This window comes from Aegilops tauschii, chromosome 6 (assembly GCF_002575655.3).
Source record: "Aegilops tauschii subsp. strangulata cultivar AL8/78 chromosome 6, Aet v6.0, whole genome shotgun sequence".
Lineage (NCBI taxonomy): Eukaryota > Viridiplantae > Streptophyta > Magnoliopsida > Poales > Poaceae > Aegilops > Aegilops tauschii.
The window spans coordinates 113,541,405-113,613,493 of NC_053040.3; the positions used below are offsets into that span (position 1 = coordinate 113,541,405).

Below are 72,089 nucleotides of genomic sequence, written 5' to 3' on the forward strand. Positions count from 1 at the left end.
TCTCCAAAGGCGCCATGGATGTCAACGAGAGCATATCCGACTTGATGTTTCCTCAGTGGCTCATCCTCAATCCAATGGTCAAGCTGAGAGAGCTAATCAGGAGATTCTGAAGGGCATCAAGCCCCGGCTTTTGGTCCCTTTGCAACGGACGCCAGGTTGTTGGGTGGAGGAGTTGCCCTCCGTGTTATGGAGCATCAACACTACTCCTAACAGGTCTACAGGTTTTACGCCTTTCTTCATGGTTTATGGGGCAGAAGCAGTCCTCCCCAGTGACATCCGTCATGACTCACCTCGAGTGGCGGCTTATGTTGAGACGGATAATGAACAGGCGCGCCAAGATGCTCTTGACTTGTTGGACGAACAGCGTGATGTGGCAGCAGCCCGTTCAGCAATTTACCAACAAGACCTGCGCCATTATCATAGCCGCCGGGTTAAATCCCGGGTCTTCCAGGAAGGCGATCTCGTGCTCCGGCTCATCCAGGATCAAACAGATACACACAAGCTGTCCCCGCCTTGGGAAGGGCCCTTTGTGGTCAGCAAGAACTTGCACAACGGGTCATATTACCTCATTGACATTCGGGAGCGCAAAGATTCACGTAAGTCGGAGGAAGAGACCCGTCGGCCGTGGAACATAGCTCAGCTTCGGCCTTACTACACTTGAACCACCGGCTCTCATAATGTACATATTTCTCTCAGCCATGTATATATTATGATAAGCAATGAAGTAGGACCTCTGTCCTTTTTCCTCCTCCAAATGTGTATGTGTTGTTTTTCATTACATGATAACTTGAAGGAGGATCCAGCTTATGATCGTGTTCGAATCTAGCTGTAAGCAATAAGGTCACTTGGGGGCTTCCTGTTCAAACATGGGTCGTATTCGAACCAAAGAGAACATAGCTGTCGATACCCATTTGATTGGCAAAGTGCCGAGCTCATTGGGAGGTTTTCTTTGGTCATATTTGAATCATAGTTTAACCCCTTTGAGAACCGACATGGATCGTATTCGAATCAGCGTCGTTAAACAATTCTTAAAATCACTTGGGGGCTTCCTGTTCAAACATGGGTCGTATTCGAACCAAAGAGAACATAGCTGTCGGTACCCTCTTGATTGGCATCGCCACACCCACTGGGGGCTATATGATCGTATTCGAATCCTAGCATAACCCCTTTGGGCCGGGTCTCTGGTCGTATTCGAACCGGAAGCCCCTAAGTTCCTCTGCTTTATAGCAAGTTCCGTCTGTTTATTTCCAAGTGTGTACGGCCGGGTCTCACTTTGCCGGCTTAACTTTGGTTTACAGTATTAGCTGAACACAATGGGTGTTATTAAGACAGGTAAACCGGAATTGCGGTACCAACCTTCCTACCCGGGTTATCTAAGCCGGAAGTATGCTTGCAGGCCACTAAGTATGTTATTACGGCTGTATTCAGGATATTATTGAAGACCAGCCCTTTTTTGATTCATATTCCGGGTTATCTAAAACCTATGATTCTCAGGGCGGTAAGCTACCTCGAGGCTTGTGATTTGTCTTTCTCTGCAGGATAGTTACAGGCAACTATTTTGAGAGTAAGGAAAAAAATGATTAATTATGACCCGAAGAAACATAAAGGAGACAACTTCAACAGACTTCAGCATTCAAGGCGTGCACGATGGCACGACAAAGATAAAGTATTGGTCCTACTCTATTACAAGACTCATTGAGTCCAAAAGGGTGAGGCATTGTTTGATAAGCCGCCAGCCGAGTTACGACGCTTGTTGAGTTGAAGTCTCCGGCTCGTTCCTATCTTCTCCTCCGGCTGATCCCAAGACCTAGAAAGTTGATGACTTCCAGTCGATGCCGCTGAGAGCTTCGAATTGGGCTTCCTCGTCAATTAACCCGGCCGGGTCAATCTACGGGGCGAAGGTGTGCTGACGATCCTCTGATTTTCCGCGTTGTAACCCGGCTGGTACTTGGTCAAGTCTGTGTCGTTGCCAATGAGAGTGGCCACCGGGCGCACGACCTTCACGCAGGCGGCAAAGTCCCTTTGGTCGAAGGCTGTGCCGTCTTCCTTCAGACTTGGATAGCCGAGGGCGAGGTCTGCCGGGTCTAACTCGGGCAGGAAAGCCTTGGCCTGGCTCAGCGCGGCGATCGCTCCGGCTCTTGCAGAGGCCCGTCGCAGCTCTTGGATACGTTGAGGCAGAACGGCGAGCCGGCGAAGAACCTCCGCCAGGTGAGTCAGCACCTCGTTGGATAGGGCCACCACAGCCAAGGCACGCTGTGACCCGGTGTAGAGTTGCTCCACCAGGGTATACACGGCCTTCAGCTTGGTTACCACGCTCTGGTTGAGGTTGGCACTTCTGGGACCTGCTTAACAGAGTCAGATAAGCCGCCGACAAGGATGAATTATGAGATATAAAAATTCTAAACTTGATGAAAGCCGGTGAGGCGACTTACCGAAGATTGCGGCCACCATCTGGGACACCTGGCGCTTTAGGCCGGAGAGCTCGGCGGTCTTCTCGGAGAGAGCCTTCTCCGCCTGTTCAGCCCGGTTCACCAATGCGGCCTTCTCTTCGGCCCACGCCTTCCGCTCAGCGTCAAACTCCGTCTTCAGCTTCTCTTGAGCGGCGATGCTGGACACAAATTTGGCATTTGCCTTCCGGGTCTCCATCTCTTGCATCTTCAGCCGGTTCTTGAGATCAGCCATGTCAGCCTCTAGCTTCTTGCCAGCAGCCTGCATAAATTTCCGGGTTATGACATGAACAGTTACTATATAAATTTCAAAGTCCCAAGCGTTTTCCAAGCAAAGACACTTGGCACTTGGGGGCTAATGCATATTGAACGTTTCTATCTACAAATGGCCGGTTCAATTGGGTAAGCCGGAACCTAAGTCTACAACATATTCAATCATAAGTCGTCGACTTGGGGGCTAGCATGGTAAAGGTAACTATGCAGTAAGTAAGAGGACAGCAGAATGATACCTCAGATTTCTGCTGGATCTGGTTCACCATGGCAACCTCTGCGTCCCCGCTCTTGTGCACTTGGCTGATGTAGCCAGAGACGAGCTCTCCAATGCTCAGGTTGGCGTAGTCGGAGAGGTCCAGGTTCAGCCGGTGGGGCTGCAGCAACTCCCCCTTAGCGGAGCACTTGGCCAGTGCGGTAGGTCTCCCCGGCTCAACAAATTCCGTCCGGGTGATTACCACATCTGGATCATTTGCTGGTTGAGCCGAGCCAGAGGCCTCCGGGTTAGCAGAAGCTTTGGCAGCTGCCTTGTTGGTTGGAGCGGCGGCTTCAGGAGCGGAGGCAGCTGGCGGTTCTTGATCTGCTGCCTCCGGCTCAGGCAACTCCGGCTCTTCGATTGGCTTGGCCTTCTTCGCCCTCTTGGTGAGTTTGGCTTGGGCATTGAAAGGACAGAAACATTAAAGCACAAAAGGGTAAGTAAAGACAAGTATAGCATGAGATGGTTATCATTACCCGGGCGCGGTCTTGAAAGCCGGAAGACTCGACTGCATAGAGTCACCCGAAGAGGGGGAGGTCTCCTGATAATTTGAGTCAGAAGAATTGAGTGGCTGACGTGTAACACCCGCCAACGGATGAAAAGGGTACAAGTGGGAAATAACCTCAGTTCGGCGCTTCCTCGATGCGTCAGGTAACCCGGAGGAGAGGTCGGTGTCCTTGTTGGTCTGGGTGTGACGCCGGCTCTCATGAACCTATCGCTTCAAAATAAATTGAGGATCTTGATAAGCTAAAGGATGTGAAAAGCTTACTTTCCGGGTTACCCTTCGGATTTTCAGCCTTGGCAAGGGCTCCGAGTCGGAGGAAAATGTCGTTACCTCTTCAACCACCGGGTTACTTGCTCCGGTGTCGTCCTATTGATGAATAAGTATTGATAAGGCGGACAGAAGTAAACAACAAAATACAACAAGGACTTACAGGCTCAGGGGTTACCTCTGACTCGGAGCTGTCGCTTAGTTGCATCAGCTCTGAAGCAGTAGGCCTATTTCCTTTCTTGCGAGGGGCGGCTTTCTTGGCGGCTTTCTTCACCTTTCTGGCCTTCTTGGCCGCCTCATGGTCATATTTGACCCGCCAGAACTTATCATCAGCCTGAAAAATACAATGATGATTTCTTAAAACAATTCAGATGAAAGTTATATGCAGATAAGATGTTCAGATCAGCGGCTTACCGCTGGGGCTGGGTTGGTCTTGCAGAAGGGGGCTAGGCCGGTCCTTCCGCAGTCTGCCAGGCTCTCGTTCAAGAGAGCCTTGGTCATCTCCTCTGCAACATCTTCAGGAAGATCGTTGCGGCTGTGTCTCTGGGGGTCGTCCTTTCGGCCCATGTACTCACACATTAAGCCGGGGCGGCGGCTCAATGGGATCACCCGCCACGAGATCCAGACCCGGACCAGATCGATTCCATTCAGACCATTGCCCAGGAGAGCCTTGATCTTGTTGATAGTGGGGAGCAGAGGTTGGCGCTCCGCTTGAGTCAGCTTGTCTGACAGTGGGTGAGTCGGCTCCAGACGTGAGGGGCGAAAGCCGGGCAACGGACTTTCATCAGCCGGCGACGTGTCTTGGCAGTAAAACCACGTCAGATTCCAGTCCTTGGGGTGGCTGGGCGGCTCAGCGTAAGGGAAAAGGCAGTCCCTTCGCCGCTGAATGGAGATGCCACCTAGCTCCAGACTTGGCCCATTGGCGCACTCATTCTGACGGTTCAAGTAAAAAAGCTCTCTGAAGAGCAGCAGACTAGGTTCTTCTCCAAGGTAAACCTCGCAGAACACTTGGAAGTTGCAGATATTGGACACTGAGTTGGGTCCTATGTCCTGAGGCCGCAGATCGAAGAAATTCAGAATGTCTCTGAAAAACTTTGAACCGGGCGGTGCAAAGCCCCGGCTCATGTGATCCGCAAAAATGACCACCTCTCCGTCCTTTGGTTGTGGTCTCTCTTCTGACGGGTCCGGGGCACGGTAGGACATGACGTCCTTCTTGGGCAGATATCCAGACTTGACAAAATCTACTAGGGTCTCATTGGTGACATTGGACCTCATCCAATTGCAAGTAATGGAGGCTTTGGGAGCTTTGGGAGGCATGGTGAAAGTCGGCAGTCTATGATAAAGGAAAAACGTCCGGATTAATTATAAGCCGGAAGAAATCTACAGTTCAATGTCAAGGTGGCGGCTTATGAAGGGGACTAATGGTATACACCTAAGTGCATCGGGCTATTTAAGCCGCCGAGGGATTGAGAGTAATTTGATTGTCTACAGGCCTTATCACAGCTAAGCCGGAAATTTTTATGGCACACGGTTTTCTTTAAGCCGGAAGGTTCTACGGCACGTGGTTTCTTTAAACCGGGAATGTAAACCGCCGAGATTCAATGATTGCAGTTTTTTACTAAGTGTGGTAAAACAGGTTTCACACATCGCAGTGAATATTTTGGATCCAAATGGTCGGACAAAAGAAAAGTTTCTGGACCTAGAAACAGACGCGAGGAGGTTCTTCAGCTCGAACAAGGCTCTTATGCAGTAAAAGGAGGGCTATTTGCATGTGAAATGGGTCTTAAACATCTACCGCAGTGAGTCTATACAGAACTAAGATCAAGAAGGGGCAGTAAAATTCAAATCTACTAAGGGCCGCGATGAACTACGAAGAACAGAGGAAGAACTATGAAGCCCTAAGTGTGGATCTGCCCTACGGAGTAGCGAGGACTCACCGGAGCTGAAGAGGAGCGGAGGTTGCCGCTGATTATCTGGACCGAGTCAGGGTGATGCAGCGGCCAAGGTTGACGAAGACTGGGGGCGCGACGGCGGCGGCAGTAGCAGAGCTCGGGCAGGGGAGCAGTGGCGCGACGAAGAAGATGAAGGAGAGAGAAGTGGCTGAAAGCCCGTCGGGCCGGCCTATTTATAAGGTGAGCTCGTAAGTGGGCGCGAGAATCAAGGAGACCACGGCGTGGTTATCTCCCCACTAAACGCCTCGATTTTCGGGATGACAGTAAAGGTAAAGATCCGTTGCGGATCTGGCGTAGTAAAAAAACAGGCTTAATGGAAGATGACGTCACGGCGGATTACCCGGAGTCCAGAGGATGATGTCATGCCGGGTTATAGCCTTCACACAATTGTAAGCCGGAGGTTTTCTGTCGAAGGAATGGAAGATTGACATGAGCCGGCTCAAATCAATCTGGGGCCTAATGTTGAGGATATAGACCTTAGAGTCACCCGCCAGGAGGGGCCGGGTTACTCATATGGTCATTGCCAGAAGCCCGGCGCCAAGCTTAAAGACGATGGGCCAAAGATGGGCTTAAGACCCGGATATGGCTTAAGGCCCGTAGTTACAATCATTATTACGGTAGAACTTGTAGTGTAAGGCAAGAGTAGTCGAGAGTCCGAGCCGGACACTCTTATGAGCCGGCCGGGACTCTGAGAGCTGCTGGGCATCAGCCTCCATATATAAAGGGACGACCCGGCAGCGGTTTAAGGAGAGGAACAATCCGATCGAGAGCCAGGATAGCGGTTTAGCTCCCTGGTTATCGAAACCCTGATCAATACCACCTCAAACTGGACGTAGGCTTTTACCTTCACCGTAAGGGGCCGAACCAGTATAAACCCTCGTGTTCCTTGTCCCGCTTAACCCCTTCAAGCTTCCTAGTTGTGATGGCTCCACGATTAAGTCCTAGCTCGAGGACATCTGCCGTGACAATTCCACGACAAGAGTGGTATGGTAATCCTGTTATGAAAGTCATATTACTAGACCATGACGAACCTATGAACTATAAGGAAGCGGTGATGAGCCCAGATTCCGCAAAATGGCTTGAGGCCATGAAATCTGAGATGGGATCCATCTATGAGAACAAAGTATGGACTTTGGTTTACTTGCCTGATGACCGGCAAGCCATAGAGAATAAATGGATCTTCAAGAGGAAGACTGACGCTGATAGTAGTGTTACTATCTACAAAGCTCGAATTGTCACAAAAGGTTTTCGACAAGTTCAAGGTGTTGACTATGATGAGATTTTTCTCACTCGTATCGATGCTTAAAGTCTGTCCGAATCATGTTAGCAATTGCCGCATTTTATGAAATCTGGCAAATGGATGTCAAAACTGCATTCCTTAATGGATTTATTAAATAAGAGTTGTATATGATGCAACCAGAAGGTTTTCTCAATCCTAAAGATGCTAACAAAGTGTGCAAGCTCCAGCGATCCATCTATGGACCGGTGCAAGCATCTCGGAGTTGGAATATACGCATTGATGAGTTGATCAAAGCATATAGTTTTATACAGACTTGCGGTGAAGCCTGTATTTACAAGAAAGTGAGTGGGAGCACTACAACCTTTCTGATAAGTATATGTGAATGACATATTGTTGATCGGAAATGATGTAGAATTTTCTGGAAAGCATAAAGGAGTGTTTGAAATGAGTTTTTCAAAGAAAGACCTCGGTGAAGCTACTTACATATTGGGCATCAAGATCTATAAAGATAGACCAAGACGCTTGATAAGACTTTCGATGAGTACATACCTTGATAAGATTTTGAAGAAGTTCAAAATGGATAGGTCAAAGAAGGAGTTCTTGCCTGAGCTGTAAGGTATGAAGTTGAGTAAGACTCAAAACCCGACCACGGCAGAAGATAGAGAGAGAATGAAAGTCATTCCCTATGCCTCAGCCATAGGTTATATAAAGTATGACATGATGTGTACCAAACCTATTGTGTGCCTTGCTATGAGTTTGGCAAGAGGGTACAATAGTGATCCAGGAGTAGATCACTGCACATCGGTCAAAATTATCCTTATAGGACTAAGGAAATTTTTCTCGGTTGTGGAGGTGATAAAGAGTTCGTCATAAAGGGTTACGATGATGCATGCTTTAACACTAATCTAGATGACTCTGAGTCTCAATCTGGATACATATTGAAAGTGGGAGCAATTAGCTAGAGTAGCTCCATGCAGAGCATTATAGACATAGAAATTTGCAAAATACATACGGATCTGAATGAGTCAGACCCGTTGACTAACTTCTCTCACAAGCAAAACGGGATCACACCTTAGTACTCTTTGGGAGTAAATCACATAGCGATGTGAACTAGATTATTGACTCTAGTAAACCCTTTATGTGTTGGTCACATGGCGATGTGAACTATGGGTGTTAATCACATGACAATGTGAACTATTGGTGTTAAATCACATGGTGATGTGAACTAGATTATTGACTCTAGTGCAAGTGGGAGACTGAAGAAAATATGCCCAAGAGGTAATAATAAAGTTGTTATTTTATATTTGCTTATTTAAAGATAAATGTTTATTATTCATGCTAGAATTGTATTAACCGAAATCTTGATACATGTGTGGATACATAGACAAAACACAGTGTCCCTAGTAAGCCTCTAGTAGACTAGCTCGTTAATCAAAGATAGTTAAATTTCCTAACCATAGACATGTGTCGTCATTTGATGAATGGGATCACATCATTAGGAGAATGATGTGATGGACAACACCCACCCGTTAGCTTAGCATATTGATCATTCAGTTTTATTGCTATTGCTTTCTTCATGTCATATACATATTCCTTTGACTATGAGATTATGCAACTCCCGGATACCGGACGAATACCTTGTGTGCTATCAAACGTCACAACGTAACTGGGTGATTATAAAGATGCTCTACAGGTATCTCCGAAGGTGTTTGTTGGGTTGGCATAGATCGAGATTAGGATTTGTCACTCCGAGTACCGGAGGGGTATCTCTGGGCCCTCTCGGTAATGCACATCATAATAAGCCTTGCAAGCAATGTGACTAATGAGTTAGTTGCGGGATGATGCATTACGTAACGAGTAAAGAGACTTGCCGGGAACGATATTGAACTAGGTATGGAGATACCGACGATCGAATCTCGGGCAAGTAACATACCGATGATAAAGGGAATAACGTATGTTGTCATTACGGTTTGACCGATAAAGATCTTCGTAGAATATGTAGGAACCAATATGAGCATCCAGGTTCTGCTGTTGGTTATTGATAGGAGATGTGTCTCGGTCATGTCTACATAGTTCTCGAACCCGTAGGGTCTGCACGCTTAACGTTCGATGACGATTTGTATTATGAGTTATGTATTTTTGGTGACCGAAGATTGTTCGGAGTCCCGGATAAGATCACGGACATGACAAGGAGTCTCAAAATGGTCGAGAGGTAAAGATTGGTATATTGGACGATAGTATTCGGACACCGGAATGGTTTCGGGTATTTATCGGAGTACTGAGGGGTTACCGGAACCCCCGGGGGAAAGTAATGGGCCTACATGGGCCATAGGGGAGAGAGAGGGCAGCCCACAAGGGGTGGCGCCCCCCCCATGGGCAGTCCGAATTGGACAAGGGGAGGGGGCGCGGCCCCCTTTCCTTCTTCATCTCCTCTCCTTCCCCCTTTCCCCCTCCGTAAGAAGCAAGGGGGGCGACTAGGACTAGGAGTCCAAGTCGGTTCCCCCCCCCATGGCGCGCCCCCTATGGCCGGCCTCCTCCCTCTCCTCCTTTATATACGGGGGCAAGGGGGCACCCTAAAGCACATCAATTGTTCTCTTAGCCGTGTGTGGTGCCCCCTCCACAGTTTACTCCTCCGGTTATATTGTCGTAGTGCTTAGGCGAAGCCCTGCACGGATCACATCATCTTCACCGTCGCCACGCCGTCGTGCTGACGAAACTCTCCCTCGACACTTTGCTGGATCAAGAGTTCGTGGGACTTCATCGAGTTGAACGTGTGCAGAACTCGGAGGTGTCGTACGTTCGGTACTTGATCGGTTGGATCGCGAAGACGTTCGACTACATCAACCGCGTTAAATTAACGCTTCCGCTTTCGGTCTACGAGGGTACGTGGACACACTCTCCCCCTCTCGTTGCTATGCATCTCCTAGATAGATCTTGCGTGACCGTACGAATTTTTTTGAAATTGCATGCTACGTTCCCCAACATGTCGTGGAATTGTCACGGCAGATGTCCTTAGTGTTAGGACTTAGTCGCGAGGCCAACGCATTTATGTGGTAGCTTGAGAGGGGTTGAGCGGAATCGAGAGACACAACACAAGACAAGGATTTAGAAAGCTTCGGGCCCCGGGAAACATCATCCGGTAACAACCCTACATGCTGTTTGAGGCTAGGTCTCATTATGATCACGGGAGAGTCGCCGGGAACCGGCTCTCGGTGTTTAGCCCTAGAGATTGTTTCTTGTCTTGTTTGTCCCTCTTTGGGGTGCCCTGCCCCTCCTTATATAAGTTAGAGGGGCGGGTTACATGCAGAGTCCTAGTAGGACTAAGACTAGTCTATCTTTTCTTACAAGTTGAATACAAGTCTGGGTCTTGCTTCCTTGGTAGGAGAATATTCCTTATGCCTTTCCTCATAAACCGGCCCATCATAACATGAGCCGGCCTTCTGGGCCTTGGGCCTACTCTTCTGTCTGACCCGCCGTCGGGGCCATCATTAAGTCGCCAGGCTCATGAATCGCCAATCCTCCGTCGGGTTACGATGAAGCGCCAAGTCCGGCCGGGTCATACTCCCGGCCGGGTCATACCGCGGGGTATATCCCCGACATTAGCCCCTAGTTTAATTTGGATTCATCCATGTTAAAATGATCCTGTAAAATAAACACAAGAACAAACTTGATAGGTTGTGCTCCGGGTTAAATATTTTCCTGAAGCGGCACCTGATCATCTTTAAGTCCTTGTCATTTTCCTCCTGGATGCATACTCAAGATCTTATAGCAAATCTCTTTAAACAGATATGTCCAAACCTTGCCAATGCAAAAAATCCAGGCATTTCTTCTAAAAAATCCGGGTCAATAGGCCAGCTTCATAACCAATTTGCTGACATTGGCTCTTGTAGAGAAATATTATAAGAAATAATCCATTTGAGTGAGCCTTCAAAGCTCTGACTTGACAAAAATATTGGTCTTGAAATATTCAACTGATATTCAGTCGGCTTAAAGATGTAGATCTTGCCGATTTATGATTGCCAAAATTGTCGGGTTATAAATAAATGATGCCGGGTCATGATTGCTGCAGACACCGGGTTAATCTGGTCTGCTCCAAACTGAGAATTTGAAGATTGTTTCTCCCTTATATGCATATCACCTGTAGCCCCCAAGTGCCGGGTTGTCATGCTTGCAGCAACCTGGGACTTGTAATTGCCTTATGCTCATGAAAACTTCAACCAGTGTAGCCCCCAAGGGCTGGGTCATTATGCAATAATGAGCAGGGACTTTGTAGATATAACCATGTAAACTTGAACAGCAATGTGTAACCCCCAAGGGCCGGCTTAGTAAGATAATACTGAGCTGGGACTTTGTATATAATTTGTTGATAATAACATCATATAATACAATCTCCACCATGGGGCTTGAACCCACGTCCACAAGGTTAAGAGCTTTGTACTCTACCAACTGAATAGTGGACAGTTCAATATAATGGATTAATGCTTGTGTACCTTGAACTTTTGACAGGACCAATTGGTAGCCCCCAAGGGCCGGCTCATTTAGAATGTGATGAGTCGGGTCTTCAATAAGTTGAGCAAAAAATGACTTTGCATTAGCCCCCAAGTGCCATGGTACATGCTGGCAGTGACATGGGACTTGCATATTCGATGTAATATCAAATTGAATAATGTAGCCCCCAAGTGTCGGGTCGTAAGCCTGCAGCGACTCGGGACTATTCCTTCCATTGTAGAATAAATCATATACATTGATAAAATAATAGCCATTGCGCCACAGCGACTTTGAATACCTCATCTGTTGATAATTAACTCCGGAGTTTAAATACCCGGCGGCTCTTGGCTGATGGCGATTTAATACGCCTCCATTGTAAGCCGGAATTTGTACAACCCGGCGGCTTATAGCCTTTGAGAAAATCAAGAATTGATAACCCTTTTGAGACACCAATTTCCATCTTTGATGATGGGCTTGAATTTAATCATTTATGTAAGTCATAGCTCTATAAATCCTGCAGAGTTTAAACAACATATGCCCTGGCGACTTAACGTCAAAAACCAGGGCAGGTAACCACCCAAATGTAGTCTTATCCTGCACATAATTAGATCACAAGATCCCTTGGCGGTTTACCGCAGGGCGGGTCATAATATCTCACATATAACCATTGATGTGTAACAAGGAGTCACAGATAAGCCTGTTATGAATCATAACCTTGAAACATAACTATAATAATAATATTATACCTGTGATATTGAATTTTCACTGCCGGTTTATGTGACCTGTGCAGTAAGGGTGATAACCCAATCTTTAGAAATCAAGACTTCCAAATGTTTATGATTGTCATATGATGGCGACTTATCATCCAAAGTCAAACCGGGTTAATTAGCAACCACTCATATACACTTTAGATATGATCAAAAGAGCTTCAAATAAAATCCAAAAATTGTTTGCAAAAAGAGACTTCAAAAAATTTGAGGCTTCTGATTCGAATACGATCAGAAAACCGTCCCAAAGGGGTTAAGCTAAGATTCGAATACGATCATATAGCCCCCAGTGGATTTGGCGTTGCCGATCAAGAGGGTACCGACAGCTATGTTCTCTTTGGTTCGAATACGACCTATGTTTGAACACGAAGCCCCCAAATGACCTTGAGAGTTGTTTAACGACGCTGATTCGAATACGATCCACGTCGGTTCCCAAAAGGGGTTGAGCTATGATTCGAATACGATCAAGAAGCCCCCTAGTGAGCTCGGCAGTGTGCCGATCAAGAGGGTACCGACAACTATGTTCTCTTTGGTTTGAATACGACCTATGTTTGAACAGGAAGCCCCCTAGTGATCATGATAATATTTAACGACTCTGATTCGAATACGATCAGGGTCACACCCAAAGGGTTAAGCTAAATTCGAATATGATCAGCTCCCAATGGTCATTAAAGCAGGGTACCTATGTTTGGGTTGTGCTTTGTAACAAACTCTTTTTGGTCCCTTTAATTTTTCCTGAGAACTCGAACTTTTGCGAGAGATAAATTCTTTTTGAACCGGAAAAAACCGGATATTGAGAGTTTCAAAGCTTTATCATAAACAAATTTACCTTGAACCGGATTTTGAACCGGATTTGAGAGCTTCAAAACTTTGTGGCAGATAAATTTCCCTTGAACCGGATTTTAAACCGGATATTTTAAGAGCTTCAGTGCTTTGTGGGAGATGTCAAGTCTCTTGAGTCGGATCTAAACCGGAATCCTTCTTTTTAAGCCGGAAATTTTCTGACGGCCTTTAAACTTTTTACCAATATGGCGGTAGCCTCTGGGACCGGGTTATTTTTCCCTCCAATGACCCGGAGTTCTTGAATACATTGAAACCGACCAATGCTGCCGAGTCATATCATTGTAGCCCCCGAGTCTCAAGACGACTCGAGGAGTTGGCTTTGAGATTCTCTATATTGACCATAGCATAAGGTGTATATCATTGGTGTTGATAGCACGATGTGAATCCACAGAAAGTTGAGGTGACTGCGGTGGGTTATAAATGATCATGTATGAGCCAGGTCAGCAACTGGGCCAATGGTTCCTTCCAACTGGATGTTTTGAAGTTAACCAAACTGTAGTGGCGGCAGTTTGTGCGCCTGCCTATTGAGCTGTCCGGTGCATACGGCGGCTGATAACACATGATAAGTTTCCTTCAAGTTGTTGGAAGAAACCCGGGCTTCCCAAGCAATGACTTGCTCATATTCAATAATCAGCTTACGCAGACAGGTGTGTCCCGGTATGTTGATATAGACCCGGCCGCGAGAGACAGACGGTAAAAACGACTGTAGCATCAGAGGGGGCGCAGACAGATGAACCGGCCGTGGCGTTGTAAGACGGTGCGGACGGGCAAGTTGTCCTCCTTGTTGTAAGCCGGCGTGGTCGCGAGAGACGGCCACGGCGTTGTAAGCCGGCGCGGTCACGAGAGACGGCCACGGCGTTGTAAGCCGGCGCGGTCGCGAGAGACGGCCATGGCGTTGTAAGCCGGTGCCGGAGTCCGTTGGGTAACGACGACCACCTGTGCCAAGAGATGTTGGCGTGCTTCCATCTCCGCGGTATAATATCACTTTTTGTCATAAGTAATTGCCCTGGTGTACTTTGACGATAGATGATTCAAACACAGCATCATGGATCACCTCAGTAATTTCAACGGCGATTTAACCAATTTCTCAAGGCCTCGGCAGAAGCGGCGGTTTATAGCGATGAAAACGGCTCAAAATGACACCGCAGACGCCCTGAGGTGAGACCCGGATGCTGAAATAGAGACGGCTTATGACAGAAGTGTGGCGGTTCACGGCAGAAATGTAGTGAATCAGTCACTGGGTCATGAGCCGTGTGAACGGATGTTGGTCGCAAGATGGCGCTGTCGGGTGCTCCGTACCCATGATATGATGTCACATTTAAAATAGTATTGTGAATCCTTGCCCTACACGTTAAAATATACATGCCAGAGTATTGTTCTTGAACGAATAAATATGTTTATAAAAATAGATTAGACGGATATCACCTGATGCATTGGGATGACATATGATCTTTATGCGTCCATAGTTTAACCGGGATACGGAGGCCCAGCAGCAGCGTGAACGTGCTAATCTGCGGATCTAGCACTTCGTCTGGTCTGATATTTGATGAGTCGGTAGTGTTGATTTCTCCACCACGTGATCTTGTTGCCAATAATGATCGATGTTTCATGTCTTTGCAGTCAGTTGACCAGGTCAACCACATCCTCTTCTCAGCCATAGTACAGAACCACAAAGAGCTTGCTCGAAGCGGAGACGGTTGAAACAGGCAAAGGCGTACTGAACCGCGGCGACGCACGCGTTGGGCAGCGACCGGCAGCTCGGTGCTCGGCCGTGGAGGCGGAGAAGTACCGGCGACTTAGCACAGGGGCGCGAGGCCAACCGAGGCTCACAGTGCGGCAGAGGATGCAGCAACAGCCGGCTTGGGGCAACTTGGAGGCGGCCCGAATATACGGCGGCGACCTGTAATGGAGGCTCCAGCGGGGGCGGCTCGGCCAGGCCATGGGTGCAGAAGCGCCTCGAAGACGGACGACGAAGGCAGGTGGAACCGCGACGGCAATGGTGGCCAGCGGCTGAATGAGGCAATGGCGGCTCTCGACAGGCGGCTCGCTGAGTAAGGGCGAGGTGGAAACAGCAGCTCGCGGTCGGTGATGACGGCGGCTCGCTCCGGAAGCGAGGCGAGGACGGGGTGGCTCGCTGATGAAGACTGGCCGGTGGCGGCTCTCAGCGGCGCAAGGCAGCTCGGGGAAACCCGTGGCGAGATAGCTCGTGGCCGCGTCAGCGTGAGGCAGCGCGAGGTGCAGAGGCTGGCCACAGTGGAACGCAATCCGCCGCGGTGGAGATGGTGCTGGACGGCTGTGGCCTGCTCAAGGCCTGGCAGAAGAGATGGCCCGACGGCTCTCAGCCGAGCAAGGAGCACGGCGAGGCCGCAACCACAGCCAGCCACGGCGGGAGAGGTGGCCCGACGGCTCTCGGCCGAGCAAGGAGCACGGAAGCGGCGCCGCGGCGTCTTACGGCGGAGGCGACCGGCCGTCGGTGGCGGGACCACGGCTGCGGCAGCTTGGTGGCGGAGGGCCGGGCAGCGGCTCAAAGCCGCGGGGGCGGAGAATGACGGAGTGACGGCGACCCGGTGGCGGAGGGCCGGGCAGCAGCTCAAAGCCGCAGGGGCGGAGAACGACGGAGTGACGGCAACCCGATGGTGGCAACCGCTTCCGGCTCGTTGGCTGCTCCCCTTTTTTTCAATCCGATCCTGAATTCACTTCCGGGGTCTTCACGCGAAAAGTACTCAATATGGTATGGGGCTTCACGTGAAAAGTCCTCGATATGGCAACTTGGAGGCGGCCTTGGCAGTTGGCGATGGCTGGGCAAATCGATTGTGTCAACCTCGGTTACCTGTCGGTCTCGGTGACACGCGGCTGCGGCGTACAACAACTTTTGCAGTAGAATCGATCTTCGACCGAATTGATCACACGACGACGACAGCGACGCAGGAACCCTAATCGCTTTCAATCGCAAGTCTCATGTATGCTGTTCTGACAGCTCGTCCATGATGTGGATTCTTCTGCTGTAATCTTTTCTTCATCCCATGAAATTTCTCGGGATGTGGGATAACAACAGAAAATTGCGAACTTCTTGATCCTGGGGAAGATCCCTCCAAGAACTCAACACCACCGTGCGCAAGCCCCACGGTGGGCGCCAACTGTCGTGGAATTGTCACGGCAGATGTCCTTAGTGTCAGGACTTAGTCGCGAGGCCAACGCATGTATGTGGTAGCTTGAGAGGGGTTGAGCGGAATCGAGAGATACAGCACAAGACAAGGATTTAGACAGCTTCGGGCCCCGGGAAACATCATCCGGTAACAACCCTACATGTTGTTTGAGGCTAGGTCTCATTATGATCACGGGAGAGTCGCCGGGAACCGGCTCTCGGTGTTTAGCCCTAGAGATTGTTTCTTGTCTTGTCTGTCCCTCTTTGGGGTGCCCTGCCCCTCCTTATATAAGTTAGAGGGGCGGGTTACATGCGGAGTCCTAGTAGGACTAAGACTAGTCTATCTTTTCTTACAAGTTGAATACAAGTCCGGGTCTTGCTTCCTTGGTAGGAGAATATTCCTTATGCCTTTCCTCATAAACCGGCCCACCATAACATGAGCCGGCCTTCTGGGCCTTGGGCCTACTCTTCTGTCTGACCCGCCGTCGGGGCCATCATTAAGTCGCCAGGCTCATGAATCGCCAATCCTCCGTCGGGTTACGATGAAGCGCCAAGTCCGGCCGGGTCATACTCCCGGCCGGGTCATACCGCGGGGTATATCCCCGACACAACAAGTACCGCTCCAAGGAGCGGTAGTACCGCTGACGCCAGCACCTGTTGCGTGCGCCTACAATAGTAGTTGCGGATGTAGTTTTTTACTACCGCTCTCGAGCGGTAGTACCGCAAAACTGCGTCCGGTACTACCGTGCCGGATTTCTGCACAGTCTCTTCTTCAGCGGAGGTTGACACGGAAGTAACTTTTACTTCCTTGCACCTCCTGTGGCTGTTGGAAACTACCCTACGGTAGTACCGTAAGGGCCTACGGTAGTACCGCTCCGGCGGTTCTACTGCATGTTGCCTCGTGCAGTAGTCCATCCTCTGGCCACTACCGTGCGTGCGGTAGTACCGCACCAGGCAGCGGTAGTACCGCAACCTCTTGCGGTAGTACCGCGACGTGGTGCGGTAGTACCACTGTGCACAGGCTGAAAGTGGGGGTTAACGGGTGGATCCCCCCCCCCCCACTATATAAAGGGGGTCTTCTTCCCCAAGAAGACCACCTCTCTCTTCCCCCAAGCTCCATTGTTGCTCCAAACCTCATTTTCGCCCGATCTCTCTCCCTTTGGGGGGAAGGAACTTCGGTAACACATCCTCGTCTCCACCGGCTCCACTTGTGATTATCTCTTCCCTTTACTTTGTGAAAGCTATTATTGTGTTGTATCCTTTGCTTGCACTTGTTGTTGTTGTTGTCGTTATTAGCATCATATAGGTTGTTCACCCAGTTGCACATATAGACAACCTATTTGTTGCTAAACCTAGTTTGTTAAGAAAAGCTAAAAATTGGTAGTTGCCTATTCACCCCCCCCCCCTCCAGTCAACCATATTGATCCTTTCACCGGAGATCCGTAACTCCGATTGGGCTGAAATTTTGAGGGGATTTGCTTCTGGATATTATCTTTCTTGCGGCGAAAGAAGGGCACCAACCACCTTACAGGGGCCCCACAAGCTTGTTGGGCGCGCCCTGGGTAAGGGGCACGCCCCTTGAGCTAGTGGGCCCCTCGGGCATCGTCTCGCGTTGATTCCACTTCCCAAAAATCACATATATTCCAAAATAATTCTCCGTAAATTGTTATCGCGTTTGGACTTCATTTGATATGGGTATTTTGCGAAACAAAAAACATGCAACAAACAGGAACTGGCACTGGGCACTGGATCAATATGTTAGTCCAAGAAAATCATATAAATTGTTCCCAAAAGTATGTAAAAGTTGTAGAATATTGGCATGAAACAATCAAAAATTATAGATACGACGGAGACGTATCAACCCTCCAGAAAGTCCCAATCCACGCGATCATAGGCCTTCGAAAGGTCTAACTTGTAACCACGCAAAGGAAAGCCCCTCTTCAAGGATTGGATATGACGTATACACTCGAAGGAAATTATAGAGTTATCAGATATTAGCCCCCTAGAGATAAACGCACTCTTGTTCTCTGAAATAAGCTCACTGAGATAAGGCCTAAGACGATTCACCAAACACTTCGACACGATCTTATAGATCACGTTACACAAGCTAATGGGTGTGAAATCTTTCAATTCTTTGGATATAGCACCTGAGGAATAAACACAATAGTAGTATCGTTAACTCCATCAGGCATCAGACCAGTATAAAAGAACTTCAAAACAACAACAATTATTTATGTTTTAAGAATTAACCGGTTCCTCTGGTAGAACCTAGCAGGTGGAGCTTTAAGCGGTCCCATTTGAAACAAAGCATCTAAAACTTTTTTTCTTTCTGAAAACGGCCTACACAAGGGCTCGTTCATATTCTCTGTCACCCTTGTTTCATCAAAAAAACTCAAGCACCCTCGTCGGAGAAATAGTGGGATCTTTAGTATATTCCTCTTGAAAATATCTATATGATCATCTTTATCATTGAAGCAAACCGAGAGGTGATTTGAATCCAGTCAAAACTGAAACAAACGGGGGTTTGCTGTCCTTGTATGTATGTGTCCTGTAGACCTGTACTAAGAAAGTTGGAGCGCATGGGTGCCGTCTGATCTATCTTTTCCCTCACAATAGAAATTTTCTTTTGAGGTGTAGAAAAAATATTATCTACATTCACAGAGACATGTGTGCGAACGTGTCAAGGGTGAGCTGTGCCAGCATGCAAGAAAAGGAGCGGCGGTGCAACCTGGTAAGACTTGTACATGTGATGGGGTGACTTTCCAGCAGTCATTGGATCTTTCATTGCGCACCTAAAGCAAAGAATTGATCTCTGTCTTTTACTTGACTTGTAGTCCAGACTTCTTCTGACAAGCAAAACCCAGTGACACCGCGCCACCGCCCCCCTGCATGCGCAGGCCAATACGAAGTTCGAACATCGGTCGAGCTGCGAACCCAGCGATCGAGCGCCATGGGAACCAGCCTGCTGAACCTTCTCCTCATGGAGGTGGCGGCCATCGTGAGCATCATCCTCCTGTCCCTCCTCGTCGTGCTCAGCTCCTACCGCCGCCGCGCCGGCCACCCCGCCCTCCGCCTCTTCGTGTGGGCCGCGTCCACGCTCTTCCTCCCGCTCGTCTCCTACGCAGTCTCCGCGGCCGCCAAGTGGGACGCCGCGCGCGTGCCCCTCCTCCTCGCCTGGACCGTCTTCCTCCAGATCCTGCGCAACACCATCGACACCGCCCGCTCCTCCTCCCTCACCATCGACAGCAACACCTCCGGCGGCAGCAAGTTCCGCCCCTCCGTCGAGCAGCTGGCGCGGATGGGCTGGGTGGCGTTCCTCATCATCAGCAGCGGCGGAGAGGCCGGGAGCCCGCAGCTCACCGGCGTGCTCCTTTGGCTGTGGGTGCTCAGCCTCGTCAAGCTCATCCACCGGCTCGTCGCCGCGGAGCTCGCCAAGAACTCGTTCGCCGTCGGCCTCAACGCTTACCTCATCTCCGACTACATGAAGCAACTCCATGGCCGAGAGCAAGACCATCCAGGAGAAGACAGCGCGCAAGACGGCGTGCCGCCTTACCTGGTGATGGGCGAGGAGAAGCTGCACATCGAGGCCAGGCCGCATGGGTACCAAATTGGCCTGACGTCTCAGGCTCCGTCATTGTCCGCCGATGCCGGGCACGTGGTCACCATGGACCGGATATGGCGGCTTTATTCCGCCGGAGACTCGCTCCTCGCGTCCTATCCGCACACCAAGGATCTCTGCCTGTCCTTCTGCCTGTTCAAGCTGCAGCTCCGGAGGTTCCTCGGGTGCCCCCTCGCGGAGGTGGGCTCTCGCCGAGCTCTGGCATTCGTCCAGGATGGCCTCCTCGCGGGGAGCCCCGAGAGAGCATTCGGGGTGATCGAGAACGAGCTGACCTTCCTCGCCGACTTCCTCTACTCCAAGCTCACCTCCTTCTACGCGAGCGGGTGGTGGTTCCCGGTGCTCAACTCCACCCTCGTGCTCGCCACGTGGGTCAGCTGCCTCGCGGCCGGCGGTGCCATCGTGCACGACATGACCAACCAAGGCACGGCGCTCGCTGTGGACTACGAGCAGCTCAGGAACTACCTGCAGCGCCACGACACCGTGTTTCACGCCATCGTCGGCCTCGACGTGCTCGTCACCGTCTCCTTCATCGTCGCCATCGTCTTCACCGAAGGGTGGGAGATCGCCAACTACGTCCGCTCCGACTGGATCAAGGTGGCCACCATCTGCGAGTACGCGCGCCGCCCGTCGTGGCGCAGGTCGCGGTGGACGCGCGGCAAGCTCGCCCGCGTCCTCCGCTTCAACGCCGTCCAGCGCTGGGACGACCGGTTCGGTCAGACGTCCGTCCTGCAGACCCGGATGTGCTACTGCGGATGCGTCTCCCGGCAGGTCGACCGGATCTCCAAGACATCACTCCCCGTGCCGCCGTCGGTCAAGGCAGCCATCGTGACGACGCTGAGGACGAACCACGGAGCACTCGGGAACGGCGTGCTGTCGTTGCAACGTAGCGGCGTTGCCGACAAGTTTACCTGGGCTTGCCGCGTCGGTGACGGCGGCGGTGGTGAGAGAAGCATCTCCGAGCAGATCCTCGTGTGGCATGTCGCCACGAGTTTGCTTGAGATCAAGCGCTCGGAGGCAGCGGCTCATGGCAGCGACGACAACGACGTCGAGGACGGCGGAGACCGCGACCACACGGTGGTCGTGGCCACGCACCTGTCACGGTACTGCGCGTACCTCGTGGCGCTGAAGCCGCAGCTCCTGCCGGACCACCCGGCGTGGACGGAGGAGCTCTACGAGGGCGTCGCGGAGGAGGTGGCGAGGGTCCTCGCGCGCTGCGCCGGGCCGTTGGTGCGGTACGAGCGGGCGGCGACGTGCCTCGGCGGGAGCATGAACGAGACGCTGAGGAAGGCTTCCAAGCTCGCCCGGCAGCTGGCCGAGGAGGTCGGCGACGAGGAGGCGGTCTGGAGAATCCTGGCCGAGTTCTGGGCGGAGCTCATCGTCTTCCTGGCGCCGTCGGAGAACGTCACGGCGCATGCTAAGTCGCTCCGGCGTGGCGGCGAGTTCATCACCGTGCTTTGGGCGTTGCTCGGGCATGCGGGCATTGTTTGCCGTCCCGAGAGTGATGTCGAACACTCGCGTTAGCTGATCATGTCATCATTTGTATTTCTTTTTATTTGTTTGGGCGTGTATATATGAATATCAACTATTATTAACCTGCTATGAATATTGTATGCAACTCATCACGAACACACACCCACTTATACTTCGTCCATCCTGAGGCGAGCCTGCGACTGCGAGACCCCGCGGACCCGCGGTGGCGCGGTATATCAGCGCCCTGTGGAATGCCCCACCCTTTTTTTTTCTAGACGGAAAATACTCCTACATATCTCATATCATAGTACAAAATACGGTTAGTTCTTTTTACAAACAAATTTTTTTAGGGGTAAAACCAAGTTTTATTCAAGAAAATCCACATGTAGTGGGATACAACTTTGGTCATGAGGCACTCCAAACCACACATGGCGCCCCGGACCTCTAGATAGTGAAAACTTGGCTAATCTATGTGCTTCATAATTAACAGCACGACTCTCAAAAGTAAAATTACACTGAAAGGTAGATGATCTTATAGTTATCTCCTCAATGATCGCTCCGTAGGTCCCATGTGATCTCCTGTTGATATCCGATACAACTTGGCTGCAATCCGACGCAACAACAAAGCTCTGAATGCCCAAATCTTCAGCCAGGGACAATGCTTCCCGGCATGCCACTGCCTCAAGGGTGGCCGGGTCTACCACACCCTCGATAACCAAGGCGGAGCTGCCCATATAATTTCCCCACTCGTCCCTGCATACAACCGCTGATGATCCTCCTCTTCTTGTCAATACTCCAGCATCTACATGAATTTTGCACCTTCCCGCTGGTGGCCTCTTAGGCCGGCGCTGGCCAGGGTGGCCCGACGCCGAAGTGTTTCCCCGCCCTGGACCCTGGGGTTTCAGTGCATCTAGTTCAGCAATGAACCTAACAACGAAAATCGTGGGTAGCTTGGGGGCTCTGAAAGATGGACTGATGGATAGCTTACGTCGTGCGTGCCAGATGGCCCAAAGAGTGACAGCAGTGAGGACGAAGTGCTCATGTGATAACAATTGCATCATTGAAAACAGCCATTGTCTTGCGCTTGGTTCCTTGTTCTCTATGATTTTATGTGTGATATCCTACTCCATTAGAGCCCACACACTTCTTGATGATGAGCACTCCAAAAGAGAGTGGCGCCAAGAGTCCCGAGCTCCACATAGACTGCATTGATCGGAGTTGGCCATGTGGCGATGTGCCCTAACATCATTTGTTGGCAAGGAGTGTTTTGATAGACGCCATAAAAACATACGGATCTTCCCCGGGACTTCCGTCTTCCACAATCTTTTCCAAGATCCCTCTTCTGCAACCGAATTTGAGGTTCCGGGCGCACCCTCAAGCCATGCTTCCCTTCTTAACTTAGTTGCGACCAACATCTTGTAAGCTGACTTAACAGAAAAGACTCCATGTTTCTCATAATGCCACACCCAGAAGTCAGGTATGTTCCGTGTACACAATGGAATCGCAAGGATGACCTGTGCATCGATTGGCATGAAGTTTTCTTGAATAACCTGTCTGTTCCAAGAGGCTGTAGCGCCTATGATGAGTTCAGAAACTCTGACCGGTGGATTTGGTGTTGTGCTGCCATATGGGCGGAACATTCCCTCTGTAGGGAGCCAATTTTGATTCCAGATATTGGTTGCTGCACCGTTCCCGATTCGTTTAATCAATCCCTGCCTAAGGGTGTCCCTGCCTTCAATGATAGCATGGCACACCTGGCTAGGGTGATTACCCAGTTCGGCCTCAAGAATGTCCGAGTTAGGATAATAAATGCTCTTGAGAATACGTGCACTCAAGGTCCCAGGGTTCTGCAGTAGTCTCCATGCTTGTTTCGCCAACATTGCTAGGTTAAAGAGCTCAAAATCGTTGAAACCTATGCCCCCCATGCCCTTGGGTTGTGTCATCGTTTTCCAGGACACCCAATGAGGCTTCCGTTTTCCTTCCTTACTTCACCAGAACTTCCTGATAAGCATATTGAGATGTTCACATAATCCTCTGGGAAGCTTAAAACAGGACATAGAGAAAACTGATACTCCTTGGGCAACAGACTTGACTAGCACTTCCTTTCCGGCCGAGGAGATCGTGCGTTCAATCCAACCCTGAACCTTGCTCCACAGTCGATCTTTAAGGTACTTAAAGGCACCATTCTTTGAACTCCCTATGTCAGAAGGCATCCCCAAATACTTCTCATTAAGAGTCTCATTTGGGACCTGGAGTATATCTTTAATCTCTTGTCTTACCGAATCAGGAACACCCTTGCTGAAATATATAGAAGATTTTGCATTGTTTATCCGTTGCCCCGTCGCCTGACAGTAAGTGTCCAGAACATGGTACACCTCGTTAGCCCCCACACCGTTTGCCTTGAAAAACAGCAGGCTGTCATCAGCGAATAGGAGATGGCTCACTGGCGGCGCCGTAGGAGCAACCTGTAGACCACTCAAGTTGGATGACTCACTTTTGGATTTTAACAGGCACGAAAGGCCCTCTGCTGCAAGCAAGAACAAGTATGAAGAAATCGGGTCCCCTTGTCGGATACCTCGTGAAGGTTTAAAGTGTTGAAGTTTCTTTCCATTGAAACATCACAGAGAAAGTAATTGTGGATACCAGGCTCATTACTATATCAACCCACCTGGAGCTGAAACCCAGTTTAAGCATTATAGCTTGCAAGTACGGCCATTCCACCCTGTCATAAGCTTTCGTCATGTCCAGCTTGAGCGCACAGGACTGGTGTTTCTTGGCCTTGTTCCTCTTCATAAAATGCAGACACTCGTATGCTGTGATAATGTTGTCTGTTATCAGACGTCCTGGGACAAAAGCTGACTGCTCCTCAGATATAACTTCAGGAAGGACTAGCTTCAGTCCGTTAGCGATCACCTTTGACGCAATTTTATACAAGACATTGCACAAGCTAATTGGACGGAACTGGGAAAGTAGCGTGGGGTTTTTTACCTTTGGGATCAGCACCAAAATAGTATCATTAATGCACTCCGCTGATTCCGTTCCTTCGACAATCCGAAGAACTGCCGAGGTGACATCTCCCCCACACGTGTCCCAGTGATGCTGAAAAAAGTGCGCCGAAAAACCGTCCGGACCAGGCGCCTTAGTGGGATACATCTGAAACAGAACTACCTTGACTTCCTCTTGGCTATACGGAGCATTCAGAGACTCGTTCATCGCTGCGGTGACTTTGGTAGGAACTGTTTCAAGAACCTGTTCCATATCGTGCACTCCCTCCGAGGTGTACAAGTCCCTATAGAAAGTGTTAGTCATGTTTTCCATCTCCGAAACATTATCTGTGAGCTCACCATTCGGTCTCTGAAGGGCCTTGATCTGGTTCTTCCTTCTTCTGCTACTCGCCCGCAGGTGAAAAAAATACGTGTTCTTATCTCCATGCATTAGCCATTCAACGCGGGCTCGTTGGCGCCATAAAATTTCTTCTCTGTGATATAGTTCGGTGAGCCTCTCTATTATTTTGAGCTCAATATGCGCAGGGCCAGATCTATTTGGGGATTCTCGCAGCTCCTGTAGCTCCCTTTTCATGCGCTGGATCTCGCGCCGGACATTCCCGAAGTGGGTCCTATCCCATGCAGACAAATCGGAAGACAGTGACTAGAGCTTGTCGCTGATTGAGACTAGCCACACTGGGTAGTAACATAGACTAGTAACATGGTGCATGTTACTAGTAACATGGTGCATGTTACTAGTCTATGTTACTACCTCTATAGTGGGGAGTAACATATGTGTGGTAACATGCAACACTTCATTTATTAGGCTATAGACACATCTTTCCACTAGTAGAAAACAAGGCTTAGGTCACAGGGCAGTTTTCATATTAGCCCCGGTTCAGTCACGAACCGGGACTAATGTGAGCATTGGTCCCGGTTCGTGAGCCCAGGGGGCCGGCCGGGGCCTCGTGGGCATTGGTCCCGGTTCGTATGGACCCTTTGGTCCCGGTTGGTGGTACAAACCGGGACCAATGGGCCACGCTCCTGGCCCACCACCCTTTAGTCCCGGTTCATACCACAAACCGGGACTAAAGGGCTGGTCCTAGTTGCGGCCAGTGTTTAGTCCCACCTCGCCAACCGAAGGGTGCTCACACCAGTTTATAAGCCCGTCCCTCTATGCCTTGTTGAGCTTCTCTTAAAGTGAAAGTAGATGCCCTTATACAGGAAATTTGACCTAAATTCATAGTAAATTTCATAGAAATTTATTATGAATTTAGGTTGAATTTTCTCTATAAGTGCATCTATGTTCATTTTTTTATATTTATAAAATAAATAAACCTTAATAAAATAAATAAAACTAAATAAACCTTAATAAAATAAATTAAAATAAACTATAGTAACTACAATAAATAAACCTTAATAAATTAAGTAAAAATAGCAGCAGTAAAATAAATAAAAATAGCAGCAGTAAAATAAATAAAAACAAAATAATTAAAGTAAAATACATAAGTAATTAGAAATAAAATAAATAAGTTTTTTGTTGTAAGTAGAAACAAAACCTTTTCAGAGTTCATTTGAAATGCTTTCCAATTTTAGGGTCTTATAGCTCAAAATAATTAGTAAATGCATGAAAAATAACAAATGAAGTCAGAAAGGATTGAAAAATGATGATGTGGCTTTGAATGGTGCATTTTGAAAACACAAAAAGTCAGGAGATCAAATAAGTTTTAAAAAATGAAATCCCTTTGTAACAGACGAGTTTCCAGAAGAAATCCTGATACTTTGAAAGAGATTGTCCGTTTTGTACACGAAGTGCATCCAGTTTTTGCCGTAACCCTCTCAACTTTCTTGCACATGCTATGTGGATGAAATGATGATATCATGCCAACTTTCAACCTTTTCAGAGTTCATTTGAAATGCTTTTCAATTTTAGGGTCTTATAGCTCAAAATAATTAGTAAATGCATGAAAAATAACAAATGAAGTCAGAAAGGATTGAAAAATGATGATGTGGCTTTGAATGGTGCATTTTGAACACACAAAAAGTCAGGAGATCAAATAAGTTTTAAAAAATGAAATCCCTTTGTAACAGACGAGTTTCCGGATGAAATCCTGATACTTTGAAAGAGATTGTCCGTTTGTACATGAAGTGCATCCAGTTTTTGCCGTAACCCTCTCAACTTTCTTGCACATGCTATGTGGATGAAATGATGATATCATGCCAACTTTCAACCTTTTTAGAGTTCATTTGAAATGCTTTTCAATTTTAGGGTCTTATAGCTCAAAATAATTAGTAAATGCATGAAAAATAACAAATGAAGTCGGAAAGGATTGAAAAATGATGATGTGGCTTTGAATGGTGCATTTTGAACACACAAAAAGTCAGGAGATCAAATAAGTTTTAAAAAATGAAATCCCTTTGTAACAGACGAGTTTCCGGATGAAATCCTGATACTTTGAAAGAGATTGTCCGTTTTGTACACGAAGTGCGTCCAGTTTTTGCCGTAACCCTCTCAACTTTCTTGCACATGCTATGTGGATGAAATGATGATATCATGCCAACTTTCAACCTTTTCAGAGTTCATTTGAAATGCTTTTCAATTTTAGGGTCTTATAGCTCAAAATAATTAGTAAATGCATGAAAAATAACAAATGAAGTCAGAAAGGATTGAAAAATGATGATGTGGCTTTGAATGGTGCATTTTGAACACACAAAAAGTCAGGAGTTCAAATAAGTTTTAAAAAAATGAAATCCCTTTGTAACAGACGAGTTTCCGGATGAAATCCTGATACTTTGAAAGAGATTGTCCGTTTTGTACACGAAGTGCATCCAGTTTTTGCCGTAACCCTCTCAACTTTCTTGCACATGCTATGTGGATGAAATGATGATATCATGCCAACTTTCAACCTTTTCGGAGTTCATTTGAAATGCTTTTCAATTTTAGGGTCTTATAGCTCAAAATAATTAGTAAATGCATGAAAAATAACAAATGAAGTCAGAAAGGATTGAAAAATGATGATGTGGTTTTGAATGGTGCATTTTGAACACACAAAAAGTCAGGAGATCAAATAAGTTTTAAAAAATGAAATCCCTTTGTAACAGACGAGTTTCCAGATGAAATCCTGATACTTTGAAAGAGATTGTCCGTTTTGTACACGAAGTGCATCCAGTTTTTGCCGTAACCCTCTCAACTTTCTTGCACATGCTATGTGGATGAAATGATGAACCTTTTTAGAGTTCATTTGAAATGCTTTTCAATTTTAGGGTCTTATAGCTCAAAATAATTAGTAAATGCATGAAAAATAACAAATGAAGTCAGAAAGGATTGAAAAATGATGATGTGGCTTTGAATGGTGCATTTTGAACACACAAAAAGTCAGGAGATCAAATAAGTTTTAAAAAATGAAATCCCTTTGTAACAGACGAGTTTCCGGATGAAATCCTGATACTTTGAAAGAGATTGTCCGTTTTGTACACGAAGTGCATCCAGTTTTTGCCGTAACCCTCTCAACTTTCTTGCACATGCTATGTGGATGAAATGATGATATCATGCCAACTTTCAACCTTTTCAGAGTTCATTTGAAATGCTTTTCAATTTTAGGGTCTTATAGCTCAAAATAATTAGTAAATGCATGAAAAATAACAAATGAAGTCAGAAAGGATTGAAAAATGATGATGTGGCTTTGAATGGTGCATTTTGAACACACAAAAAGTCAGGAGATCAAATAAGTTTTAAAAAATGAAATCTCTTTGTAACAGACGAGTTTCCGGATGAAATCCTGATACTTTGAAAGAGATTGTCCGTTTTGTACACGAAGTGCATCCAGTTTTTGCCGTAACCCTCTCAACTTTCTTGCACATGCTATGTGGATGAAATGATGATATCATGCCAACTTTCAACCTTTTTAGAGTTCATTTGAAATGCTTTTCAATTTTAGGGTCTTGTAGCTCAAAATAATTAGTAAATGCATGAAAAATAACAAATGAAGTCAGAAAGGATTGAAAAATGATGATGTGGCTTTGAATGGTGCATTTTGAAAACACAAAAAGTCAGGAGATCAAATAAGTTTTAAAAAATGAAATCCCTTTGTAACAGACGAGTTTCCGGATGAAATCCTGATACTTTGAAAGAGATTGTCCGTTTTGTACACGAAGTGCGTCCAGTTTTTGTCGTAACCCTCTCAACTTTATTGCACATGCTATGTGGATGAAATGATGATATCATGCCAACTTTCAACCTTTTCAGAGTTCATTTGAAATGCTTTTCAATTTTAGGGTCTTATAGCTCAAAATAATTAGTAAATGCATGAAAAATAACAAATGAAGTCAGAAAGGATTGAAAAATGATGATGTGGCTTTGAATGGTGCATTTTGAACAGACAAAAAGTCAGGAGTTCAAATAAGTTTTAAAAAATGAAATCTCTTTGTAACAGACGAGTTTCCGGATGAAATTTAAACTATTCAAATTTGGAAATTAATGGAGTAACCGAAAGTTTATAATTATTCTGAGCTAAAAGCAAAAAGAATAAAAAAAATAAAGCAAAAATCAAAAGAAAATAAATAATTCAAAAAACGAAAAAATACTGGAAAAAATAAAAAAAAATGCCGCCTAATGGGCCACACGGCCTGCATACGACTAGAAACCCATCTGCACATGGGCCAGGATGCAGGCCCACAGGCCCAATAGGCCCAACATGGCAGTGACAAAGGTAGGCATGTAATGCCTGCATATTAGAGAGGAGCTCAGCACCTGAGCTGCAACGCAGCTTATAAACAGGTGCTGAGCTCTCTCAGCTAGCGAGGTGGGACTAAACTTCACACCGCACCGCGCCAGCACATTAGTCCCGGTTGGTGGCTGCAACCGGAACCAATGCTCCCCTTTGGTCCCGGTTGGTGCCACCAACCGGGACCAAAGCCCTCTGCTTCCCGCCCTTTGCGCTGGTGAAAAGAGGCCTTTGGTCCCGGTTGGTGCCACCAACCGGGACTAAAGGGTGGGTATTGGTTCCGGTTTGTGCGTTGAACCGGGACCAAAGCCTTTGCTATATAAGCAGCACTTAGGAAATTTTCTGATTTCCATCGCCAGTGTCCCCCCGCCCGACGACGCCGCGAGCTCGATCTACGCCGCCAGGCTGCCCCGCCGTCGTCGCCGTCGCCCGTGCCCCCGAGCCCACGCCATCGCCCGTCGCCGTCATCCTCGGCCCCCCGCCGCCGTCGCCGTCGGCCTCCGCCGCGCGCCCCCGAGCCGTCGCCCCGTACGTCACCGTCGCCGCCCTCCGCCCCCGGCCCGCCGCGGTCGCCGTCGCCCTCCGCCACCCACGCCGTCGCCCTCCGCCACCCTGTGAGCGCCGCCCCGATCCCCTCCTCCTCCTCCCTGTAATGGCCGCCGCCGCTGCCGCCGCGCCCCCTAGCTATTATATATGTGTATATAGTTTGGATTTGTAATTTAGTTGTATTAATTTGGATGTGTAGTTAGATGTGTAGTTAAGTTAGTTGTTGTAATTTAGATGTATTAATTTAGATGTGTAGTTTAGATTTTTTTTGGTGATATTATTATTGAATATGCAAACGTTTGTATGTTCATATGCAAAGAATATATCAATTTTTTCATAGAATTTTTATGATTTTTTCTGTTGTAATTTTGTTCATAGAATTTTTATGATTTTTTCTGTTGTAATTTTGTTCATAGAATTTTTATGATCAAAGTCATTTATGTATGTTCATATTTAGAAGAAAAAGAAGGAGAGAAAAAAGGAAAATAAGAAGAGGAAGAAGGAGAAGAAGAAGAGGAGAGGAAGTAGAGGAGAGATAAATAAGAAGGCGAAAAAGAAGAAAAAAAATAGTAGAAGAAGAAGAAATAGAGAAGAAGAAGAAGAAATAGAATAATATATTAATTATTCTATTTTTTCTTCTTCTCCTCTATTCCTTCTTCTTCTCCTCTTTTTTTCTTTTTTTTTCTTCGATCTCCTCCTCTATTCCTTTCTTCTTCTCCTCTTTTTTTTCGTCTTCTTCCTCTTCTTATTTTTTATCAGGTATGTCGTTGTCGATATATGTACCCCCCTCCCCGATAACTTTTAGTAAGTACTACTTAGAAAGTGTTTAATAGAATTAGTTAGAAAAATAATAGAACTAGTTAAACTAGCTAGTTTATTTTTAGTAAGTACTACTTTATTCTATTTATAGTAAGGAAATTAATAGAACTAGTTTGTTTTTTTAGTTAAAGCAATTATTCCCGCATCGACGTCGACGATGCCTATCCCGCATCCTCGTCGTCAACTCGGCGGAGGAGGCCGGCTTGATCAGAGGGCCCATGTCCGGGACTGGGCTCCGCCGGGCTGGTTTTGGGAGGTGCTACCTTCCGGTGGGCGTAGGTTAGTGAGGAACCAGCCCGTCGTTGACCCGATCCTTGTTTGGTGGCGCTCGCGTGGGCCAGTGACGGTGCCGAGGCTTCCGGACACCGCGGAGGTGGTACGTCACCGTGTCAGCGAGGAGGACCAGCACGTCCGTCGCTACATGGTTGCGTTGGAGGGCAGGTTCGACAATACCTGGCAGGTTCTTCAGGGATCTCACTGGAGCTATGATCCTGTGATGGTTCCGTCCCTTTGGGTGTCCACCGCCCGCGCCGATACCCGTCGGGCGCTACTGTTCTAGCTGTACTAGCGATGCTATATATATGATAGTATTCGAGGTGTATTAGTGATAATATTCGACGATGTACGGACGCATGGAGATGATGTAGTTTTGCTTATAATTGAATGCATCCTAATTTGAATACTACTTTATTTTGTGATTTGATTTTGCTTATTGAATGCTCAAAGTGGAAAACTACTCCGATCCTACTTTGAATGCTAAAATTGGACAGCACTATGATTAGTTGATAGCTTATAGGGTTTTTGTTTTCGCAGAAATCTAGGAGCCCCCGGCCCCTCCATCATCCCCGCCGTCGTCCCCGTCACCGCCCCCTCCGACATCGAGGTGAGACCAACCAAATCCTCTTTTAGAAAGATAATTAAACGATATTTCGGGTTGACTGTAAGTCTGTCGAGTCTCCACCATATATGAGAGGACGAAGAATCCCGACTGTTGTCGTGGGGGTAGCTTCTCCTTCGTTCCCGTGTGCTAGACAATTTGGTGTAATGCACTCGAGAACGAAAGGAGGAGCTACCATCACCGACGGTCGCAAATGTCAGAGAGGAATCAATGAGGGAGAGTTCCACCATATATATATGAGAGGACGAAGAATCCCGACTGTTGTCGTGGGGGTCGCTTCTCCTTTGTTCCCGTGTGCTAGCTAGAAATTTTGGTGTAATGCACACGGGGACAAAGGGAGGAGCGACCATCACCAACGGTCGAATGTATACACCACGTGAGCTGAGAGTTTTCAAGAAAAGACTCGACAAACCGATAGTCAACCCGTGATGAATAATAATGATCTAACTTAGGTTTTTTAGTACATATATTTAATTGTAGATGTTTAATATTTGAATTATGAGCATAGGAAATGTCGTACTCGGACGACGAAAGTCTCCCGGGGGAGTGCGACTGGTGCCACGACGACCGAGGTCAGTGCGACAGGCCTCACCTGGACGAAGATCGGCGCTTCAGTATTAAGCTGGAGGAGACGTTCGATGTTGAAACGGTACGCAACGACGACAAGTGTTGTTTTTTCGTAATTAAGCACGACTTCAACTATTTCAACGTGTACTTTTCATCTTTTACAATTCGGCTAGCTTATCCCATTCCATGCAAGACGCTACGTCTTGGAGAGGATGGGTTTTGAAGACCATGAAAGTATGGAAACAAAGAAGATTCACCTAAGGACCCATCATGATATAGATTTTGAAGTAAAGCTGTATAATTCTAAGAGCGTAACCCATTTTGGTTGCAAAAATTGGGAAGCATTTTGCAAGATGTATGGTTTTGATGAGGGTATGCTTGTCACCATGGATCTTGGTGATCATGACATCGAGCAAGACAATATGGACATTTGGGTCCTTGTTGATACGCCTCCAATTCTACCGCTATGTGAGTTTCTCAAACATAGTTATTAGCTAATTTATATTGTTCATTTCAAAATAGTTGACAGCTTATTTTCATTGACAACTTATTTTGATTGTTCAAACAATGTGCGGAACATGGTAGACAGAACCTACTACACCGATGGCTCTGAGTTAACTTATAAGGAGAAAACTCATCTGGTCGGATTTTGTACTGATATTGAGAATTACAATATCTACAATCCAACTCCTCAACATTATGGTCCTCAATACGTGCCACTAGTGCACGTGTTGAACTACGGTAACTACTATGGAGATACCCTGGTAAGATTTCTTACTATTACGACATTCGTGCATATTTGCATAGTTCTAAAACTAGTACATTATCATTGCTAACTATGAAGTTATTACTATGTTTTTCAACAGATAATCCCAGAGGATTGTGTGCCTCATTTGATGTATCAGAATGGTAGGCTTGATGTTTTGAATATACAACCAGGTCATCCTACGAATCTCAACTGTCCATACCAGATTTCTAAAAGAAGTGGAGACATGCAAATCAAAGAATGGAAAAAATGTATGGACAGTCGCAAGGAGGTTCTTGGAAGCAAAAGGAAGCGAGGCGCAAGAATTGGAGACAGGATGATCTTCATTCACCATAATGGAGAGTCAGGGTCTATATTGTTTTATGCTATTTTACCTTAAAGAGGGTATTTCGGTCCTACCTAATACTGATGATCATGTGCTAAGAACAATTAAGTAGGGTTGGTTCGATGACTGTGAGGATGATGATCGTATGACTTGTTATTAATAACGAGTAGAAGTTGTATGATGATGATTAGTAGGACTTGTTATTATATATGATGATGCATGATGCGCGCATGAAGAGTTATTATATATCAGCGGGTGAAATGAACATGGATTGGATTGAAGTGAAGGCAACATGCATGTGGTGCGTGTCGAAAGTAGTACAATCCAAACTTGATCAAGTCCGGATTAGTATTACTTTCGACATGCACCACATGTTGCCTTCACTTCAATCTAAGCCATGTTTAGGCATAGCAGTACGTAGCGTTGGTAAACCAAGCACGGAGATATAAGAGAGGACACTTCTCTCTAATAGCTACCTAATAACAACCTAAATTAACCCCCCAAAACCCCCCTCCCTTTCAAAACAAAAAACAAAAACCTCAGCTCCTGCCAGGTGCTGACGCGTGGATGCCTATTGGTCCCGGTTGGTGGCACCAACCGGGACCAAAGGCCCTCCTGCCTGGGCTCCCCGCACCGGCCACGTGGACGGCCTTTAGTCCCGGTTCGTGTAAGAACCGGGACTAAAGGGCTAGGGCATTAGTAACGACCCTTTAGTCCCGGTTCCAGAACCGGGACTAAAGGCCCTTATGAACCGGGGTAAAAGCCCCTTTTCCTACTAGTGTTCCTTGATATGTGTGATGTTACTCATACTACTAGTAACTAGCTATGTTACTACTCCCCTCTCTTTCTTCATTTATTTCTTGCCACATCATCTACTTTATCTAGATATGTGTGATGTTACTACCTATATTACTCCCACTCTAGGTAGTCTGATCAAACAGATTCCCCTACTCCGTTACCCCATGCACTCTGAACCACTGGCTGCAGCCCCGGGTCGCGCTCCCAGGCGATTTCGTATTTAAATGAGCGAGGGGCCCTCCTGCATGCGCCATGCACCGGCCTCATGTAAATGGGTACGTGGTCGCTAGTGGCCGCTGTTTTGTGCTCAACTGTGGCCGATGGAAACGCAATGGTACAGGCCGGGTTAGCCACTCCCCGATCAAGTCGAACTCGCGTATACGTGCCTCCAGTTACTTTCCTCTCAAAAGTCCATCCTATGCCAGTATAGCCTATATCCATGAGACCGCATGTATCAAGCGCGTCCCTGAAAGCGTCCATCTGAGCTTGGCTCCTATTTCCCACTCCATCGTGTTCGTGGGCTTGTAGAACTTCATTAAAATCTCCTAGAACAAGCCTAGGTATATCTCTAGCACCCACGATTCCCCTTAGCATATCCCATGTCTTATATCTTGCGCTTACTTGTGCTTCTCCGTACACGAAGGTAACCCTTATTTTCACATCTGCTAGATCATCAATCACGGCATCAATATGATACTGAGAATAACCAACAATCTCTAGCTTTATTTCTTCGTTCCAAAAAACTCCTAAACCACCACTTCTGCCAGAACTACTCACAACAAAGCTTTTATTAAACCCTAAAGAGCCAACCATGCTCTCGACTCTAGAACCCTCTATTTGAGTTTCCAAGATACACAGTACAGAGGGGGCAAACTGCTTCGTTAGATCACGAAGCTCTCGAACTGTCGCGGGTTTGCCAGCACCGCGGCAGTTCCAACATAAGAGACTCATTGCGCTGGGCGGGACACCCCTATGGAGCCCGCCAAACGCGCATCAGAGTGTTTGTTTGCAGCCGTGTTCTTCCCATTGTTCTTCTCGTTAGTAGTCAAGCTTGGTTTGTTCCTTTTCTGCTCCTGTTTTGAAGATGGACTCGGTGGAACCTCTTGAGCTGTTGGCCCCGTGAGCAGCAGCCCTGATCCCCTAGAAAAAAAACAAATGGCCCTGATCCTACTCGGCCCAGTATAGCCCAAGTTAGAAACGGGAAAGTCCTTCCTTCCTGCCACACGCAAGATCATATCTGCTCTGCTCTGTGCGTTCCCCTGGAAGCCGCCGCCAACCCTCCTCCTTCCCCAACGAAGTCTCTCTCCAGCCTCCAGCGGTCCAGCCTCCGTCTTCCTCCGGCGCGTTTGAGATCAATCGGGTGGTCCATTAATCTGGACGCGTCTCTATGAGTTTCCGGCGGTTTGTGTACCTGTCGGGGATATACCCCGCGGTATGACCCGGCCAGACTTGGCGACTCACCAGAGACCTGGCTGGAGCTTGGCGACTCACTGGTGATCCGCCCGAACATGGCGATTCACAGGTAACCCGCCTGGACATTGTGACTCACTGGAGACCCGGCGGGCGGATCAGACGGACGACAAGGCCCAAGGCCCAGCAGGCTGGCTTATACTCTGGTGGGCCGGTTTAAGGAGAAAGGGATGACGAATATTTCCTTTACGAGGAAGCAAGACCCGGACGTGTATTCAACTTGTAAGAAAAGATAGACTAGTCTTAGTCCTACTAGGACTCCGCATGTAACCCGCCCCTCTAACTTATATAAGGAGGGCCAGGGCACCCCAAAGAGGGACAGACAAGACAAGAAACAATCTCTAGGGCTAAACACCGAGAGCCGGTTCCCGGCGACTCTCCCGTGATCATAATGAGACCTAGCCTCAAACAGCATGTAGGGTTGTTACCGGATGATGTTTCCCGGGGCCAAAGCTGTCTAAATCCTTGTCTTGTGTTGCGTCTCTCGATTCCGCTCAACCCCTCTCAAGCTACCACATAGATGCGTTGGCCTCGCGACGAAGTCCTGACACTAAGGACATCTGCCGTGACAACTCCACGACAGTTGGCGCCCACCGTGGGGCTTGCGCACGGTGGTGTTGAGTTCTTGGAGGGATTTTTCTCAGGGATCAAGAAGTTCGTAAATTTTGGGTGAAGAAGAGCCGGTCAGAATCTACATCAATTCCAAGTTCATCGGTCAAGATTGAAAAGGTTTTGAGTGGCTACATAAATTGGATAGAAATCAAAAGTTTTTCACCGGCGGGGCACGTCAGCTCTGACCCGGCCGCGCGGCCCTCGCAATTGAGAAGGTTTGAGATCAAAAGAGGCTAGGGTTCCGTGCGCATCGTCACGCTTGACCTGTCTATCCGACTTTCCGAGTGGGATCGTTTTCCATCAGAAAAGCCAGTGCGATCCGGTGAGACAGAGACCGTTTCAGAGTACTCCGCTGTTTAAATTGCAGTTTTCTATTACGAGAGCCGGGGCACGTGAAGCAGGTTACATCCGCGGCAGTCGACGTACGCAGATTCGCTTCAAGACCCGAAGCTGCTACCTTATTGCTATTATTGCGCACTGTGTCAAAACATCAAATCAGATCAGTACAAAGTGCTAGTACGTGCTAAGCGTTTTATTTGATACTCACGTGAAAATTGAATCAATTGGCAAGTTCAGTTTTTATTTCCTTGCGTCAATTGCCACATCCACTTCGTGAAGACAGGCATTAGAAAAATTTGGTACACCGATCAATAGGGACCGCGATCTGGGGGAGGACCCGTTCGGTCAAACATCCACAACAGTTGACGACTTGGAGGAGGACTCTGACCAGGTTGGCATGCTGTTGAATCACCCCCGGCCGGCGAGGTCAGCCCCCGCACCTCCACGGCCAAGTCGCCACCGCCTCATGCTCGTCCCGCTGCGGCCATGCACGCGCGTGCTTGAGCATTCCCGCTGCGGCCATGGCCGTGGGTGCTTGAGCCGCCCGCTGTGGAACGCCACTACCTCAAGCCACTGCCAGCGGTCAGTGCCGAGCCGCCGTGGCCTCGCCTGCGAACCGCTCCGGTCTTGTTCAACCTCCGTCGAGCCGTCGCCTGCAAACCACCGTTGTTGTTTACGTACAAATTGCAAGTCCCGAGAATCAAGCTACGGGATCGCCTCTGCTAATTCCTCCGCAAGAAGAAAAGCAATTCATCTACCAAGTGCTAATTGAGTGCTCACGTTAAAGATCAATTAAAGTACTACTTTGGTATTATACTATTCGTCACACAGAGCTGCAGTATGGCCACTAATTGCTATGTGAGCCACCTGGCCTCGAGCTTCTAGTGGCCGCTCCTGAGCCGGCCGATCGCTCTTCCGCTGCTGCGCTGTAAGCCGCCAGTCTCGTCAAACTGCTTCTGCAGCGGTGCGCCTCCGGTTGAGTTGTTGAGCCGCCTCCAGCCCTGCCTCCACCGCTTCGAGCGCCGCAGCTGCACCCTCTGCCTGTTCATGCCTAGTCTCAACCGTGGTCAAGCCGCTTGGAACTGCTGCTGCCGCCAAGGTCTATGGTCTCCATCACGTGCTCGAGTCGCCGCCGTGTTTTTTGCTTCACCAAACACACCTCCGCTGCCTGCTCGTTTCCCTGTGTTAAGTCGCCATCGTCCGAGGGCCACCGCTGACATGTGGTGTCAAGCATCATTATCCAACACCAGCGTCCACGGTCATCTGACAAAAAATACAAGGTGATGCCACGTTGTGCCTATGAAGTATGCGTCAGCATCATCACGCACCGGCGTCCGCGCCCGCTTACTGATGGAACAAGTGTGCGCAAGTCGCCGCCCGTGCAGCTTAATCTACATCAACCCGCCGGAGCCGCGTTGAGCTGCCCTTGCCATTTTGAGCCGCCGAGGTTATATTAAGTCGCCGGTATGCCTGAGCCGCCGGAACTATATTGAGTCACTGGTCTGCCTGAGCCACCTCTGTCGCGATAAACGGATCATCCGTCGTCCAGACAAATCAGGTGATATCCATCCAAGTTTGTTTTATTAGCACATATTGTTTTTGTCAAAGAACAGTTTACCTTTGCCTTGGTCTGCAATATTGTTTATGCAGGGCAATTATTTATGACAAAAAGTGATATTATACCACGGAGATGGAGGCACGCCAACATCTTTTGGCACAGGTGGTCGTCGTTACTCAACGGACTCCCGCACCGGCTTACAACGCCGTGGCTGTCTCTCGCGACCGCACCGGCTTACAACGCCATGGCCGTCTCTCGCGACTGCGCCGGCTTACAACGCCGTGGCCGTCTCTCGCAACCACGCCGGCTTACAACGAGGAGGACAACTTGCCCATCCGCACCGGCTTACAATGCCGCGGCCGGTTCATCTGTCTGTGCCGCCTCAGATGTTGTGGTCGTCTTTACCGTCCGTCTCTCGCGGCCTGGTCTACATCAATACACCGGGCCGCACTTGTCTGCATGAACTGTTTTATTGAGTATGAGCAAGTCACAGCTTGGGTAGCCCGGTTTTCTTTCAACAAAATGGAGGCAAATTATCATATACTATCAACTGCCGTCTGCACTGGATGGCTCAATGGACAGGCGCACAAGTCGCCGCCACTAAAGTTTGGTTAACTTCAAACAGCCAGTTGGAAGGGACCATTGGCCGAGTTGCTGACACGGCTCATACAGGATCATTCATAACCCGCCGCAGTCACCTCAACCTTCTGTGGATTCACATCGCGCTATCAACACCAATGATATATACCTTATGCTATGGTCAATATGGAGAATCTCAAAGCCAACTCCTCGAGTCGTCTTGAGACTCGGGGGCTACAATGATATGACTCGGCAGCATTGGTCGGTTTCAATGCATTCGAGAACTCCGGGTCATTGGAGGGGAAAATAACCCGGTTCCGAAGGCTACCGCCATATTGGTAAAAAGTTTAAAGGCCGTCAGAAAATTTCCGACTTAAAAAGAAGGATTCCGGTTTAGATCCGGCTCAAGAGACTTGACATCTCCCACAAAGCACTGAAGCTCTTAAATATCCGGTTTAAAATCCGGTTCAAGGGAAATTTATCTGCCACAAAGTTTTGAAGCTCTCAAATCCGGTTCAAGGTAAATTTGTTTATCACAAAGCTTTGAAACTCTCAATATCCGGTTTTTCCGGTTCAAAAAGAATTTATCTCTCGCAAAAGTTCGAGTTCTCAGGAAAAATTAAAGGGACCAAAAAGAGTGTTACAAAGCACAACCCAAACATAGGTACCCTATTTCATGACCATTGTGAGCTGATCGTATTCGAATCTAGCTTAACCCTTCTAGTATGACCCTGATCGTATTCGAATCAGAGTCGTTAAATATACTCATGATCACTTGGGGGCTTCCTATTCAAACATAGGTCGTATTCGAACCAAAGAGAACATAGCTGTCGGTACCCTCTTGATCGGCAACGCCAAAGCCACTGGGGGCTATATGATCGTATTCGAATCTTAGCTTAACCCCTTTGGGACGGTTTTCTGATTGTATTCGAATCAGAAGCCTCAAATTTTTTGAAGTCTCTTTTTTGCAAACAATTTTTGGATTTTATTTGAAGCTCTTTTGATCATATCTAAAGTGTATATGAGTGGTTGCTATTTAACCCGGTTTGACTTTGGATGATAAGTCGCCATCATATGACAATCATAAACATTTGGAAGTCTTGATTTCTAAAGATTGGGTTATCACCCTTACTGCACAGGTCACATAAACCGGCAGTGAAAATTCAATATCACAGGTATAATATTATTATTATAGTTATGTTTCAAAGTTATGATTCATAACAGGCTTATCTGTGACTCCTTGTTACACATCAATGGTTGTATGTGAGATATTATGACCCGCCCTGCGGTAAATCGCCAAGGGATCTTGTGATCTAATTATGTGCAGGATAAGACTACATTTGGGTGGTTACCCGCCCTGGCTTTTGATGTTAAGTCGCCAGGGCATATGTTGTTTAAACTCTGCAGGATTTACAGAGCTATGACTTACATAAATGATTAAATTCAGGCCCATCATCAAAGATTGAAATTGGTGTCTCAAAAGGGTTATCAATTCTTGATTTTCTCAAAGGCTATAAGCCGCCGGGTTATACAAATTCCGGCTTACAATGAGGCGTATTAAATCGCCATCGGCCAAGAGCCGCCGGGTATTTAAACTCCGAATTGACTTATCAACAGATGAGGTATTCAAAGTCGTTTTGGCGCAATGGCTATTATTTTATCAATGGATATGATTTATTCTACAATAAAAAGAATAGTCCTGAGTCGCTGCAGGCTTACGACCCGGCATTTGGGGGCTACATTATTTAAATTGAGATCACATCAAATATGCAAGTCCCATGTCACTGCCAGCATGCACCATGGCACTTGGGGGCTAATGTAAAGACATTTTTTGCTCAACTTATTGAAGACCCGGCTCATCACATTGTAATGAGCCAGCCCTCGGGGGCTACACTGGTTGAAGTTTTTATGAGCATAAGGCAATTACAAGTCCCAGGTCATGACAACCCGGCACTTGGGGGCTACATATGTTGAATATTCAGTTTATGACTAATGATTGAGATGAATAACCCGGCTTTCTTCAAGGTTGCAACACTTATATTGAAGCAAGTCTTAAGTTATCACTATGTTCTCCTCTTAAGACTTGGGGGCTACAGGTGATATGCATATAAGGGAGAAAAAATCTTCAAATTCTCAGTTTGGAGCAGACCAGATTGACCCGGTGTTTGCAACAATCATGACCCGGTGTCACCAATAATAATGACCCGGCGTCGGCAACAGTTATGACCCGGTGTTATCAATATTTACAAGCCGGTAATTTTGGCAATTATAACTAGCCAGTCTCTACATCTTTAAACTGGCAGATCACCAGATGAATCTTGAGTCTAAGATGTTTATTAAGCCGGAGTTTTGGAAACCGACTCAAATGGATTATTTCGTATAATATTTCTTTATAAGAGCCAATATCAGCAAATGGATTATGAAGCTGGCCTATTGACCCGGATATTCCAGGAGAAAATGTCAAGGACTTAAAAATGATCAGGTTCCGGCTTACAAGAATATTTAACCCGGAGCACAACCTGTTAAATTTGTTCTTGAGTTATTTTGCAGGATCAGTTTAACATGGATAAATACAAATTAAACTGGGGGCTAATGTCGGGGATATACCCCGCGGTATGACCCGGCCAGACTTGGCGACTCACCAGAGACCTGGCTGGAGCTTGGCGACTCACTGGTGATCCGCCCGAACATGGCGATTCACAGGTAACCCGCCTGGACATTGTGACTCACTGGAGACCCGGCGGGCGGATCAGACGGACGACAAGGCCCAAGGCCCAGCAGGCTGGCTTATACTCTGGTGGGCCGGTTTAAGGAGAAAGGGATGACGAATATTTCCTTTACGAGGAAGCAAGACCCGGACGTGTATTCAACTTGTAAAAAATGATAGACTAGTCTTAGTCCTACTAGGACTCCGCATGTAACCCGCCCCTCTAACTTATATAAGGAGGGCCAGGGCACCCCAAAGAGGGACAGACAAGACAAGAAACAATCTCTAGGGCTAAACACCGAGAGCCGGTTCCCGGCGACTCTCCCGTGATCATAATGAGACCTAGCCTCAAACAGCATGTAGGGTTGTTACCGGATGATGTTTCCCGGGGCCAAAGCTGTCTAAATCCTTGTCTTGTGTTGCGTCTCTCGATTCCGCTCAACCCCTCTCAAGCTACCACATAGATGCGTTGGCCTCGCGACGAAGTCCTGACACTAAGGACATCTGCCGTGACAACTCCACGACAGTACCTGGCGGCGGCCGATGGCCTCAACCGCACCAATACTCTGCGCCGCATAGACACGCCGTCCTTGTTCCGCCCAACGCCACCAAGAAAAATCATGGACACGCCGGCGGCGATACAGGACGCTCCCTTGCCGAAGCCAATCATGAGCTTCTACCCTCCTCACAAGACGGACCTCGACGGCACGATGTGCTTCTTCCTCCTCAAGAACGGGGGAGAGGGCAAGGTGATCGCGGCGGACCACACGGGCCGCTCCGTGCTCTACGATCTGGGCCTGCACGCCATCCGCGCCATGCCCAGCATGAAGGCTCCCAAGTGCATGCCCGTCTCCCTCACCGTCCGGAACCGCCTCTACGTCCTGGACCGGATCCCGTCGCTGCCGGACGGCAGAGAGCAGCAGAGCTTCGAGGTTCTCACCTTCCGTCAGCCCCGCTATGACTACGGCGACTGGCGATGGCGCTCTCTGGATGTGCCTCCTTACTTATCGGAGCCAACCTGCGGCCCCTCTGGCTCTGGTCACATTCAATCCTACGCTCTGGTTGCCGGCTCAAACATCTGTATATCCACCGGCGGCGTCGGCAGCTACTCCTTCGACACCAAGAAACGGGTGTGGAGCAAGTCGGGGGACTGGGCGTTGCCGTTCAGCGGCCTTGCTGAGTATGTGCCCGAGCACAAGCTCTGGTTCGGCATGTCGTCGTTGGACAGAGGTAGGGCCTTCTGTGCGTCCGACCTCGCCGCCGCCACCGCGGTTACCCCGCCTCTGGTTCACGGAGTGTGGGAGGATGCCACGCCACCAATTGAAGGAGACCTGCTGGTGTCCTATGCCGTGCACCTCGGCGGAGGAAAGTTCTGCATCGTCAGGTTTCTTGAAGTTGGCACGTGTGAAAGGTTACTCATGGACTTTGACACTGTGGAGACCATCGTGGTGTTCACCGGCGTAGAGGTGGAGAGATGCGCTGGAGTGCTTCATGCCGTGCAGCATAAGTCGGTGCGTTACAAGCTTGCGGACAACCACATCATCCACTGGGTATTTCAAAGAACCATACTGTTGTTGGGATATCCTTACTATGTGGGTTACTACGTGGGCTGTGAGCAGATAGTCAGTTTTCTGAAATGCTAATTTGTTTTTTATAAATATATCTGAACAAGCAAACATTTTCTGAACTGCAATTTTTTTTCTAAAAACCAAAAACTTTCTAAAATGCATTTTTTATAGTGCGGACATTTTTTGAAATATTCGAGCATTAGAAAACAGCATCTGAATTTTTCAAACATTTTATAAATTCCAAACAAAATTTTAAAATCTTTTCAAAAGTTCTAAGCATTTCAATTTATTGGACATTTTTGAAAAAACTAAAGAAAAAGAAGTGAAAGACAAAAAAAAACAAAAACATATGGTAGGAGCCTTCTAGAAGGTTCTCAAAAAGCGGGTAATGCAGTACGTTTGCTCCTAAATGGGTCAGCCTAATAGAGATCACTATGTGAGTCTCGTTGTGCTTTTGAGAGACAATTTGATGGAGAGAACATCTAATAGGAAATTGTCTGTTCAAGGCCATGTAGGTATTTTCATATGGCTCCCATATTCTTTTATGGAAAAGCGAAAGTAAAAAAAATAAATGAATGATAGAATACCTGGAAAATTAAATACATAAAGAAAACCAAAAAGAAACAATAAAAAGGAAGAAACCGCCTAAAAGCCCGAAAAGTTAAAAAAAAATAGGAAACGAATAAAGAAATAATCGTTGAAAGCAAAGGAACGTGCATGGCTAAAAAATCCAATCTAAGCTAGCCCCAAAAATATCCTTCACAACTTGATCCAAACCTGGGGACAATCCCCCCCCCCCCCCCCCCCCCCCCCCCCCCGGTATGTACACAGTTTTACCTCTGATTGTTTGTACAATCTCGTAGTATCTCACAAACTGTAACACTAAAAAGACGCGTGGCATTCAAGTTGGGACTGGTATACGTGCATTCAAGTTAGCAGCGATCCAACTTCTGGCGGCGGCCATCCTCCTGAGAATGCATCACATTTAAGGTTCTTGCGCTTCTTGCTTGGGCATGTCGAGGCGGCAGGGCGGCACGAGGCATGTGTCGCCCGGTGCCTCGCGATGTTCGAAGTGGTGCTTGCGAGATTGGACTTCCCGAGGCGCCAAGACGTGTAAGCCATGATCTTCATCTGATGCAGGTTTTAATGTTTAATCAAGCGTCGCTAATTGTTTAGTGTAACATCCGTGTTGGGTCTATTGTTCTAGCTAGAACCTATGCTTCTACTTATGAAGTGGTCTTTCTTGTGGCTCGTAGTTTGTGTGCGTTGCATTTTGCGGTTTCTTAACGAAACTGCCATACCAAATACCAGTGCCATTTCTTTTTTGTTCATCAATTAGGTTTCTGATCTAAACCCGTATGAATAGTATAGTTCTGTATCGCTGCGTTTATCATTGATGTTAGTTTTGTTTCCGACATTCACTGAAAGATCTTGTTGTATGGATGAAGTCTGGTATTCAGGTGATCAGCCCCACCACCATACGTCCATGTTCTTCTCATCATTATGATGGTGGAGGCCTATCAGCAAGATTGCAACCATGTTTAGAGCATCATCAGCTCGGCAAACAAAAACGACATGGCTCCTTTTAAAGTTCTACCATCAAAGTGCAGCATCTGTCCCAAGTTTATGACCTGCCGGCAATATAGCTCCTATGTATTCTCTCACTATGGCACATGATTAGTTTAGTTACCCTATAAAAACATGATTAGTTTAGTTCAAAATGATCTATGCTTAATTAAGTCAAACTCGCACGATTACTTTAGTTTAATAACTCACGAATCCTGCCGTGCACGCAGGGAGCAGAAAAAAAATCGAACCAGACGAGAAGAGCATTAAAACACTGGCGGGCCCAGCTGCTTCCCTTATCCGGCCCACGATCGCGAAACCCTAACAAGTGTCCGACCCAGCCGACACTATAAAGACCTCCTCCGCTCGGGATCGGCCACTCCCCTCTCGACACTGCTCGGCCCTCCATTCGCGCTCGCTCCCACTGCCGTCGCCGTCGCCGGGCGCCATGGGCTTGAACGACATCCTGGCGGCGCTCTACTCCTGCCTCCCGGAGACCCCGTCCTCTCCCGCCGCCTCCCTCACCGCCGCCACCTCCAACAACGGCGGGGAGGACCGCATCAGCGCGCTCCCGGACGACATCCTGCGCGGCGTCGTCTCCCGCCTCCCCGCCAAGGACGCCGCCCGCACCGCCGCGCTCTCCCCGCGCTGGCGCGGCCTCTGGCGCTCCACCCCGCTCGTCCTCGAGGACAGCCACCTCATCCGGCCGGCGGGCCAGCGGGGCGGGTTCGAGTTCGACTCGAGCGCCCTCGCCGGCGCCGTCTCGCGCGTCCTCGCCTCCCACCCGGGCCCCTTCCGCTGGGTCCACATCTCCAGCAACTTCATGGCCGGCCAGGAGGAGGCGCTCGCCAAGTGGCTTCGCCTCCTGGTCGCCAAGGGCGTGGAGAGCCTCGTCCTCGTCAACCGCCCCTGGCCGCTCGACGTGGCGCTGCCGGCGTCCATCCTCCGCTGCGCCTCGCTCCGCCGCCTCTACCTCGGCGTCTGGCACTTCCCGGACACGTCGCGCGCCAGCGCGCCCCCGCGCGGCCCCGGCGTCTTCCCCCGCCTCCAGGAGCTCGGCATCTGCCACACCATAATGCAGGAGCGCGACCTGGAGTACCTGCTCGCCTGCAGCCCCGAGCTCAAGACCTTCGCGCTCATCCTCAGCTACGCCGCCCCCTCGCTCGTCCCGATCAGCAGCAGCAGCCTCTGCTGCGTGCTGGTCTGGCTGTCCATGCCGTACGAGGTCGACGTCGTGGCCGCCCCACGGCTGCAGCGGCTCATCCTGCAGAGCATTGGAACGATACACACCACCAAGGTCAAGATTGGACATGCTCCTGAGCTCACCGTGCTCGGCTACCTGGAGACGGCGAACCACGTGCTGCAGATCGGCAACACCATCATCAAGGTATCGCTCGGACTCCCCATCCTATTTCTCCTCTTAGTGGTTAGACAAGTTATTAATCTTCATGGATGCGATGGTGTGGCTTTACAATTTTGCATTGATTTCAACTTCGATCGAATTACTGTACTACGGTTATTATTGCGTTTGATTTGCAGGCTGGGGTAACAAAAGTGGCCCCAAATGCTGTGGTTCCAAGTGTCAAGGTGCTAGCTTTGAAGGTGGATTTCGGAGTAGCCGAGGAAGTGAAGACCCTGCTCAGCTTCTTGAGATGCTTTCCCCAAGTCGAGACCCTGCACGTCATGGTGAGTTTGTGACCTTCATCTCGCTCGATTTACAATTTTGTACAGTCAACTAATTTGCGTCATCAGGAGCATTATACATGAATTTGCTTACACTGACATTCGTGCTTACGCTGAATTCACATGCGATTTTGTAGTCCTCCTCCAACAAGAACGAAGAGGAAGAGGAAGAGGAAGAGGAAGAGCAGGACGGCAAAGACGCGGGTGATGGCAGTGGCGAGCAGCTCATCAGCCCCAAGTTCTGGAAGGAGGCCGGCCCGATCGGGTGCGTGGAGTCGCAAGTGAAGAAGGTGGTGCTTGATAAGTTCACCGTGGGCGCCAACGAGCTGGGATTCCTCAAGTTCGTGATGGCGAGAGCGCAGGTGCTGAAGAGGGTGGTGCTGGTGCTGGACCCCGGGATGAGCCCCACGGCGGCGAAGGAGGCATTGAGCAAGCTGGCGTCTCAGGTGCCGTCCGCCAAGTGTGCCAGTGAGAACGTGGAGTTCATGGGGCTCCCGCGTCCAATGGCTGCTTGGAGCTACCAGATCGCGTCTGATCTCTCTCTGAGTGACCCGTTTCCGGCTGAAGGCGGTATATTGGTGGAGCGTCCGTGAGCGTAGAACACTTTGGATGTTTCTCTGAAGAACTTATTAGGAGTAGCTAGCTTCAAGAACTTATCATGACGCATGTCTTCTTTTTGCTGTGACTCGATTGCACATGTTGTGATCTGGCTGTGACCTGGCTTGGCTGATGTTACCATCATGCGACATTTATCTATGCTTGATTGTTGCTGTTTGGGGCGTGAAAGAGTAGTGCTGGCCATGATAAATCAGAGATTGGTCCGTGGAAACGTTGGAGGCCACACAAAGTCTATGTATTTATAAGCCCGGTGGAGTTGGATAGCAGACAATAGGACTCCCTCCCTCCCCGAGGCGCTCCAGCGGGCGCCCCCGGGAGGAACCCTAGCGCCGCGTCCCCCGCCCCCCCTCGCCGCCGCTGGGGGCGTCGCCGGCCTAAGGCCGCGTGGCGCTGGCGGCAGCGGGGCTGCTCCCGCCCGCGCGCAGATGGGGGCCGTCGCGGGGCGTCCCTCCTCTGCTCGGTGGTGGTGGCCGTCGGGCCGGCCCTGCCTCAGCTCCCTCCCTGCCCCTAGCGTTCTGGTGGCTGGTGGCGCCGCCTCCTTCCTCTCCGGCGCAACCCGTGGGGATCCGGCCCCCTGGATCATGCTGGTGACGGATCTGGCCCCCGGCCCAGATTCGGACGGTGCGATGGTTGGCGGTGGCAGTGGAGGCCGGCGGCCGTGTTTAGGTGGTGGCGCTGCAGCTGGGGTCCGTCTACTCCGGTGGGGTGGGGGTGCTCCGGCTGGACCTGGCCAGGGCGCGGTGGCGCTGGTGTTGTGGTGGTGGTGGTGCGTGTCCGTTTTGTCGACGTATGGTGGGCGGGCGGCGTGGGTTGGGGCAGCGGCCTGGCGTGGTTGTTGCTCCGCTGTGGGCGGTGGCGGCGTGGTGGGTCGGCTCTCTCGGTGTGGAGGCTTCCATTCGTTGTGCCTGCATCACGGCAGCTCGGCGGGCCGGCTGGGACGGCGACTGGCTTTCCGGTGTCGGCTCGTTTGTAGGCGGCCCGTTTCGACCTTCGGCCCTCTCCTCGTCGTCCAGTTGCTACCTTCGTCGAAGGTTCGGCCCTCTCCCAACAATGGTCCATCGCTCGTCTCGCGCCCGGCAGCAAGACCGACCCCGTCTCGCGCCCGGCAGCAGGACCGACCCCGTCTCGCGCCCGGCAGCAGGACTGACCTCGTCTCGCGCCCGGTGCCTTGGACGGGTCGATGGTGAAGATGACCAAGGCTAAGCATCCAGCGAAGACTATCATAACCACTACTCGACCATTCGAATTGCTTCACATGGACCTCTTTGGTCCTAACCATTACTCAGCCAATCAAGGGCCACGACTCGAATGAAGAAGAAGTCGTTGGCATCATGAAGAATCTGCTTTTCAATATCATTCATGGCGTTCCCGTCAACTTCCATGATTTCTTCATGAGGACTCTGGCAAATGTCGCTATGTCACCGTTTGAGCTGAAGCCTTATGCACCTTGGATTATGAGATTCATCAGGACAAGGTCTTCACTCAACTATAAAGCTGATACACTGAACCATTGCAGCTACTTGCCTCCGATTGAAGTCCTCAAACGGACATTTTCCTCAGCTGATGAAAAGGGCAAGGCTACTGCTGTAATTGATGAAGGCATTCGTCCATTGGATGGACAATTTCGCAAGGCTGCATCCTACTCCACCAATGATGACTCTGCCACCCATGACTCTGCCGCAAACGCACCCAAGCAAAATCCTCAAGGCACAACACCCAGGGTGATGACTGACCGTGTGAGCTTCTCCTCAGTCTTCATCAGAAGGTTGATCGCAATCATAAATGGGTCAAGCGTCAGTTTGGTTCAATTCTTCACAACATGACTGCTACCCACAATGCAGCGAAGCAAAACCACTACTACCTTCATGAAACCCTCAACCGCACCTAGGCTGTTCTGTCTCAAGTCTATAGTGAAGAAGATCTGAAGAAAATGGGTCTCAAGGAAGATCTTGACTGGGCTGCACCTCCTCCGAAGAAGTACAAGAAGGTCAAGGTTCCTTCCTTGGTGGCCAGCTCCTATTCTTCATTGCGCGACACCGACGAGCATGAAGACTTGGACGACACTGCGGCAGGCCCTACTACAACAAACGACCCCAACAACGCTGACGCTCCTTCATCACCTTGATATTCTTCAGGGGCGTTAGTCCTCATTTTCGACCCTTTTGGTCATTTGATGACAAAGGGGGAGAAATTTGAGTTAGTCTTCAAGCGGGTCTATCTTATGGGCATTTTTTTCTAAAGTTACAACTCTCGTTCTTCTGATGACTTTGCTGGATCGAGTTGTAAACTTAAACTCTATGGTGACCTGATACTGTTGCTGTGTTCTTCTGCATGCTTATTCCTCGTTAATGTTATTGCACGCATGCTGAATTACATCAGTCACCATATTTCATCATGCATTTCAAATTCTTCATATTATATTGTCAAATGCGTGTATGAATTGCAAGATATAGGGGGAGATCTCCATGATTCAACTCTTCAAGTGTGCATTGCTTCAAAAGCAAATTCCTCACTATGCACATCTTCAGGGGGAGTTCTTCTATATCTTGCAATCAAATTCCTCAATATCAGTATTTACACTTCATATGTTTATCCCCGTTAAAAACTTAACCTATATTGTCATCAATCACCAAAAAGGGGGAGATTGTAAGTGCATCTAGTGCCCCTTAGTGATTTTGGTGTATTGAAGACTTATAGGTTAAGGGACTAATGTGTTTATGAGTGTACACATGTCTATAAGTCTATGAGGAGTTTGATATTTACAGAGAAAGTCGACCCCTAAAAATGAAGTTCTTCGACTGAAGACTTTGGTATTTCTGAAGACTTTCTGAAGACTTTGAAAGTGAAGAAATTGGTGTGACCGTGAAGACTTGGTATTCATTTGAGGAACATGAAGCGTGAAGACTTTTGTTTTCGTAGTTTCATTTTCTCCTTCTTGAGTCATAGGAAATACCGTACTGTTAAAGGGGGTCGAGGAAATACTAAGGAAAAATTTCCATGTGATGCTCAACTCAAAATCCTACACCTACCAATCCCTTCGAGTGAAGCCATTGGAAATCTCACACAGTTCAGTCATATTCTTCAGTGACAGAGACGAAGTTCTTCTGGTCTCTGAGGAATTTTTTCTGACTGAGGAGTTAGGAATTCGCCAGTGTGGATTACCTACACAGTAAGGAACATGATAGCCCTGAGGAATCTGAGCCTCAAATTTCCGATCGTTGCTGTGCTATGCGCCAGCTGTCCCAAAATATCTTATCCACCTAACGGTCATATCATTGAAGGGCATTTATGTCTTATCATGTCGGGCTGCTCCCTAGGCTATAAATAGCCGCCCCCTACAACCACTAGCTGGTTGGCTGCTCCGAGAGAAACTGACACTTGTCATTTGAGAGCATCCCATCCTCCGAGGACTTTGAGCGAAAATCATCAAGTGAGGAAAACCCCAAACCCAAAGTGATTGAGCATCACTGAAGAGATTGATCCTGCGTGGATCCGACACTTGTTACCTTTGAAGACTGTGCTTCTTCCAGACGGTTAGGCGTCAAGGTCTAGAGCATCCAAGAGGAAATTGTGGATCACCGAGTGACCGAGTTTGTGAAGGTTTGGAAGTCACCTGAAGACTTACCATGAGTGATTGGACGAGGTCTGTGTGACCTTAGTTCAAGGAGAATACGGTGAGGACGGTGTGTCCGGGACTGTGTGTCCTCAGGTTTAAATACCTAGCCGCTCCAACCAGACGTACAACTGAGACAGTAGTTGGAACTGGTCTACCAAATCATTGTCTTCACCAAGCTTACTGGTTCTATTTCCTCAACTCTTCCATTTCCTCATTACTGTGTTGTATGCTTGTTCATATCTGTGTTTGAAGACTTTGACTGAAGACTTTCTCAATTTTCTCAGTTCAATTTCCTCAGTCTGTTTGTCTTCATCCTGTGTTATCCTGTGTTTACGCTTTCTGTACTCTGTGCTTGTTTTCATTTCATCATGATGACTATGCTTGTGTTCTGCTATGCATACTTTTGAGTACTTATTCCGCTGCAAGTAGTTCTTCGCTAAGGAATTTCCTCACCCACAAATTCCTCAGTGAAGAATTTATAAAAATCGCCTATTCACCCCCCTCTAGTCGATATAACGCACTTTCAATTCGTATCAGAGCGAGGTACTCCCTTGTTCTGTGTGATTTAGTTTAACCGCCCGGAGTTTTAGTTATGTCAACCGCAGGTATGATCAAGGTCTCTGTTGGGTGTCCTACCTTCGATGGGACGGACTACCCCTACTGGAAGAATAAGATGCGAATGCATCTTGAGGCAATTGATAACGATCTCTGGTATGTTGTGGAAAATGGTGTTCCCTCTGTCTCACCCTCACTGAACGCTGCCGATGTGAAGAGATTCAAGCAACTCGATTCTCAAGCGAAGAATATCATATGTGGCCATCTGAGCAAAGGACAGTATGGAAGAGTGAGTGCTTTGGAAACTGCTAAGCTTATCTGGGATAGGCTGTCCAAAGTGAATGAAGGAGTCTCAACTCAGCGTGACTCTCGAGTTGATGTTCTTCGCAATCTCTTCAACCGCTTCAAAAGACTTGACAATGAAAATGTTCAACAAACCTTTGATCGCCTCACTGACATCTCAAATGAGCTTCAAGCACTTGGTGCACTGACATCACCGACCATGAGGTGGTGAAGAAATTATTGAGATCGCTTGATTCCTCATTTGATACTCTGGCTTTGATGATACAAGAACGTGCTGATTACAAGTCACTTGATCCCGCTGATATCCTCGAGAGGCTAAATACTCATGAATTCCAGCTTGCTGAAAAGAGAGATCTCTATGGTTCGAGCTATGGCAGATCACGTGCACTGAAGGCCAAGGCAGTTTCTGAGTCTGAAGATGAAGACTCTGACAGCAGCCTTGGTGATCCTGAAGAACTGAGCCATGATCTAGCACTGCTAGTGAAGAAATTCCAGAAGTTCTCAAGACGTGGTCGCTTTGGAAGACCCTCAAGGAGCAATGATTCCTTATCCAGTGACTACAAGAAGAGGCTTTGTCACAAATGCAAGAAACCAGGACACTACATTCAAGATTGTCCTCAGTGGGAAAAGGAATCAAAGAAGAAGAAGTACAAGGATTACAGTTCTGATGATGCGAAGAAAAAGAAGAAATCCTCAAAATCTTCATCATCAAAATCCTCAAAGTCTTCATCTCACAAGAAGAGCAGCTCCAAGAAGGCTCGGGCATTCATTGGCAAGGAAATGGACTCTGAGGCTGAATCTGAAGAAAATGAGGAAGAGGAGGCATCTGAGGATTCCGAATCCGGTGTGGCGAGCCTAGCCCTCGCTACTGCATTCGTCAACAAGTCTATCTTCAACACTGAAGAAAATGACCTCACCAACAAGGCTGATGAAGGCAATGATGACTACGCTCCCACCTACTGCTTCATGGCAAAGGGTGCCAAGGTACTCAAATATTCCTCATCTGAATCAAGTGAAAATGAATCTGATGAAAACCTTAAGCCCAGTTATTCTAAACTTGCTAAGATTGCTGTGAAACAACAAAGGGCCCTTGAAAAGGTTCAAAACATGCTAGACAAAAGTGATGATATGTTGGGTGAAGAAATGGATCGCACTAAAACCTTGACTGAAAATCTTCAGAGACTTCAGACTAGGTTTGACAACCTTCAAGGTCATCATAACACTCTCTTGTCTGATCATGAGAAGCTTTCTTATGAATTTCTTCAAAGAAAGCAAGATCTTGAGAAGCTAAGAGTGAGTTATGAAGATCTTCAGAAGGAGCGTGATTCATTACTTGCTCAACAAATCAGCGCTGCTCAGGAAGAATTTGTTCCTCCATGTTTGAAATGCATTGAACGTGAATCTGCTAATTCTTCACCTGAATGTTCAAATGCTAATGCTACAAATTCTTCAACTTTCTCTGCTATCACTAGTTCCTCATCTGAGGACATTGCTAGTATCACTAACGATGCAGGGCTGAAGGAATTGTACATGACAGGCATGTACAAAAGCCTCAAAGGGCATCAGACTCTTTGTGATGTGCTTAAAAAGCAGATCCTCAACAGGAACCCTAGGAAATAGGGTATTGCCTTTGAGAGGAAAATCAATGCTGATGGTACATATTGGAAGCCTGAGCAATACCCCAAAACCTCATGGGTTGCTGCAAAGGGACCTCCAGTTGATCCATCTAATTTATCTGGCTTTACATGTGAATCTTCTCATTCTTCAGATGAGTCATTTGACTCCAACTACAAACTGTTTAAAACTCAGAATGGTGAAGTATTTGCTAGATATGTTGGCACTAACTGCAGGAACGGTTCCCCTATGAAGAAAATCTGGGTTCCCAAAAGGTGCCTTGAAAGTCTTCAGGTGAATGTCCTCATGACACCACCTGTGAAGAATAGGAACCCCAGATCAAATTCTTCATATGGACCAAATTCTTCATATGGATCCAAGTCCTCATACGGACCAAATTCCTCACATGGATCAAATTCCTCAAAAGGATCAAAGTCCTCATATGAACATCATCATGCTAACAACTCTGTTTCGCAGGGAAGAGCCAAGGGCTATGAATATGAGCATTATTCTTCTAATCATTATGTTCATAAGTCCTCGAAGAATTTCTCTGCTTATTCATATGCTTACCCTAACTTCTCTTATGTGAAACGAAATGGATTGGCTTCTATGCCACCTTTTTCGTATGGAGCTCGCAGAGTGATGAACTCTTTGCCACCCCTTCAGATGTGGGTGGTGAAGAAAAAGAACTAATATCTTCTGCAGGGTCAGGTCTCCAGACGTGCTCAAACGTCTGAAGAATTTGCTGGAGACCTGAAGAGTGCCTGAAAGGACGCAGGCTAATCATGAAGAAATGAACTTTCATTTCTCATGTCCTCATACTGTTTTTAACTGTTGCATTGATTGATGAAATTTGTCTGATGAATTGTGATGTCATATTCTTCACTGATGAAGTATATGAAGTTCGTAAGCTGCACTAATTCATCTGCAGGATGATCAACCCAAAGCCACTGAGTGGGTCCTCGATAGTGGATGTACAAATCACATGACTGGTGACAAGAATCTATTGATTGATGTTCCCTTATCACCATCACATCTGAAGCATATCATCTTCGCTGACAAAGGCAAAAATCAGGTATTGGGTCTAGGTAAGGTTGCGATCACAAAGGATCGACACATGGACAAAGTCATGCTTGTCGAGTCCTTAGGATACAACCTCATGTCTGTCTCAATGCTTTGTGATCTTGATATGGTAGTTGTCTTTGGCAAGTATCGTTGTGTTGTGGTTATGGAAGATGACAATTCCAAAGTCTTCGAAGGCTTTAGGAGAGGAGACTTGTATATTGTTGATTTCTCTACAGGACCGCAACCGGCCGTGTGCCTACTTGCAAAAGCTTCAGAAGGTTGGCTATGGCATCGACGACTTGGTCATGCAGGCATGAGGAATTTGCACACGCTTGCAAAGAAGAAGCATGTCATTGGCATTGAGAATGTCAAATTCCTCAAGGATCACTTGTGTGGAGCTTGTGAAGCTGGAAAAATGACCAAGGCTAAGCATCCAGCGAAGACTATCATGACCACTACTCGACCATTCGAATTGCTTCACATGGACCTCTTTGGTCCTAACCATTACTCAGCCAATCAAGGGCCACGACTCGAATGAAGAAGAAGTCATTGGCATCATGAAGAATCTTCTTTTCAATATCATTCATGGCGTTCCCGTCAACTTCCATGATTTCTTCATGAGGACTCTGGCAAATGTCGCTATGTCACCGTTTGAGCTGAAGCCTTATGCACCTTGGATTATGAGATTCATCAGGACAAGGTCTTCACTCAACTATAAAGCTGATACACTGAACCATTGCAGCTACTTGCCTCCGATTGAAGTCCTCAAACAGACATTTTCCTCAGCTGATGAAAAGGGCAAGGCTATTGCTGTAATTGATGAAGGCACTCGTCCATTGGATGGACAATTTCGCAAGGCTGCATCCTACTCCACCAATGATGACTCTGCCACCCATGACTCTGCCGCAAATGCACCCAAGCAAAATCCTCAAGGCACAACACCCAGGGTGATGACTGACCGTGTGAGCTTCTCCTCAGTCTTCATCAGAAGGTTGATCGCAATCATAAATGGGTCAAGCGTCAGTTTGGTTCAATTCTTCACAACATGACTGCTACCCACATTGCAGTGAAGAAAAACCACTACTACCTTCATGAAACCCTCAACCGCACCTGGGCTGTTCTGTCTCAAGTCTATAGTGAAGAAGATCTGAAGAAAATGGGTCTCAAGGAAGATCTTGACTGGGCTGCACCTCCTCCGAAGAAGTACAAGAAGGTCAAGGTTCCTTCCTTGGTGGCCAGCTCCTATTCTTCATCGCGCGACACCGACGAGCATGAAGACTTGGACGACACTGCGGCAGGCCCTACTACAACAAACGACCCCAACAACGCTGACGCTCCTTCATCACCTTGATATTCTTTAGGGGCGTTAGTCCTCATTTTCGACCCTTTTGGTCATTTGATGACAAAGGGGGAGAAATTTGAGTTAGTCTTCAAGCGGGTCTATCTTATGGGCATTTTTTTCTAAAGTTACAACTCTCGTTCTTCTGATGACTTTGCTGGATCGAGTTGTAAACTTAAACTCTATGGTGACCTGATACTGTTGCTGTGTTCTTCTGCATGCTTATTCCTCGTTAATGTTATTGCACGCATGCTGAATTACATCAGTCACCATATTTCATCATGCATTTCAAATTCTTCATATTATATTGTCAAATGCGTGTATGAATTGCAAGATATAGGGGGAGATCTCCATGATTCAACTCTTCAAGTGTGCATTGCTTCAAAAGCAAATTCCTCACTATGCACATCTTCAGGGGGAGTTCTTCTATATCTTGCAATCAAATTCCTCAATATCAGTATTTACACTTCATATGTTTATCCCCGTTGAAAACTTAACCTATATTGTCATCAATCATCAAAAAGGGGGAGATTGTAAGTGCATCTAGTGCCCCTTAGTGATTTTGGTGTATTGAAGACTTATAGGTTAAGGGACTAATGTGTTTATGAGTGTACACAGGTCTATAAGTCTATGAGGAGTTTGATATTTACAGAGAAAGTCGACCCCTAAAAATGAAGTTCTTTGACTGAAGACTTTGGTATTTCTGAAGACTTTCTGAAGACTTTGAAAGTGAAGAAATTGGTGTGACCGTGAAGACTTGGTATTCATTTGAGGAACATGAAGCGTGAAGACTTTTGTTTTCGTAGTTTCATTTTCTCCTTCTTGAGTCATAGGAAATACCGTACTGTTAAAGGGGGTCGAGGAAATACTAAGGAAAAATTTCCATGTGATGCTCAACTCAAAATCCTACACCTACCAATCCCTTCGAGTGAAGCCATTGGAAATCTCATACAGTTCAGTCATATTCTTCAGTGACAGAGACGAAGTTCTTCTGGTCTCTGAGGAATTTTTTCTGACTGAGGAGTTAGGAATTCGCCAGTGTGGATTACCTACACAGTAAGGAACATGATAGCCCTGAGGAATCTGAGCCTCAAATTTCCGATCGTTGCTGTGCTATGCGCCAGCTGTCCCAAAATATCTTATCCACCTAACGGTCATATCATTGAAGGGCATTTATGTCTTATCATGTCGGGCTGCTCCCTAGGCTATAAATAGCCGCCCCCTACAACCACTAGCTGGTTGGCTGCTCCGAGAGAAACTGACACTTGTCATTTGAGAGCATCCCATCCTCCGAGGACTTTGAGCGAAAATCATCAAGTGAGGAAAACCCCAAACCCAAACACCTACAAACCCAAAGTGATTGAGCATCACTGAAGAGATTGATCCTGCGTGGATCCGACGCTTGTTACCTTTGAAGACTGTGCTTCTTCCAGACGGTTAGGCGTCAAGGTCTAGAGCATCCAAGAGGAAATTGTGGATCACCGAGTGACCGAGTTTGTGAAGGTTTGGAAGTCACCTGAAGACTTACCATGAGTGATTGGACGAGGTCTGTGTCACCTTAGTTCAAGGAGAATACGGTGAGGACTGTGTGTCCGGGACTGTGTGTCCTCAGGTTTAAATACCTAGCCGCTCCAACCAGACGTACAACTGAGACAGTAGTTGGAACTGGTCTACCAAATCATTGTCTTCACCAAGCTTACTGGTTCTATTTCCTCAACTCTTCCATTTCCTCATTACTGTGTTGTATGCTTGTTCATATCTGTGTTTGAAGACTTTGACTGAAGACTTTCTCAATTTCCTTAGTTCAATTTCCTCAGTCTGTTTGTCTTCATCCTGTGTTATCCTGTGTTTACGCTTTCTGTACTCTGTGCTTGTTTTCATTTCATCATGATGACTATGCTTGTGTTCTGCTATGCATACTTTTGAGTACTTATTCCGCTGCAAGTAGTTCTTCACTAAGGAATTTCCTCACCCACAAATTCCTCAGTGAAGAATTTATTAAAATCGCCTATTCACCCCCCTCTAGTCGATATAACGCACTTTCAACCGAATGTTGTTCGGAGTCCCGGTTGAGATCATGGACATGATGAGGAACTCCAGAATGGTCCGGAGATAAAGTTTGATATATGGGATAATAGTGTTTGGTCTCTGGAAGGGTTACAGAATTCACCGGAAGGGGTTCCGGATGTTTCCCGAAATGTTTGGGTACGAGAACACTTTTTTGGGCCAAAGGGGAAAGCCCACAAGGTTTTTGGAAAGCGCAGAAGGAAGTTTTGCGGAGTCCAGGGGCCAGACGCCAGGCACCCTGGCGTCTGGCCCTGGAGTCCGTGAAGGACTCTTGCCTTTCGGGTGAAACCGACTTTGTGGAGGCTTTTACTCCAAGTTTCGATCCCAAGGCTCAACATATAAATTGAGGGGCAGGGCTAGCACCCAAGACAGATCAAGAAACACCAAGCCGTGTGCCGGCAACCCCGTCCCCTCTAGTTTATCCTCCGTCATAGTTTTCGTAGTGCTTAGGCGAAGCCCTGCGGAGATTGTTCTTCACCAACACCGTCACCATGCCGTCATGCTGCCGGAACTCATCTACTACTTTGCCCCTCTTGCTGGATCAAGAAGGCCAGGACGTCATCGAGCTGAACGTGTGCTGAACGCGGAGGTGCCATATGTTCGGTACTTGATCGGGACGGATCGTGAAGGTGTACGACTACATCAACCGCGTTGATAAATGCTTCGGCTTTCGGTCTACGAGGGTACGTGGACATCACTCTCCCCTCTCGTTGCTATGCATCACCATGATCTTGCGTGTGCATAGGATTTTTTTTGAAATTACTATGTTCCCCAACAGTGGCATCAGAGCCAGGTTTATGCGTAGATGTTATATGCACGAGTAGAACACAAGTGAGTTGTGGGCGATAATAGTCATACTGCTTACCAGCATGTCATACTTTGATTCGACGGTATTGTTGGATGAAGCGGCCCGGACCGACATTACGCGTACGCTTACGCGACACTGGTTCTACCGGCGTGCTTCGCACACAGGTGGCTGGCGGGTGTCAGTTTCTCCAACTTTAGTTGAATCGAGTGTGGCTACGTCCGGTCCTTGTTGAAGGTTAAAATAATTTATATCTCATCACGTCTTATACAACAATTCACAAGGACCGGGCGTAGCTACACTCGATTCAACTAAAGTTGGAGAAACTGACACCCGCCAGCCACCTGTGTGCGAAGCACGTTGGTAGAACCAGTCTCGCGTAAGCATGCGCGTAATGTCGGTCCGGGCCGCTTCATCCAACAATACCGCCGTATCAACGTATGACATGCTAGTAAGCAGTATGACTAGTATCACCCACAACTCACTTGTGTTCTACTCGTGCATATAACATCTACGCATAAACCTGGCTCGGATGCCACTGTTGGGGAACGTAGTAATTTCAAAAAAATTCCTACGCACACGCAAGATCATGGTGAAGCATGGCAACGAGAGGGGAGAGTGTTGTCCACGTACCCTCGTAGACCGAAAGCGGAAGCGTTATGACAACGCGGTTGATGTAGTCGTACGTCTTCACGATCCGACCGATCCAAGTACCGAACACACGGCACCTCCGAGTTCTGCACACGTTCAGCTCGATGACGTCCCACGAACTCCGATCCAGCAGAGCTTCACGGGAGAGTTCCGTCAGCACGACGGCGTGATGACGGTGATGATGTTGCTACCGACGCAGGGCTTCGCCTAAGCACTGCTACGATATGACCGAGGTGGATTATGGTGGAGGGGGGCACCGCACACGGCTTGGAACAATCAACTTGTGTGTCTATGGGGTGCCCCCTGGCCATGTATATAAAGGATGGAGGGAGGAGGAGGCCGACCCTCATAGGGCGCGCCCAAGTGTGGAGTCCTACTAGGACTCCCTAGTCCTAGTAGGATTCCACCTCCCACATGGAATAGGAAAAAGGGAAGGGAGAAGGAGAAGGAAGGAAGGGGGTGCCCCCCCTCCCTAGTACAATTCGGACAAGTCCATGGGGAGGGGTGCGGCCACCCTTTGAGGCATTTCTCTCCTTTCCTGTATTGCCCATTAAGGCCCAATACGAATTCCCGTAACTTTCCGGTACTCCAAAAATACCCGAATCACTCGGAACCTTTCCGATATCCGAATATAGTCATCCAATATATCGATCTTTACGTCTCGACCATTTCGAGACTCCTCTTCATGTGCCCGATCTCATCCGGGACTTCGAACTATCTTCGGCACATCAAAACACATAAACTCATAATACCGATCGTCACCGAACGTTAAGCGTGCGGACCCTACGGGTTCGAGAACTATGTAGACATGACCGAGACACGTTTCCAGTCAATAAGCAATAGCGGAACCTGGATGCTCATATTGGCTCCCACATATTCTACGAAGATCTTTATCGGTCAAACCGCATAACAACATACGTTGTTCCCTTTGTCATCCGTATGTTACTTGCCCGAGATTCGATCATCGGTATCTCATTACCTAGTTCAATCTCGTTACCGGCAAGTCTCTTTACTCGTTCCATAATGCATCATCCCGCAACTAACTCATTAGTCACATTGCTTGCAAGGCTTATAGTGATGTGCATTACCAAGAGGGCCCAGAGATACCTCTCGACAATCGGAGTGACAAATCCTAGTCTGGATCTATGCCAACTCAACAAGTACCATCGGAGACACCTGTAGAGCACCTTTATAATCACCCAGTTACGTTGTGACGTTTGGTAGCACACAAAGTGTTCCTCCGGTATTCAGGAGTTGCATAATCTCATAGTCATAGGAACATGTATAAGTCTTGAAAAAAGCAATAGAAACATACTAAACGATCAAGTGCTAAGCTAACGGAATGGGTCAAGTCAATCACATCATTCTCTAATGATGTGATCCCGTTAATCAAATGACAAGTCATGTCTATGGCTAGGAAACTTAACCATCTTTGATTCAACGAGCTAGTCAAGTAGAGGCATACTAGTGACACTCTGTTTGTCTATGTATTCACACATGTACTAAGTTTCCGGTTAATACAATTCTAGCATGAATAATAAACATTTATCATGATATAAGGAAATATAAATAACAACTTTATTATTGCCTCTAGGGCATATTTCCTTAAGTCTCCCACTTGCACTAGAGTCAATAATCTAGTTCACATTGCCATGTGATTTAACACCAATAGTTCACATCACCATGTGATTAATATCCATAGTTCACATCGCCATGTGGCCAACACTCAAAGGGTTTACTAGAGTCAGTAATCTAGTTCACATCGCCATGTGATTAACACCCAAAGAGTACTAAGGTGTGATCATGTTTTGCTTGTGAGAGAAGTTTAGTCAACGGGTCTGCCAAATTCAGATCTGTATGTATTTTGCAAATTTCTATGTCTACAATGCTCTGCATGAAGCTACTTTAGCTAATTGCTCCCACTTTCAATATGTATCCAGATTGAGACTTAGAGTCATCTGGATCAGTGTCAAAACTTGCATCGACGTAACCCTTTACGACGAACCTTCTGTCACCTCCATAATCGAGAAACATGTCCTTATTCCACTAAGGATAATTTTGACCGTTGTTCAGTGATCTACTATTAGATCACTATTGTACTCCCTTGCCAAACTCAGTGTAGGGTATACAATAGATCTGGTACACAGCATGGCATACTTTGTAGAACCTATGGCTGAGGCATAGGGAATAACTTTCATTCTCTTTCTATCTTCTGCCGTGGTCGGGCTTTGAGTCTTACTCAATTTCACACCTTGTAACACAGGCAAGAACTCTTTCTTTGACTGTTCCATTTTGAACTACTTCAAAATATTGTCAAGGTATGTACTCATTGAAAAAAAACTTATCAAGCGACTTGATCTATCTCTATAGATCTTGATGCTCAATATGTAAGCAGCTTCACCGAGGTCTTTCTTTGAAAAAACCCCTTTCAAATACTCCATTATGCTTTCCAGAAAATTCTACATTATTTCCGATCAACAATATGTCATTCACATATATTTATCAGAAATGATGTAGTGCTCCCACTCACTTTCTTGTAAATACAGGCTTCTCCAAAAGTATGTATAAAACCATAAGCTTTGATCACACTATCAAAACATTTATTCCAACTCCGAGAAGCTTGCACCAATCCATAGATGGATCGCTGGAGCTTGCACACTTTGTTAGCACCCTTTGGATCGATAAAACCTTCAGGTTGCCTCATATAAAACTCTTCTTCCAGAAATCCATTCAGGAATGCAGTCTTTACATACATTTGCCAAATTTCATAATCATAAAATGCGGCAATTGCTAACATGATTCGGACAGACTTAAGCATCGCTACGAGTGAGAAAATCTCATCGTAGTCAACACCTTGAACTTTGTCAAAACCTTTTTCAACAAGTCTAGCTTCGTAGATAGTAACACTACTATCAGCGTCCGTCTTCCTCTTGAAGATCCATTTATTTTCTATGGCTTGCCGATCATCGGGCAAGTCAACCAAAATCCCCACTTTGTTCTCATACATGGATCCCATCTCAGATTTCATGGCCTCAAGCCATTTCGCGGAATCTGGGCTCATCATCGCTTCCTCATAGTTCGCAGGTTCGTCATGGTCAAGTAACATGACCTCCAGAACAGGATTACCGTACCACTCTGGTGCGGATCTCACTCTGGTTGACCTACGAGGTTCGATAGTAACTTGATCCGAAGTTACATGATCATCATCATTAGCTTCATCACTAATTGGTGTAGGAGTCACAGGAACAGATTTCTGTGATGAACTACTTTCCAATAAGGGAGCAGGTACAGCTACCTCATCAAGTTCTACTTTCCTCCCACTCACTTCTTTCGAGAGAAACTCCTTCTCTAGAAAGGATCCATTCTTAGCAACAAATGTCTTGCCTTCGGATCTGTGGTAGAAGGTGTACCCAACTGTCTCCTTTGGGTATCCTATGACGACACATTTCTCCAATTTGGGTTTGAGCTTATCAGGATGAAACTTTTTCACATAAGCATCGCAACCCCAAACTTTAAGAAACGACAACTTTGGTTTCTTGCCAAACCACAGTTCATATGGTGTCGTCTCAACGGATTTAGATGGTGCCCTATTTAACGTGAATGCAGCTGTCTCTAATGCATAACCCCAAAACGATAGCGGTAAATCGGTAAGAGACATCATAGATTGCACCATATCTAATAAAGTACGGTTACGATGTTCGGACACACCATTACGCTGTGGTGTTCCAGATGGCGTGAGTTGCGAAACTATTCCGCATTGTTTCAAATGAAGACCAAACTCGTAATATTCTCCTCCACGATCAGATCGTAGAAACTTTATTTTCTTGTTATGATGATTTTCCACTTCACTCTGAAATTATATGAACTTTTCAAATGTTTCAGACTTTAGTTTCATCGAGTAGATATACCCATATCTGCTCAAATCATCTGTGAAGGTCAGAAAGTAACGATACCCACCACGAGCCTCAACACTCATCGGATCACATACATCAGTATGTATTATTTCCAATAAGTCAGTTGCTCGCTCCATTGTTCCGGAGAACGGAGTCTTAGTCATCTTGCCCATAAGGCATGGTTCGCAAGCATCAAGTGATTCATAATCAAGTGATTCCAAAATCCCATCAGCATGGAGTTTCTTCATGCGCTTTACACCAATATGACCTAAACGCCAGTGCCACAAATAAGTTGCACTATCATTATTAACTTTGCATCTTTTGGCTTCAATATTATGAATATGTGTATCACTACGATCGAGATTCAACAAACCATTTTCATTGGGTGTATGACCATAGAAGGTTTTATTCATGTAAACAGAACAACAATTATTCTCTAACTTAAATGAATAACCGTATTGCAATAAACATGATCAAATCATATTCATGCTTAACGCAAACACCAAATAACATTTATTTAGGTTTAACACTAATCCCGAAAGTATAGGGAGTGTACGATGATGATCTTATCAATCTTGGAACCACTTCCAACACACATCGTCACTTCACCCTTAACTAGTCTCTGTTCGTTCTGCAACTCCTGTTTCGAGTTACTAATCTTAGCAACTGAACTAGTATCAAATACTGAGGGGTTGCTATAAACACTAGTAAAGTACACATCAATAACATGTATATCAAATATACCTTTGTTCACTTTTCCATCCGTGTTATCCGCCAAATACTTGGGGCAGTTCCGCTTCCAGTGGTCAGTCCGTTTGTAGTAGAAGCACTCAGTCTCAGGCTTAGGTCTAGACTTGGGTTTCTTCTCCTGAGCAGCAACTTGTTTGCCGTTCTTCTTGAAGTTCCCCTTCTTCTTCCCTTTACCCTTTTTCTTGAAACTGGTGGTCTTGTTGACCATCAACACTTGATGCTCCTTCTTGATTTCTACCTCCGCAGCCTTTAGCATCGCGAAGAGCTCGGGAATCGTTTCCGTTATCCCTTGCATATTATTGTTCATCACGAAGTTCTAGTAACTTGGTGATAGTGACTAGAGAACTCTGTCAATCACTATCTTATCTGGAAGATTAACTCCCACTTGATTCAAGTGATAGTAGTACTCAGACATTCTGAGCACATGCTCACTAGCTGAGCAATTCTCCTCCATCTTGTAGGCAAAGTACTTGTCAAAGGTCTCATACCTTTCGACATGGGCATGAGTCTGAAATACTAATTTCAACTCTTGAAACATCTCATATGCTCCGTGGCATTTCAAAAACGTGTTTGAAGCCCCGATTCTAAGCCGTAAAGCATGGTGCACTAGACTATCAAGTAGTCATCATATCGAGCTTGCCAAACGTTCATAACGTCTGCATTTTGCTCCTGCAATCGGTCTGTCACCTAGCGGTGCATCAAGGACATAATGCTTCTGTGCAGCAATGAGGGTAATCCTCAGATCACGGATCCAATCTGCATCATTCCTACTAACATCTTTCAACTTAATTTTCTCTAGGAACATATCAAAAATAAGACAGGGGAGATAAACGCGAGCTATTGATCTACAACAAAGATATGCTAATACTACCGGGACTAAGTTCATGATAAATTTAAAGTTCAATTAATCATATTACTTAAGAACTCCCACTTAGATAGACATCCCTCTGGTCATCTAAATGATCACGTGATCCAAATCAACTAAACCATGTCCGATCATCACGTGAGATGGAGTAGTTTTCAATGGTGAACATCACTATGTTGATCATATCTACTATATGATTCACGCTCGACCTTTCGGTCTCCAGTGTTCCGAGGCCATATCTGCATATGCTAGGCTCGTCAAGTTTAACCTGAGCATTCTGCGTGTGCAAAACTGGCTTGCACCCGTTGTATATGAACGTAGAGCTTATCACACCCGATCATCACGTGGTGTCTCGGCACGAAGAACTGTCGCAACGGTGCATACTCAGGGAGAACACTTACCTCGAAAGTTTAGTAAGGGATCATCTTTTAAAGCTACCGCCGAACTAAGCGAAATAAGATGTATAAAAGATAAACATCACATGCAATCAAAATATGTGACATGATATGGCCATCATCATCTTGTGCTTTTGATCTCCATCTCCAAAGTACTATCATGATCTCCATTGTTACCGGCATGACACCATGATCTCCATCATCTTGATCTTTTATCAACGTGTCATCACATGGTCGTCTCACCAGCTATTGCTTTTGCAACTATTGCTATCGCATAGCGATAAAGTAAAGCAATTACATGGCACTTGCATCTTATGCAATAAAGAGACAATCAGGCTCCTGCCAGTTGTCGATAACTTTAAAAAAACATGATCATCTCATACAACAATTTATATCTCATCACGTCTTGACCATATCACATCACAACATGCCCTGCAAAAACAAGTTAGACGTCCTCTACTTTGTTGTTGCAAGTTTTACGTGGCTGCAACGGGCTGAGCAAGAACCGTTCTTACATACGCATCAAAACCACAACAATATTTCATCAAGTATGTGCTGTTTTAACCTTCACAAGGACCGGGCGTAGCTACACTCGATTCAACTAAAGTTGGAGAAACTGACACCCGCCAGCCACCTGTGTGCGAACCACGTCGGTAGAACCAGTCTCGCGTAAGCGTACGCGTAATGTCGGTCCGGGCCGCTTCATCCAACAATACCGCCGAATCAAAGTATGACATGCTGGTAAGCAGTATGACTAGTATCGCCCACAACTCACTTGTGTTCTACTCGTGCTTATAAGATCTACGCATAAACCTGGCTCGGATGCCACTGTTGGGGAACGTAGTAATTTCGAAAAAGTTCCTACGCACACGCAAGATCATGGTGATGCATAGCAACGAGAGGGGAGAGTGTTGTCCACGTACCCTCGTAGACCGAAAGCGGAAGCGTTATGACAACGCGGTTGATGTAGTCGTACGTCTTCACGATCCGACCGATCCAAGTACAAAACACACGGCACCTCCGAGTTCTACACACGTTCAGCTCGATGACGTCCCATGGACTCCGATCCAGCAGAGCTTCACGGGATAGTTCCGTCAGCACAACGGCGTGATGACGGTGATGATGTTGCTACCGACACAGGGCTTCGCCTAAGCACTGCTACGATATGACCGAGGTGGATTATGGTGGAGGGGGCGGGAACAATCAACTTGTGTGTCTATAGGGTGCCCCCTGGCCATGTATATAAAGGATGGAGGGAGGAGGAGGCCGGCCCTCATAGGGCACGCCCAAGTGTGGAGTCCTACTAGGACTCCCTAGTCCTAGTAGGATTCCACCTCCCACATGGAATAGGAAAAAGGGAAGGGAGAAGGAGAAGGAAGGAAGGGGGCGCCCCCCTCCCTAGTCCAATTCGGACAAGTCCATGGGGAGGGGTGCGGCCACCCTTTGAGGCCTTTCTCTCCTTTCCCGTATGGCCCGTTAAGGCCCAATACGAATTCCCGTAACTTTCCGGTACTCCGAAAAATACCCGAATAACTCGGAACCTTTCCGATGTCCGAATATAGTCGTCCAATATATCGATCTTTACGTCTCGACCATTTCGAGACTCCTCGTCATGTCCCTGATCTCATCCGGAACTCCGAACTATCTTCGGTACATCAAAACACATAAACTCATAATACCGATCGTCACCGAACGTTAAGCGTGTGGACCCTACGGGTTCGAGAACTATGTAGACATGACCGATACATGTTTCCGGTCAATAACCAATAGCGGAACCTGGATGCTCATATTGGCTCCCACATAATCTACGAAGATCTTTATCGGTCAAACCGCATAACAACATACGTTGTTCCCTTTGTCATCGGTATGTTACTTGCCCGAGATTCGATCGTCGGTATCTCAATACCTAGTTCAATCTCGTTACTGGCAAGTCTCTTTACTCGTTCCGTAATGCATCATCCCTAAACTAACTCATTAGTCATATTGCTTGCAAGGCTTATAGTGATGTGCATTACCGAGAGGCCCCAGGGATACCTCTCCGACAATCGGAGTGACAAATCGTAGTCTCGATCTATGCCAACTCAACAAGTACCATCGGAGACACCTGTAGAGCACCTTTATAATCACCCAGTTACGTTGTGACGTTTGGTAGCACACAAAGTGTTCCTCCGGTATTCGGGAGTTGCATAATCTCATAGTCATAGGAACATGTATAAGTCATGAAGAAAGCAATAGCAACATACTAAACGATCAAGTGCTAAGCTAATGGAATGGGTCAAGTCAATCACATCATTCTCTAATGATGTGATCCCGTTAATCAAATGACAACTCTGAAGGAAATATGCCCTAGAGGCAATAATAAAGTTATTATTTATTTCCTCGTATCATGATAAATGTTTATTATTCATGCTAGAATTGTATTAACCGAAGACATAATACATGTGTGAATACATAGACAAACATAGTGTCACTAGTATGCCTCTACTTGACTAGCTCGTTAATCGAAGATGGCTGAGTTTCCTAGCCATGGACATGAGTTGTCATTTGATTAACGGGATCACATCATTAGGAGAATGATGTGATTGACTTAACCCATTCCGTTAGCTTAGCACTTGGTCGTTTAGTATGTTGCTATTGCTTTCTTCATGACTTATACATGTTCCTATGACTATGAGATTATGCAACTCCCGTTTACCGGAGGAACACTTTGTGTGCTACCAAACGTCACAACGTAACTGGGTGATTATAAAGGTGCTCTACAGGTGTCTCCGAAGGTACTTGTTGAGTTGGCGTATTTCGAGATTAGGATTTGTCACTCTGATTGTCGGAGAGGTATCTCTGGGCCCTCTCGGTAATGAACATCACTATAAGCCTTGCAAGCAATGTGACTAATGAGTTAGTTGCGGGATGATGCATTACATAACGAGTAAAGAGACTTGCCGGTAAGGAGATTGAACTACGTATTGAGATACCGACGATCGAATCTCGGGCAAGTAACATACCGATGACAAAGGGAACAACGTATGTTGTTATGCGGTTTGACCGATAAAGATCTTCGTAGAATATGTGGGAGCCAATATGAGCATCCACGTTCCGCTATTGGTTATTGACCGGAGATGTGTCTCGGTCATGTCTACATAGTTCTCGAACCCGTAGGGTCCGCACGCTTTAAGTTTGGTGACGATCGGTATTATGAGTTTTTGTGTTTTGATGTACCGAACGTAGTTCGGAGTCCCAGATATGATCACGGACATGACGAGGAGTCTCGAAATGGTCGAGACATAAAGATCGATATATTGGATGACTATGTTCGGACACCAGAAGTGTTTCGGGAGGTTTCGGACATTTACCGGAGTGCCGGGGGGTTACCGGAACCCCCCGGGGAGTATATTGGGCCTAATGGGCCTTAGTGGGAGAAGAGGAGGGGCGGCCAGGGCAGCCGCGCGCCCCTACCCCTCTAGTCCGAATTGGAAAAGGAGGGGGGCGGCGCCCCCCTTTTTCCTTCTCCTCTCTCCCTTCCTTCCCTTCTCCTACTCCAACAAGGAAAGGAGGAGTCCTACTCCCGGTGGGAGTAGGACTCCCCCCTTGGCGCGCCCTCCTTGGCCGGCCGCCTCTCCCCCATTGCTCCTTTATATACGGGGGCAGGGGGCACCTCTAGACACACAAGTTGATTTGTTGATCTCTCCCAGCCGTGTGCGGTGCCCCCCTCCACCATATTCCACCTCAGTCATATCATAGCGGTGCTTAGGCGAAGCCCCGCGTCGGTAGCAACATCATCACCGTCATCACGTCGTCGTGCTGACGAAACTCTCCCATGAAGCTCTGCTGGATTGGAGTTCGCGGGACATCATTGAGCTGAACGTGTGCTGAACTCGGAGGTGTCGTACGTTCGGTACTTGGATCGGTCAGATCGTGAAGACGTGCGACTACATCAACCGCGTTGTGCTAACGCTTCCGCTTTCGATCTACGAGGGTACGTGGACAACACTCTCCCCTCTCGTTGCTGTGCATCACCATGATCTTGCGTGTGCGTAGGAATTTTTTGAAATTACTACGTTCCCCAACAGTGGCATCCGAGCCAGGTTTATGCGTAGATGTTATAATCACGAGTAGAACACAAGTGAGTTGTGGGCGATACTAGTCATACTGCTTACCAGCATGTCATACTTTGGTTCGGCGGTATTGTTGGATGAAGCGGCCCGAACCGACATTATGCGTACGCTTACGCGAGACTGGTTCTACCGACGTGCTTTGCACACAGGTGGCTGGCGGGTGTCAGTTTCTCCAACTTTAGTTGAACCGAGTGTGACTACGCCCGGTCCTTGAGAAGGTTAAAACAGCACTAACTTGACGAACTATCGTTGTGGTTTTGATGCGTAGGTAAGAACGGTTCTTGCTCAGCCCGTAGCAGCCACGTAAAACTTGCAACAACAAAGTAGAGGACGTCTAACTTGTTTTTGCAGGGCATGTTGTGATGTGATATGGTCAAGGCATGATGCTATATTTTATTGTATGAGATGATCATGTTTTGTAACCGAGTTATTAGCAACTGGCAGGAGCCATATGGTTGTTGCTTTATTGTATGCAATGCAATCGCCCAGTAATTGCTTTACTTTATCACTAAGCGGTAGCGATAGTCGTAGAAGCAATAGTTGGCGAGACGACAAAGATGCTACGATGGAGATCAAGGTGTTGCGCCAGTGACGATGGTGATCATGACGGTGCTTCGGAGATGGAGGTCACAAGCACAAGATGATGATGGCCATATCATATCACTTATATTGATTGCATGTGATGTTTATCCTTTATGCATCTTATTTTGCTTTGATTAACGGTAGCATTATAAGATGATCTCTCACTAAATTTCAAGATAAAAGTGTTCTCCCTGAGTATGCACCGTTGCCAAAGTTCGTCGTGCCGAGACACCACGTGATGATCGGGTGTGATAAGCTCTACGTTCATCTACAGCGGGTGCAAGTCAGTTTTGCACACGCAGAATACTCGGGTTAAACTTGACGAGCCTAGCATATGCAGATATGGCCTCGGAACACTGAGACCGAAAGGTCGAGCGTGAATCATATAGTAGATATGATCAACATAATGAATTTCACCATTGAAAACTACTCCATCTCACGTGATGATCGGACATGGTTTGGTTGCGGACGGACGAGTCGGCTGCGGGCACGGTAAACCGTGCGAACAGCGAGTCAACCGCGGGCGTGGTCCAAGTGAGTTGATGTAGATCGGACCACAGGTTGTGCACGATCGTTCGGCATCAGCGTCCGAGCGGACACGGCCGCGGTGTATCGTCGTAAACCGGCACGTGCGTCCACTGGGTACACCGGCGAAGTGCGGACGGTGAAGCGGCCTCACGCTTATAGATTAAACTGCGCATAAACATGTACAAATTAAAAGTACAAAAATTCTTGATAGAATTAATCCGCATGAACAATTTTTATCAGGAAAAATATCAACTGAGGATAAATTCCATTCAACAGCCAATGCGGCTGACGTGGGCGGATCAGCAAGGTCCAATTTAGACGGCTCAGCAGAAGAAAACACTGCAGGCGCGACGGCGTGTCAACAAGGTCCGCAGCAGAGCCGGAAAGCAGCCCCGGCGGGTTGCGGTGTATAAGACGGCGATGACTCGGAAGCCGCGGAAAAGCACGCGAGGCGGCGGGGACAGGCACTTCGAAACGAGGCCGCTGGGGTCAAAAGAATCCGGGTCGTGACCGGCTCTATTTCCTGATCATATCTGCTTTGACCGAGTTTTCTTTTAACCTGATTTTGTTTTCGATGTAGATTGGATCTTTGCCTAACGCCGACGCACATAACCATTGACAGTAATCTTCTTGCCGCGGTTGTAGGCGGCGGCTCAACAGCAAACCCTACTTTCTTCAATCATACTTTTTCCAATGCTGGTTCTTCTTTTCCTGGTCAATCGCGAGCTTCTAGATCCCTGAAAGAAATCCCTCCAAGAACTCAACACCACCGTGCGCAGCCCCATGGTGGGCGCCAACTGTCGTGGAATTGTCACAGCAGATGTCCTTAGTGTGAGGACTTAGTCTCGAGGCCAACGCATCTTTGTAGTAGCTTGAGAGGGGTTGAGCGGAATCGAGAGATGCAACACAAGACAAGGATTTAGACAGCTTCGGGCCCCGGGAAACATCATCCGGTAATAACCCTACATGCTGTTTGTGGCTAGGTCTCATTATGATCATGACGGAGTCGCCTGGAACCGGCTCTCGGTGTCTAGCCCTAGAGATCGCTTCTTGTTACTTGTCCCGCTTTGGGGTGCCCTGCCCCTCCTTATATAAGTTAGAGGGCCGGGTTACATGCGGAGTCCTAGTAGGACTAGGACTAGTCTATCTTTTCTTACAAGTTGAATACAAGTCCGGGTCTTGCTCCCTCGTAAAGGAAATATTTGTCATCCCTTTCTCCTTAAGCCGGCCCACCAGAGTATAAGCCAGCCTGCTGGGCCTTGGGCCTTGTCGTCCGTCTGATCCGCCCGCCGGGTCTCCAGTGAGTCACAATGTCCAGGCGGGTTACCTGTGAATCGCCATGTTCGGGTGGATCACCAGTGAGTCACCAAGCTCTAGCCAGGTCTCTGGTGAGTCGCCAAGTAATGTCGGGTCATACCGCGAGGTATATCCCCGACATTAGCCCCCAGTTTAATTTTGGATTTATCCATATTAAACTGATCCTGTAAAACAAACACAAGAACAAATTTGTCAGGTTGTGCTCCGGGTTAAATATTCTTGTAAGCCGGCACCTGATCATTCTTAAGTCCTTGACATTTTCTCTTGGAATAACCGGGTCAATAGTCCAGCTTCATAAAGATGTAGTCCATTTGTGTCGGCCTTCAATGCTCTGATTTGACAAAAATATTAGTCTTGAAATATTCAACTGATATTCAGCCGGCTTAAAGATGTAGATCTTGCCGATTTATGACTGCTAAAATTGTCAGGTTATCAAATGATGCCGGGTCATGTAGCTGATACCGGGTTAATCTTAAGATGACGCCGGGTCATAAACTTTGTAGATTTCTCCGATAATAATAATATCATATTTGCTCAAAACTGAGAACTTGAAGTTATTCCTCTCTTATATGCATATCACCTGTAGCCCCCAAGTGCCGGGTTGTCATGGTTGCAGCAACCTAGGACTTGTAATTGCCTTATGCTCATAAAAACTTGAACCAGTGTAGCCCCCAAGGGCTGGGTCATTATGCAATAATGAGCAGAGACTTTGTAAATATGATCATGTAAACTTGACCAGCAACATGTAGCCCCCAAGGGCCGGCTTAGTAAGATAATACTAAGCTGGGACTTTGATAATAACATGATATAATATAATCTCCACCATGGGGCTTGAACCCACGTCCACAAGGTTAAGAGCTTTGTACTCTACCAACTGAATAGTGGATCGTTCAATATAATGGATTAATGCTTGTGTACCTTGAATTGTTGACAGGAGCAATTGGTAGCCCCCAAGGGCCGTCTCATTATAATGTGATGAGTCGGGTCTTCAATAAGATGAGCAAAAAATGACTTTGCATTAGCCCCCAAGTGCCATGGTGCATGCTGGCAGTGACATGGGACTTGCATATTTGATGTGATCTCAATTTAAAAAATGTAGCCCCCAAGTGCCGGGTCGTAAGCCTGCAGCGACTCGGGACTATTCTTTCCATTGTAGAATAAATCATATCCATTGATAAAATAATAGCCATTGCGCCAAAGCAACTTTGAATACCTCATCTGTTGATAAGTCAATCC

The 72,089-nt window shown here is 47.3% G+C and overlaps 3 protein-coding genes across 3 annotated transcripts; all 3 read left to right on the forward strand.

The window, feature by feature from the left end:
* The first annotated feature begins 19,130 nt into the window (after positions 1–19,130).
* LOC109760857 (uncharacterized) lies at positions 19,131–21,320 on the forward strand. The gene has a single exon (XM_020319659.1). The coding sequence runs from the start codon at positions 19,131–19,133 to the stop codon at positions 21,318–21,320; it is 2,190 nt and encodes a 729-aa protein (XP_020175248.1).
* Positions 21,321–41,581: 20,261 nt separating this feature from the next.
* LOC120966896 (uncharacterized) lies at positions 41,582–43,101 on the forward strand. The gene has a single exon (XM_040393476.1). It carries the CDS (start codon positions 41,582–41,584, stop codon positions 42,602–42,604), a length of 1,023 nt encoding a protein of 340 aa, XP_040249410.1. The 3' UTR covers positions 42,605–43,101.
* Positions 43,102–44,484: 1,383 nt separating this feature from the next.
* On the forward strand, positions 44,485–46,564 carry LOC109760859 (uncharacterized). Its single transcript, XM_020319660.3, has 3 exons — positions 44,485–45,482; positions 45,635–45,781; positions 45,916–46,564. The coding sequence occupies exons 1-3, from the start codon at positions 44,544–44,546 to the stop codon at positions 46,369–46,371; spliced, it is 1,542 nt and encodes a 513-aa protein (XP_020175249.1). The 5' UTR covers positions 44,485–44,543; the 3' UTR covers positions 46,372–46,564.
* The last annotated feature ends 25,525 nt before the right edge of the window (positions 46,565–72,089 follow it).

Coding starts and splice junctions, on each gene's coding strand:
- LOC109760859 (XM_020319660.3), top strand. CDS start 44,544: ATGGGCTTGAACGACATCCTGGCGGCGCTCTACTCCTGCCTCCCGGAG. Junction 45,483..45,634: donor TCGGCAACACCATCATCAAG/GTATCGCTCGGA, acceptor TTTGATTTGCAG/GCTGGGGTAACAAAAGTGGC. Junction 45,782..45,915: donor TCGAGACCCTGCACGTCATG/GTGAGTTTGTGA, acceptor GCGATTTTGTAG/TCCTCCTCCAACAAGAACGA.
- LOC109760857 (XM_020319659.1), top strand. CDS start 19,131: ATGGGAACCAGCCTGCTGAACCTTCTCCTCATGGAGGTGGCGGCCATC.
- LOC120966896 (XM_040393476.1), top strand. CDS start 41,582: ATGGACACGCCGGCGGCGATACAGGACGCTCCCTTGCCGAAGCCAATC.